The sequence below is a fragment of the Parasteatoda tepidariorum genome, chromosome 7 (genome assembly GCF_982258835.1).
Source record: "Parasteatoda tepidariorum strain Cologne lab strain chromosome 7, Ptep-v5.0, whole genome shotgun sequence".
Taxonomy (NCBI): Eukaryota; Metazoa; Arthropoda; class Arachnida; order Araneae; family Theridiidae; genus Parasteatoda; species Parasteatoda tepidariorum.
Genome location: NC_141761.1, coordinates 80050986 through 80117938, shown reverse-complemented (window position 1 = coordinate 80117938; position 66953 = coordinate 80050986). Strand labels below are relative to the sequence as shown.

Below are 66953 nucleotides of genomic sequence, written 5' to 3'. Positions count from 1 at the left end.
AGCAGATACTCCGGTCGGGTGGTCAGCCGAAAGTTTAACCCCCAGTGTTTAATTCCCTAGCTTTTTTGGTACTCATTAATCGCCCCATTGAAGGAATGAAAGGCTGAGTCAACCTTGCCCGGCCCGAGGATCGAACCCAGGACCTGTGGCACGGTAGCGCGATGATAGGGCGAGTAAGCTTTGTCTTGTAAAATGTTGTGTTCATATTTTCCCCCGAAATTGAGACACTTGACGATTAGCTCAGTCTCTATAAATATATCCTCCCCATAATCTTGGCCCTAGGGCTATATTTGACAAATAGTATTTAGTGCTGAAGAGCAGCAGTTTATAAACAAAATGTGTTACATGTATGGGAACACTTCAGATTTTATAAATTTCTGATGTGCTTCTTTTTTTAATATGTCAATTGGACCATTCAAATTTTATGGCAACTTAATTTTAAGTAAATATTATTATTATTATTTTGTCTACATTCTTTTTTGGTGGCTTTGGTATTCAAAAAGTTATTCATATACTACATCGGTTAATAATATTAAAATTGTTTACATTTTTCATGAAAATAGAGGAAAGTGAAAGTCTTAGTCCGATCTGTCCGGTACATACGTGGTCTACGTCACCAAATTACTGTTTCTAAAGATATTTGATTCCATGTATATTTTCTTTTTGTTATAAAACGTGTTTCAATGAAAGTAAATCATATTAAACGGTAATCGAAATTAAAAAAAGACATAGTTATGTTGAAAAACTTTTATATTATATTAATGGAAAGTGGCACTAACTGATTTTGGAGAAACGTAAAAAAGGCATAAGGAAATAAACGAAATAAGCTATGCATTAAAAAGCAAAATTTATGAAGTAAAGGCACGTCTAGATTCTAAAGGAAGTGTAAAAAATTGCCTTGCTACAATAGACGACAATGATGTTTAATTAATGATGATAATCTATATTATATAAAACGCTAATACGTACGTATGTATGTATGTATGTATCAATAAAACCGATGATATTTCTTTTCTCGCGCTGGCAACAGTTTTCACTTTTAATTGATTGGATTCGGCGCGCAAGAGCACGTAGTGAGCAACCAGATAACAATAACCAGAGTGAGCATTATCAGGTTGTTCAATTCAGATTCATGCACTAAAAACATGACAATATTTAATTTAAACTCAATTAGGAATTAATTAATTAATTGAAGTGAGAATGCTTTAAAAGGCCGCTGATAAATTGATATTTTTCTACTGGGAGCTACCTAAACGTCTAAAAAACGTTTAAGTGTTTGTATTGAATGCATTGATTTTTTTTTTTATATTTCGCGTTTATTTATGCATTGAATTTTCACGCTTTAAAATGCAGAATATCAGTGAAGCAATATTTGATAATTTATTTTGCTAATATGTTTCTTATTTAGCAAATGTTTTGAGTTTTTCACCATGTACAATCTAAATAGCTAATATACTTTTTTAAAAGCCAATAAGAACATTGGTAGAATTCTTCTACATAAGTACAATACTGTGTCTTTGATGATAAAATACTATGTCTTTCATGATAATATATTATGTGTTTGTGCTAGAACATTGTGTTCATTGGCGAGCGAGCGCAGCGAGCCATGGTTCACGGAGTGAACCACATAGGATTGCGTAGCAATTCTCGGGGGTTGACGAGCGTTAGCGAGCAGGGGGCGGAGCCTCCTAGCATGTATTAATTGAGATAAAGAATCAAGCTATGTACTTAAATAAAGCAAAGTTATGGTTAAAAGCTACTTATTCGTTTTAGGGAACAATAGAAATTCGCTTTCTTATAATTGACATCAATACTTAATTGATATTGTTTATATTTATTAATTGAAAAAAGAAAAATTAACCTCATACTAAAAAGCAAGAGAAAAGGTTAATTAATATTAAATATAGTATTTAAATTTTAAAAAATTTACAAACCTGATCTGATTCTAAGTTCACATTATGTATTTTTTTTTTTTTTTTTACAATATATTTTATATCACCTCTGCTTTGACATAGGAGATAAAATGGGTTATTTCCTTTAAACTCCCATTACCTCTTTGAAAAAAAAAATAGTGCGTGGAGTCCCACCGCGCGGAAGAAGTTAAACTTCGCAACCTGCGACGTTAATTGTAGAAGAATCAGCAGTCGTAGAAGGATCACTAGTTCTATTCAACGACTCTTTTTCCTGCTCCGCTCGCTTCCGTGCTCAGTAATCACGGTAATATTGTGCATTTTTCACTCGTGGACTTCTTGAACCAGTGGAAGTGCTTGTGGTTGCCTCATCGTCTCGCCCTCGAAAATATATTTGTATTAATAATGAATGTGAATGCGTCATAATGTAATTTCAGCAGAGAAAACCTAACAATCAATTGATATTCGCAAGAGACGTACCTTGACATAACCTTAAATCCGACGCATTGTCCGTGGGATTGTTTTCACTCATCTTTTACAATTGTTATCCACTAAATTTGAAAATAAAAAAATACTACCCTATTAAATTATATGTGCATCAAATCAAACTAAAAAAATATTTATAGAAAAACTTTTATGACTTTTAATATTTTTATGCTAGTGAGAACCAAAACAATATGGAAATGAATGAGGGAAAACTGGATCCTACCACGTGATTTCCCGGCAAATAAAAATGTAGCGTTAATAAAAATGTATCGTCTCTCTCTTTCCAAAACGTTTGACCACCATCTCTGATTTTAGATATTATTGCAGTCATTTTCTTTTAATTCTTGTGTAATAATTTCTTTTCATACCGATTTACAAAATGTATATAATAATTTAATGTTGTATGTGTTTTAAATGTTATTTAGATTTCCTTTACTGCACTTTCTGTTATCCTGTTCTAAGAATTGCTGTTTTATATGGAGCAATTTTCTTTATCTTTTTTCCTAATCCCGTTTCTCGGTATTTTTTTCTTTCTCTTTTCCCTTCCAGCAGATATTAGATTTATCAAGCAATTTCTTGTCGGAAAGCAATTGAATTGTGTCATTTCTTTCAAGAAAAAGTAGTTGTGATTGATCATGAAGGAGATCAAAGATTGAATCCCGTTATTATTAAATTGAGTTTCCTTTTGATGGTAAAGAAATATTTAATAAAATTTCCTTTTCTAGAGGTCATCTATTTATTATTGCTTTTTTGAATGATTAATAAGATAAATATTTTGTGATTCATAATATGTGATTTAAATAACAACGCTAATTTTTTTTATTTCAATGTATGTTTGAAATAAAAAAATTGAAAAAAAAATGGAATCTTGTGTTGTTAAATATATTAGAATATTTTAAAATTTTAATGACTAAAAATTGAATAGAATAATGTTGATTAAAACTTTTTTATTATTACAAGCAGTATGAGTACATTTCAAAATAAGCATATCTGTTCTGGTACCCTTTTTTATGTTTTTAAGTGGTGTACAATTTCAATTGGCGTAGTATGCCCCATAAATTTACACGAACGAATTTGATTTGACAATATTAAATTTTTTTTAACCAAAGATATTCGATCGTAATCTGTTACACGATACTTGCTTAGCTCTTTTTTGGTCATTTACAAGTAAGTAAATCAAAAACCTAATAATATTAATTAGTAAATTAATACCATAATAACAAACTTAATTGATTCAGTGATATTCAATTGAAAATCTGTTATTTGATATTTAATTGGTATTTTTTCGGTCATGTACAATTTAGTAAATTGAGAACCAAATAATATTAATTAGTAAATTAATACCATAATAATTAACGAAAACGATTCAGTGATATTTGATTGTAGTATGTTGTTTGATATTTTATTAATGCTTTTTCTGTTATCTACAATTTAATAAATCAGAAACCTAATAATATTAATCAATAAAACAATACCATATTAACGAACGAAATAGATTCAGCGATTATAATCTGTTATATGATATTCGATTAGTACTTTTTCGGTCATCTACAACTTTGCAAAGTACAAACCTAATATTACCTAATAGTAAATTTACCTAAAAGTATATATAATACCCTAATATTATATAGTAGTTATATTACCTAATCATTAAGTAATACCATAATAATAATAAACGAAATCAATTCAGCAATATTCGTTTGTAATCTCTTATACAGGGTGATTCTAAAAAGATGGGCAAAATTTTAGAAAGTAATAGTACACACCCAAGCCAACAATTTTTATCAAAGAATGCAGGGTCGAAAACAAAACGCAAAACCGCTAGAGGGTGTCAAAGTATATGTTCTTATATGAGGCAAAAACACACAATGAACGATGAAGTTAAGTTATAAAAGCAAATTTAATGTCATGTGATTACAATAAGTGTTCAAACAGTGGCTGGCAGCGGCTATGCTCGCAGTAGAACGGCGAAGAAAAGATAGGCGAACATTCTGAAGCACACCAAGCATATCACGAACTTTCCCTGCAGCGGCCGAAAGCTTGGCGACAAGAAACTCAGAGCAGTAAATCGCAACAGGAATGGAGAATGGAGCTTTCACGTTTGCATCTAACATCTTTCCAAATACGCCAACACCTTTGCGTTTTGTGTTCGACCATGCATTCTTTGATAAAAATTGTTTGCTTGGGTGTGTACTATCACTTCCTAAAATTTTGCCCATCTTTTTAGAATCAACCTGCATATTATATTTGATTTGCATATTGTCGGTCATTTACAATTTAGTAAATAAAAAACTTAATAATATTAATTATTAAAATTAATATCGTACTAATAAACGAAATCGATTAGATGATATACGATTGTTATTTTTTCTATGATGTTTTTTCTGTGCTTTTTCGGTCATCTACAATTTAGTTAATCAAAAACCTAATAATGTGAATTAGTAAATGCAATATCATAATAAACGAAATAGATTCGTTGATATTCGATTGTAACCTGTATATTTGATTAATTCCTTACAGATCATTAACAATCTAATAATATTCAATACTTTCAGTTTGATTGTATTCAAGTCTAATTATCACAAATGAGATTTGAACTTGGGTTCGTCTGTCTGAGAGCTTAGAATTGGCACAAATTATTAGCGATAATGCAAACACTTATCATTGCAGTGGAGAAAACTAATAAACAAGTGAAAAAGTTTCTGAAAGGATTATAATCACTTTATGTTTATGATTAAAACATAAATAAAAATTGGGAGTGGGGGAATAATTTTAATTGTCAAAAAAATTTTTTCTGTATATATATATATATTTTTTTTTTACCTTTCTTAGAAAATTGCAATTTCTATTCTTAACCATTAAAGCTTTTATAACTATCTGTATTGCGTGCTTATTTTAAACCACCAAAACCAAGAACGAATTGATGTTACATAAAAAATTATGTTTAAATGAAACAGCATTTTTCAATCTTTAAAAGAAAGTTTTTTTTCTTTATTATCTTTCCTATTTTAATCCTCTAACAACAGTGAGCTTCAACCAACATGCCGACTACTATTAATACGACCACAAACGGAAATGTTAAGCAACGATTTTCGAACATTCTTTTAGATATTTTACAAAAGTATTTTCAGTTTTCTCAGTACGCTTATAAGCGCACCCACAAAGTACTATCACGATTTAATTCCTTTTTTTTATATAAAAACAACCAAAAGGTATTTTAAAAAAGTTAAAGACTACATGAACTGAAAAAAAAATGTAGTAAAAGCTCATTATAATGACAAATCACAATTAAAGCTGCAATTGTCATAATAATGGCGACGTGACATAACGGCAAGTGTGAAAAAAGATAACAGAGGGAAAAAATTACAGTTAAGCTAAATGTTCCTGCATTGCAAATCGCTGAATTTTAGTCATACAAATATTGATACCTATCGATATTTCTTTTAGTAAACTTCATATGTTATAAAATACTACCTTAAAAGTCAATAAATAAAGTTGTCATGGTAACAGAGTTAAAAAATAAGAGAAAGGAAAAAAGAAATAGCAAATCAATTTATTTGAACAGGTTCAATTAAAAAGAAGAAATGCTTACATGAAACTGAAAAACTTAATTTGATCTCACCATAAAAAAAAAATCAAATAAACATTAAACATAAAACAATTGTGCTAGTAACGGAGGAAAAAGGGAATAAAACATCCATACCTTGCCAAAGCTTTATTTTTTTAAAATGCAGCAATTATAATAAAAAAAACTTTCAAAATGGCTGCCTTATTTAAAAAAAATCATCCAGCAGGATGCATTTTTTCTAACTCAACAGAAAGAGATTAATATAATTTAATACAGTAATTATGGTTACAGAGTGGAAAAATTCCTGGGATGACATAAAAATGTTCGATTTTTATTCAATCGTAATTTTAAAATTGTACATTAGATAAGCTTGATAAATTCAATAAAAAGTTCGCTTTATTGAAATAAAATAAGAGGTAAAGAAGGCCGGGACATAGCAGCTTAGTTGTATCTGACGTATTTAAAAGGTATTAGGTAGGCTTTGTTTTAAAGTTACTAATTTCTATATATTTACAAGAAGATACAAAAAAATTAGTATTTGCATTTACTAAAAATGTAAAGTAAATAAATTTGAATGCTTAAAAATGTTATTTGGAATTTTATTTCAGTAATTGAAATTACTTAAAAATCAGGCGACTTCAAAAGTTCAAGTTTTTTTTTTCTCGTCAGTCACTGTTTTAAATTTTTTCTCTTTAAAATTAAGCCAGTATTACAGATGAGATATTAAATATTTAATACCAATGATATAAAGTATCTAAAGAGAATTGGACGTTCGTTCGCGAAAATAAATCGAATGAAAAGAAGAAGAAGGAATTCGATAGAATTACTACTAATGCGAAGTAAATATATAACTAATATTAAGTAAAGTGAGTTTGCTAAAAATATAAAGTAAATAAATTTGAATGCATAAAAATGCTATTTGGAATTTTATTTCAGTAATTAAAATGACTTAAAGTCATGCGACATCAAAAGTGTCGTCAAAAGTGTTTTTTTTTCTCGTCAGTCACTTTTTAAAAAGAGAACTATTTTTAAACTAAGTCAGTATTACAGATGAGATATTAAATATTTAATACCAATGATATAAAGTAAAAGAGAATTGGGCTTTCGTACGTGAAAATAAATCGAATGAAAAAAAGAAGAAGAATAAATTCGATAGAACACAATGTAGTTACCGAAGCGAAGATTCCAAAATCGAACAGTGGTTGGTAAAGCGCCGTTGTAGGCAGCCACGATGCACTTTAGGTGGCGTTTCTAAAAATTTCCAATAGCTTCTCCACAAAGCACTCACTTTAAAACACAAAAAGAAGAAGAAAACCTCTGAAAGGAAATTTGAAGGAATGCAAGCGAATCAAACAATCATATCGAGTCATCGAGTGGTGTTCCGTTTCGATCTGAGAGGAGTATATTTTATTGGCCATGGCCCTATACTTAGTTTCCGTTTCGAATTTTCAACCGATTTTATAAATTCCGCTTCGGCAACACTGACTTGAGGTTACCGTTGCGGAATGAAGGTTACTTCAAAGTGAACGGTAAAGGAATAGAGACCGATGGTAGAAATCTATTTTATGGCGAAATAGTGTTTCCTTTAGGAAATTTCGTATCCCCGGAACAACACATTCAAAGATTTGGAAGTTACATTTTTTTTCTTCTTTCCTCTTTTAAATTTTATTTTTAAAGTAATGTTGTATTTCGAGTTATTATTTTTTTTCCATTTTTGAATTTAGGAATGATTTATATTTAGAGATTGGGTTATTTTTCTAGGAAATGAAATTGAGGCTATGATTTTGCCTGACCTTTGATCAGCAGGCTTGTCTTACAAGGAACACGAATGCAAGGTGTTCTATACTCGTTTCATTTCATATACAATGTTTTCTGTTATGATCACTTTAATGATCTCCTCTTTTCAATTTTAAATTAAATTTAAATAATTAATGATCTCCTTTTTTTCAAAAATGAAATAAAAGTGTATTTAGAGAAAATTTATAATGAGCCATACTTTTATATTTTTCAAAGGGGCTTTTAATAAGAGCAATTTTGATACAAATAACAAAAAAAAAACCTCCAAGATTTTTACTATATTGAAGTAATTTTGAAAAATTTTGAATAATCCTGAAGATGATGATTAGCACTTGTTGAAAAAGGATCCGCTGGTGGTCGGAAATAGTGCTTAAAGAAATATGCTGGTCATCAATCATTGTAAGAAATTATTTTTATCCATTTGTCCAATTATTCCATATTCTATTGGAGAATCAAACATGATAAACAGTAATAATTCTTAATATTTGAAAATATGGAGCTCCATCAAAATAAAAAGAATTCTTTATTTTTTAAATGTGCAGTGAAAAAATGGAGCACCCAAAATAACTTTTCTTCACGTTCTCACGTTCTTCACGTTCTAGGACTCAATCATCGAGAAACTGCCCTCGAATATGCCAATTAATTAGTGCAGAAGATATTTTAAGTTACGAAATGAGACACAAAAACGCACTTTCTCTAAAGAAACATAAACCTTTTTTTTTAAAGGATTCGGATTTCTGAGTCCAAAAATATAGGGAGTTGTCGCAATCTGGGAAATATGGTTCCCATAGTTTGATCAGGAGAACGGTTCAAGCTAATTTTACTTTTTGCGTATTTCACCATATCTCGCGAGAACTTTTTTAAGTAAAAGGAAAAATCTTTGAGCACAATTATAAAGTTTTTTTATCCAAAGATATTTCTATGAAAAAATTAAATTTCAGTAAATATTTATAAATTTTTATTATTTTATTTAATAATAGCCAAAAATTTATGAACAGTGAGGCATACAATTTTTTATCATTTTAAAGTATTTAATTTTGCATGGCGAAAACAAAATTTGATCGAAATTGATTAAATAGTTCCTGAGAAATCGAATTTTAAAAAAACTGTATATTTGAATTTCGATACATAAATATATAGTAAAAAGTTACCTTTAGGGTACTTTTACTATACATTGTACTACATTGTACCCTGTACATTTTACAGTGTTTGAAAAAAATTTATGTATTAATTTATATATTAATGAAAATTCCCCTTTTTCAATAATATTTCAAATCACTGCTTCACTAACAAGTATTCACTCGATCACTTATAAACTTGGATACCATAATCTGGCGCTGTACTCAAAACAATTATAATAAATTAAAATTCCAACAAAATTCCAAGATCAACATTTCCACGGATTGCGTCCTATGAGCAAGCATTCTCAGCTTTAGCTTTGCAATTCGTACTAGAAAAATAAAAATGAATGAAAATACTATTATCTGATATATGACGAAATAATGCTACATTAATTTTTTATTTCATTTGTTTAGTTTGAAAATTTAATAATTTATTTTTTACAAATTATTGCGTGAAACGTAGTTTCCGAGACTTTTTAACCCATTTTGACAATGAAATTTACCAGATCTAAATTTAACTTTATCAGTTGTAAAAAAAATAGTAATTTACCAAATTTTGGTTAGGCTCATTCTTTCAAGATTTTCAAATAACAACACCATTTTTTTTTCTAAGAGTAATTCTTACAGCAAGAATTTAAATAGAGTTGGCACGATATTTTTACCCGAAGAAATTGCGACGCTAAGCCTTTGTCAGAGTTCTCGCTACCAAACAAACCAGTAAAGTGTGTGATAAAAACCGTTAAAAAACAGAGAAAAAAAATGCAATGAACGAATTTCGTGTTTTTCAAAATTTTTAATCGTCCGTCCTCACGTATCCGACACGTCCGTAATTTCTTTCCAACACATTTTATCACATTCACTTCTCGTTAGTCGCGACGTTTGACAAAGGACTTTGCTAGGTCACCTAGCCTCCCAATTTTCATCCCTTAATAATATCTTTACAAATCTATTTACTTTTTACTATAAGGATTAGGCTTCAATAGAAAAAAGGGCATTGACAGTTGAAACTTTAGAAATTTTGTCTCTGGAACTGTAACCGCTAAAGCTGCGTAATCGATTATAAAAACATTCTTGATCACATAGATCATAATATCGTTGCACAAAATTTTATTACGTTCACTCAAAAGGTATGCTCTCCACGGGGTCATATATTGGCTAAGTTTACAGGTTATTTTACAATTAACCTGTAAGTAAACCTGTAACCTAAGTACAGGTTATTTTACAATTAACCTGTAAGAATTTAAAAATATATATTTTGAGGGATAAAATATAATAATTATTAGAGAAAAAGAATCATCCTGAAAATTTATAAATGATTTAAAGATATCATTAAATTTATAACAGTACAGATGATGAAATGAGAGAGCTAATCTTAATAAAACGGATTGATAATTAAGCCCTTTAAAAACAATTTTTTGACTTAATCATTTGACGATCAGAAAAACTTCCCAGATAGCCATAAACTAAGACTCTTTGATAAAGAAATGTAGCCAAAGTAACTCCTGCGTAGGGCTACTTTGATCCAATAATTTAAAATGCTCTCTTTCTTTTAATAGTCATTTAAATTAAAAAAATGCAATAACATTTACTGAAAATAAACTTGTGCGATAAGTAATAATCTAAAAAATCCCTCGCTAATATTTCCTTTTTGCATTGGCATAAAAATAGCGAAAAAAATGGGCCAAATACAGAACTTCGAAGAAATTTCACAAATAATTTAAGCACTACAACCTATATACAGAATGGTTGCATTTTTTTTAATCTTTCTAAATTTTTTATCTGGACGTTTTCGGCGTCGTGTTTTGAAGTATTTTCTATTAAATATAATCAACATAATAAAGGTGTAAATTAATGTCCACTTTTTGTGAAAGTTTAAATTACGATTTCTAAAAATCCCGGCCCTCCTCAATACCTTAATAGACTTTGAATGCTTTCTATTATAGTTGATGGTCCTCGCCTTGCATCAAATGGGTTGCGACAGACGGCATAGGCTCACCGCGTACTGAAATCACGAATTCAATTTCCGAACGAAATTGTTCTCTCAAATTGACGAAATGGAGGGAAAGTTCGGCAGCAGCAGGTCTTTGCGTGTGTTTATACGTACGGATCGACAGAATTTTTTATTCAGTTATTTAAGAGTAAAGTTTTTGGCCTCTTCTGAAAAATAAAAAACGTCACGCGCAAAACAAACAATTTGAAAAACCAACATCAATTGTTTTTGTGTTGTCTTTTCTGTTTTATAGGGCAAAACTAAAGAAAATGATTTGTTTGGAAATAAATAAATTTGGGTGACAAACTGACTGTGACATTAGGTCACAGCCTAATTTTCTAATTATCCTGTTTTTTTAATCAAAATACTAATTCTTTCGACTTAATTTATAATTTTGTAATACATTTTTTATTTCATCATCTTTCTTTAGCCCCTTAAGCGGTAGCGCAATTTGGACAGTCTCCCCCTAAAATTCCCCACCAGCTCCTTGCAGAACCCCTTTTTTTCTAGAACATTCCACCCTTTTTCGTTTCTGAGAATTCGCACTGGTTGTCGGCATCTTTCATCTCCGCGTGTATGTTGTGTTTCTCAACCGTAACTGTTAACGTATAATCAATTTTTCGTCTCAACTCGTAATTTTTAGATAATTTAACTTTAACTTGCACAACATGTACTACAACTTCAACCATTAAGTTTTTGTCTCTTATAAAAAGAGCGCGCGAAAGATGACGATTGCATTCGAAATTCGAGAGTATCATACTCCACGTCGCGCTGTTGCGTGTTTTATTTTTTTGATATCCGGTCCTCGTTAGGAGGTGAGGATGGCGTCTCCTTCGCCATTTTTTTTGTGTAGTTTCTCATTTATGAGATGAACCTTTTCTTCGGCCATATAAAAATTCCACTGACTGCCTTTTTGCTAATATAGTAGCTTCAATATGCCTTCCAATAAAATTTCCGAATTTTTGATAGCAGATCATAAAAATCTTATTCATAAAAACATAAACGTTATCTTCAATTTTGAGAAAACTGTTTGCGATGGATGCTTTCTTATCAAGAATCCCAAATCCGGGAGTGTGTTTCAACTGTCGGTATTGCTGCTAACACCTTGGCTTCCGGTTCTCACTTCTTGATGAATGGATAAAATTGATCTCTAAGATGGAGGAGAATGATCGTCAACATGCAATCTGAATTTGATCTCGTCTAAGTCAGTTTCATCCAAAATTTCCGTGTTCCTGAATTTATTACCCTTCACCCACTTCTCCACCAGAGACTGTGTGTTGGACACTATTTTTGCCGTTAAATATGGATCCTCAAAATAAAGAGTTTTTAGTTTGAAGTAACTGTTTTATTAGTGACTTATTCATCTGGATTTCCTAGAAGGTAACCACAGATTGTTGGAGATTTTCTTTGTAAACTCACCTCCTAACGAGGACCGGATATCAAAAAAATAAAACACGCAACAGCGCGACGTGGAGTATGATACTCTCGAATTTCGAATGCAATCGTCATCTTTCGCGCGCTCTTTTTATAAGAGACAAAAACTTAATGGTTGAAGTTGTAGTACATGTTGTGCAAGTTAAAGTTAAATTATCTAAAAATTACGAGTTGAGACGAAAAATTGATTATACGTTAACAGTTACGGTTGAGAAACACAACATACACGCGGAGATGAAAGATGCCGACAACCAGTGCGAATTCTCAGAAACGAAAAAGGGTGGAATGTTCTAGAAAAAAAGGGGTTCTGCAAGGAGCTGGTGGGGAATTTTAGGGGGAGACTGTCCAAATTGCGCTACCGCTTAAGGGGCTAAAGAAAGATGATGAAATAAAAAATGTATTACAAAATTATAAATTAAGTCGAAAGAATTAGTATTTTGATTAAAAAAACAGGATAATTAGAAAATTAGGCTGTGACCTAATGTCACACTGACAAAATTTTTTTAACTTGATTTGTTGAGTTAGAGAAATGATTTAATGCGTATTACGATACCGAAAAAAGAGTAACTTAATCGAAAACGAGTAACTTAAGCGAAAAAGAATAATTTAAGCGTAAAAGAGTAACGTAACCAAAAAAGGGTAATTTAATAAAAAAAAATGTTTTTTTTTTTAAATAAGGGTAATTGAATTGAAAACGTGTTACTTAACCGAGAAAAAGGTAATTTAATCAAAAAAGAGAAACTTAATCGAAAAAGAATAACCCAAAACGGGTAATTTAACTGAAAAAGGGCAACTTATTTCAAGCTACACTGATAGAATATTTTTAATGTGATAAACCCTAATATCGTTAAAGTTGGCCATAACCTTGATATGAGGCTTATTAGAACCACTAGTACACACAGTATAATTAATGCAGTAACGTTACTAGAAACGTTTATGGAATCTCAGTGTTCTAGAGATTTTCTAATAATACTTATTTTTATATATATATATATATATATATATATATATATATATATATATATATATATATATATATATATATATATATATATATATATATATATATATATATATATATATATATATATATATATATATATATATATATATATATATATATATATATATATATATATATATTTTTCGCTTTTTGCTGCATTAGATATTACTTGCCTTCTGAAAAGTAAATATTTAATTAATAGTTATATACTGCAAAAGTTAACATTATGATTGTCAAATATAATTTAATTAAATTAAGCTCATTTTATTTGTACTAAAATTTAAAAGTGAATTATAATGCCCAAATTGTGTATATTAATATTTAATCAAGTATTTGCCTTTGAAATATTTACGAACGAAACGTCAAAAGAAATTCATCATTTTCTTTGTGTAAAATTTTGCAAAAAAGATTTGTATTAACTTGATGTATACTTTCAAAATATTTTTTTCTTTTATTTTACTTTTAAAGAAAATAAAAAATCTTTATTTTCTTACTATAATCTTTATTTACGAAGTATTTCTTGATGTACAAACTTATTTATTACTATACATAATTTTTATTTTCCTTGAATATTCTTTTAATCAGTATATTCAATTGGGTACAGGAAAAGTATTTTGGATACCTGCAAGTGACATCTTCGTTTTTAAATCGTGGTATTTACCGATTCAAAAGCCAATCCAGTTCGACACACACACGTGGCGTTGCTTACGGGCATCCAATTAAATCAGATTTAAATCACATGATTAGACATAATTCCTTAACTTCTTTTCGAGTTGAAAGTACCTAATTTCTGTGCATTCGCGTCATTAAAAAGAGAAATATGAACTAGTCTTAACAGTAGAAAATTATCTACCGCGTGAATCGAATTTTAAACAAGAATACAGTACACAAAAATTATTTATTTAAAGTATCTGGATATTTGATATTTTATTTGCGCTATTGCAGTTTTCAAAAATATCCTTAACTCAGTAAAAACATGAAATTTCTCAATGAAAATCTGTGACATTTAAGCCATTCATTTGGTAATTTTTCCATTCGTATGGTAATAATTAATCGGAAATTCTAGTTTTCAGAATTATAGTTCTTATTACCCCACATTTGGTAAAATAAAAAAAACAACAACAGCAACTGAAAAGTAAATTATACCATGCTGTATGGTATCATGAGAAAATTACCACATTCACTACTAATCAGGATGGTAACAAAACCATATTTTATTGTTAGTTTTGCCAAAAATCGCTGCCTAAATGCAAAAGCTTTTTGGTGTTCCCATAGAGCTACAAATACAGTAAATGTTAACATATTCTGGTAGTTTTGAGCATACTTTTCTCTCAGTATCGGTATGTAAAACTTTTAGTTTTTGGCACTAACAGTATTCAGTTACACATTTATCTCGATGTTTTCATTTCAAAAACTGAAATTCTATTGTACACGTAAGGTTTTTAATCCTAACATGATTTAATAACATATATATATACAGATTTTCATCAAAATCGTAAACAGAAGTGTTTATTAAAACTTGTATTGAAAAATATAAACCTACATTTTCTTGACGCATTAAGTTATTTTTGAGTTATCCCAAAAGTAATGACTGTATGTGTCTGAACAAACATAACGAACGAAGGCGAAATATTATTACATGTGAATTGAAACAATTTTCGGTGGCTTATTACGTGATCTATCCATTTTATAGTTTCTGATCATCTAAATCGGAGTTTTATATTTCCTGAAATATGTGCGTGTATTCTCATCAAAATGTGTACTCTATATAACACGTGTAATCGTCGAATTGATGATGAGACGGATAAAGAGAAAATTGTTCTTCCTTTTTATGCTTTTAATTTTTCTTATTAGTATAAGAAATGTCCTCGATAGTATCTTTGCAGATACGCCATATTTATTTAAGCCATTTAATTTGGAGCCATTCATGTTGTTTACGAACGAGAAAAAAAGAGAGCTCGTTCTTTTACAGATGGTAAGTTCTGATCTTCAGTTCCAATTCATGCAATAATTAATTTAATAAGTTTGTAAAATGTTTATTCCAATCTTTCTGTTACCAAGTATTTGAATTCAAAAAATTCCATGATATTTTCCCCATGATATTCAAAGAGATACATTACCATGATGCATCCCATGATATTCAAAAACATTCCATGATATAATTCATATTCAATTCAACGACTTTTGTGAATTTTTCTTGTTGAAAATTTATTTATTGAAATTAACAAAGGATTAATAATTTGCTAATAATTACTTATAACTAATGAATGATTTAATAATAATTGGTTTAATGATTCAATCGATCAAAAAAAAACTAATAACTTATCGACTAAATGGATAACATAATTCCAAATTAACCTGTACCTTTTATAAAATGATCCTCTCTCTGTTAAACTAACCCTTTTCAACACCTTCGTGGAACATTAAAGACAAATATCAGATAATTATTATGAGATAATAAAGTATATTGAAAAATTATTATGGGCCAAGTATGTTGAATTGTTTTGCCGGAATAATAAAAATAAGAATGTTATACAAATATCATGGAACAATAGAGATATAAAGTAATAATAAAAAAAGAATGTCACACAAACACCATGGAAAGATAGAGGTTCAAGATAATAATGAAAATAAGAATGTCATAAATATATCATAGAACGATAGAGGTAATAGGTAATAATAAAAACGAGAATGTTATAGAAATACCATGGAACGATAGAGGTACAAGGTATTATTGAAAATAAGAATGCCATGAAAATATCATGGGATGATAGAGATACTAGGTGATAATAAAAACGAGAACCAAATATCGTGGGAGAATAGAGTTACAAGGTAGTAATGAAAACAAGAATGTCACAGAATTATTGAGGTTTAAGGGAATAATAAAAACAAGTATATTATACAATTACTAGGAGGCTCCGCCCCCTGCTAGCTAACGCTCGCCAACCCCCGAGAATTGCTACGCAATCCTATGTGGTTCACGCCGTGAACCATGGCTCGCTGCGCTCGCTCGCCAACGAACACAATGTTCTAGCACAAAGACATAGTATATTATCATCAAAGACATAGTATTTTATCATCAAAGACATAGCATTGTACTTATGTAGAAGAATTCTATCAATGTTCTTATTGGCTTTTAAAAGAGTAGATTAGCTATTTAGATTGTACATGGTGAAAAAATCAAAACGTTAGCTAAATGAGAAACATATTAGCGAAATAAATTATCAAATATTGCAGTTACTCACCTAAATTCAACTAAATGTATATAATAAATTAGTTAATGCTAGAAATTCTGCAAGTTTTAAAAAAAAAAATTATTATTTAAAAATATAAACTTTAAACCATAACTTTTCCTTGTGAGATAATAACCCTCAAAAAGTCTTTCATTTTCAAGAACACAAAAATTTGTTTTATCACCAAATGAAATATTTTTTGGTGATCAGCATTATTGAAATCAATTTCTATATTAATTAACATTTGTGATAAAGTACTTAACATTTTAGAACAAAATAAGGATGTCTTACATACAATAAATTAAAATGCATGGCTGCTAGCATTACCCGAGAAATACCATGTGGAGGTCGCCATGCTGCATTCCTAATCGGGGAGTTTTGATTTTGGCACTTCCCCTTGACTACTGCCAATACTTAATATTGCACTTGATCTCTGCAATCTATGTCTTCCATAACATTCCTCAACACTTTCTTGGGCTCTTCGAACACGTTTCATTACGTTTAAAAGCCCTAGCAGCTTCACTAATATTCTGCATTTTAAAGCGTGAAAATTCAATGCATAAATAAACGCGAAATATAAAAAAATTCAATGCATTCAATACAAACACTTAGACGTTTTTTAGACTTTCAGGTAGCTCCCAGTAGAAAAATATCAATTCAACAGCGGCCTTTTAAAACATTCTCACTTCAATTAATTAATTAATTTCTAATTGAGTTTAAATTAAATATTATCATGTTTTTAGGGCATGAATCTGAATTGAACAACCTGATAATGCTCACTCTGGTTATTTTTTCCGTTTTTAAAAGCGCTATATGTTGAGCCACCTCATGTGACATTTGCCATGTGACATTTTTAGCAGCAATCATTGGTCAATTTTCTAACGTTGCCATTCGGGAAGTTGTAATGAGGCTTTTTTTTGGTGCCGTGTAAGAGAAATATATATATAGATTACTGTATAATAAAGACATCTGAGACAAATTAGAAAGTTTAGACAGTTATATTGGGAAAATAAAAATAATTATATCTTAAAATTTTTAAGGAGCAGAAAAAAAAACAAGTATATACGTCGCATAATTCGAGAACAACAATGACATAGTTTAAGGACATTTATTATGGATCAACAAAGATAAATATTTATTAATTATAATTACTATATTAATATTATTACTATGTTATTATTATTATTACTATATTATAGTTATAAAATAAATATTTATTATTACTATATTATTATCATTATTAATATTTATTATTATAAATATTTATTATAATTACAATATTTATTACTTGTTATCGTAATAAAATTATAGTTTTAAGACTAACATAAATACATAATTTTAAATGATTTTAGTATCAAAACAGCGAATCTAAATCTATCACATTATATAAAGAGAAAAAAATACCGGGAAAATTACCGTACTGTATTATGGTATGGATATTTTTAGTGAGAAAGAGCCACAATTCTGGTTAATAAAACTAAAATATACGATATTTAAACCATTCATTTGGTGATTTTTCATTTCATATGGTAATGGCTTACCAGATACTCAGATATTCATAATTATAGTTCTTTTCATCATTTACAAAAAAATATAAAACCGATAAGTAAATTTAATCGAATAAATGGCTTCTACGTCATGCTCAATCATGATAAAACTACCAAATTTAGTTATATTTACCAAATTTCATCACGTATTATAAAATCATATTTTACCAAAATCATTACCAAAGTACTATGGGAAAAATTACCGAGTTTTCTGGTGTTCCCATAGAGCCAGAAGCACGGTAAATTTTACCATATTTTGATAGTTTTGACCTTACTTTTTTTCTCAGAGTAATTTTAATTTTGTATACAATCTTAATTGCCAATAATTTGCTATAGTGTAGGCAAAACAGTAAATCGTAAAAGATTCAACTCTTAAGTAGATTTAACAGCCCATTAAATTTAATTGTTAATCATATGTGTTCATTGCAGATTGTTAGGCATGGTCATCGAGCACCTTATGTTTCATGGCCTACAAATATTTATAACGCCCAGGGTTTTTGGAAAGAAGGATATCAAAGTTTAACCCAGGTAAGATTTGTAGCATTGCATGGTAAGTTTTACTCAATTTAAAATATGGTGTACACAATATGGTATATAAATAATATCATTTCTCTGCTTCGTATGATTGATATGAACGTCAATATGAAAGCCATCTTGAACCATTTTACTCTAATAATTTAAATTATCTTTTGAAATCGTAATCAACGTTTTGCTTAAGAACCACTAATGAAATTTAAAACAGTATTTGACAGTGTGACAGTGTTAGTTTGTTCTTTCTGTTCAAATAATTTTAAAAAACTAACATAAAAAAATTATGTAGGAATGTATTGAAATGATTTCTTAAATGAATGTTATTAGTAAAAGCAATTTTTTTCTTTATAATTTTAGTCCAAAACCGTTAAACAATATATTTACTAACCAAAATTGATGATTTGTTTGAAGAGTACTAATACAATTTTAAATGAAAAAGACTTTAAATGAAAATGAAAAGACTTTAAAACAAAGGAAAATTATAGACATATGAAGAAAAAAAAAGGGGGGGGGAAATAATATTAAAAATAACTAACTAACAACTGGTTTTTTAAAAAAAAATAAAAAATAAATAAAAAGGATCAAATTTTTTTAAAAAAACCGGAAAATAAAAGATATAATCTTTTCATCAGCCCACACGACTATATCCGCAAAAAAGAGTGCGCTTTCTGATATTGTATCAATATAGCCAAAGCAAAATATATTAATACAATAGTGTGAGGAGCATTCAAAAAAAATTTCTACAAAAATTACAACAAATAAAATAGAACACAATAAGTAAAAATAACACGTAAAAACAGAAAATAAAATAAAATACAAAAAAAACAAAAAAATTAAAAAAAAAACTTAAAAAAAGATGAAACTTATTGTTTTTCTTAACTTTCCCCGTGTTTTCTTATATATATATATATATATATATATATATATATATATATATATATATATATATATATATATATATATATATATATATATATATATATATATATATATATATATATATATATATATATATATATATATATATATATATATATATATATATATATATATATATATATATATATATATATATATATATTGTATGCATTCAGGATGTTTCTTAGTGATGTATGCCCTTAATATATATTAACACACTTTAGTACAACACACTCTTATTTTTTGTACTATATTCCAATATTTAGTTCCCTAATGAATGGCAACAAAATTTTTGTTAAGTAGCTAAATATAAAACAAGGTTTTTATATTGGAGAAAAAAATTAATAATTTGACTTTTAATAGCTACTCGGGATTATTTTTATTACTTATTTATTTTAATTAATGAAGGATATTATGTTATTCATAAATATTCTTACTACATATTTTAATAGATATTTTAAAATATCGAAAACGGACTTAGATTAACAAAGACTTCATGGAGTTGGTTAGTTGAGTCTTCTTTGATAATGGAGCTGGATTACTAACACATACATTAGGGTATTTATGAACTATAAATTCTGCCTTCTGCTATCATCTCTCACTATCTCCCATGTTTGTTTTTTATTCATCTTTATTTCTTGACGAGCAACAGAAAATAACATCAACATTTCATAATATTTAAATGAGAGATTCCATCTTTTTTATTGTATTAAAACAGATCTGATTTCACAGATTCCAGTTATAATCAAGTATAGTTATTTCCACGGATATCGTTTCAAGTTCATCCATACACTGAATTTTAAATTCATATTTAAATTTTGTTTACCATAAAAATGTTTTCTATCTGTTAAGGATATTACTTATAAACCAAATACCTTACTTTTACACCAAATATATCGGGTGAAAATTACCGCATTGCATAGCAATGACATTTCTGATATAAAAAATCAAAATTCTGGTCAATGAAACCGAAGTATACGATATTCTAGTCATTCTGTTGGCAATTTTTCCGTTTATATGGTATCCGTTTACCGGAAATTCTGGTTTTCAAAAATATAAATGTTATCCCTACACATTTAGCAAAAAAATACGAAGTTGAAAAGTAAATTGAACCGAATAAATGATTCTTATGCCATACTCTAAGGTATCTCATACCTTAGAGTTTACTCGTAATAAGAATATCTCATTTTACACCAATTGCCAAATTTAAACACACATAATAAAGCCATATTTTAGAGTTAATTTTATTAAATCCATTACCAAAGCGTTTCGTTAAAAAAACTGAGCTTTTGGTGTTGATTGTCCATTACCAGTTGAGCCAAAAAACCATTACCAATTGAGCCAAAAAACACGGTAAAATTTACCGCAATCTGGTAGTTTTGACCATACTTTTTTTCTCAGTGCAATAGTGCAAAACGTTAATTGCCAGAATTTCCATGTAATTTTGAATATTTATATTTTTATTCAGCCATGCTTTCATTTTTGTAGTTTCAGTTTTATTTTCAGTTAGGAAGGCTTCAAAACTATGTAATGGGAAAACACTTGCAAAATTTTTATAAGAATTTTATAACGACCAATCCAAAGGAAGTAAGTAGAATTTCCTTTTCGTTATGTGTACAGATTTTATCATATGTTCGAAAATAATAATAACTACATTTAAGTTTTGTTGACATATAAATGAATGTATTTCCTTGAGTTCATAAAGTATGCTGAAAAAAAATAATAATAAGTTAAAATAGCAACGCTATAAACTTGCAACCAATTAATTTAAGTACGAATTATAACGAATAATTATTATAATAATAATACAGAGTGGCCACACAATACAGTGAATACCTGGAATTCTCAGGGAAATAGACTTTCAACTTTAGATATATTTCTGGAATATCAGCAATTAACATTACTGTTGGTCAGATTAATTTCACAGAGTATTATATTATTACAAAGCAGAATGTTTCAGTCTATTATTGGTCACATTTATGTTACCAATTTTATCTTCTAAAACTTATCCAAACGTGCTCTTATTTATTTTTCTTGTGATCATGTGATCATCAAAATGCGGTTCCCAGTTGATCACCGATGTCAAGTACTACTGGTAGTCGTCAGTGAGTGGGTGGGTGATCACTTTGATCAGTCTGCGAAGGGACCAAGGGAGTGCGGTATTGGTCTTCGTTAAACTGTTTTATCACAAAGACATCAACTAACATCAACGACATCAACATAACAAACATAACAAAGACATCAACGAAAGCAGAAGGCCATCCTCTCATTAAAGGATCCAAATTATGATGGCATGTTTTCAGATCATCTTTAGGAATGTTTCCCAAACCATCTTTAACAGCCCATTGTGCAGCTCTAGTGCGACATAAATAAAGTACTACTACAATTTTTTTTTTTTGTCACCAGTACTATTTGAATAAATAATCCATCATTAAAAAGTGGTAGCGAATAATTTCAGTTTGCTTAACATCCCAAATTGCTAGGACTGTAATCATTATTGAAGATTCCGATCTGCCTAAAGCCTGTTATAAAACTATGAAAGACTCGAATTGAAATCGCAAGATATTTTGTTAAATTTTATGAAAATTTTATGTAGTAGCATTAGTTCCCTAGCAGCAATTTTGCCTTGGTCCCAGTTTAGCTCGAAATTGGCTCTGGGTCCTTAATAAACATGCACCGAGGGACCAATATTGGGATGTCTAGATTTTATAACATGGGTCCTATATAGGGCCAATACCGGCCTATATACAGCCAATATAGAGTCTATATTGAATTTAAAGTATTGGGTGAATCTGAGAACTCTATATAAGGCCAATATTGGTTGAAAAGTTTATGTAAAATATCGGGTAAATCGGACAATTCCATATAGGGCCTATATCGGAAAATGACGAACCCTTTGAACCCTTATTGAGCCAAGATTCGAGAACAGTGGACCATTGAGGTCCCAGGTTACTTCACTTCTAAGGTTTGAAAAATTGACAATGTAGGTATAATTTTTTCCTACAGTATTCTGATGTAAATTTTTAACACATATTTATGTTTCCAATTATCAAAATTGCATGAAAATTTATGTTAATCTAAATCAGAACAATTCACAAAAATTAAATTTCACACAATTAAATTTAATCTGAAAATCTCAGATAATTTGATTTTGTTTTGTGAGTGGCCACTAGTCACCAACATATTGACAGGTCACGTCAAAAGTACAATGTTATTATTATATAAAATGTTGATAGGAATTTTAAAAGTTATGCATACACTAGAAAGCAGATTGTAAAGATGTTACTTGCAGCTACGAAGTTAAATATGATGCGTATGGACCTGAATTTATGCACTTTAAATTTTCGATTAGAATGATTCTTATAAAGTGTTTTAATGCTGGCGTCTTTTTTAATTGTTTAGAAATGGAATTATCAACATTGGTGATATTTTTGATGAAAGTAAAAGATTTAGATTTTAGCTAAACAATATAAGTTTAGAAAGAGGAAAAACAAGAACTAAATATATTGAATGTTTGTTACTCAGTCTTTGTTTTAAACATTAAGTATTTAAATTATTTTTTAAACTCATCATTCACATAGTGAATTCTAAAAGTAAGTTTAATGCTAAGTTTAATGCAAAGTTATAATACAAAATACTTATTTGGAAGTCTTATGAAAATAGCTAAAAAAATTAGCCGCATGTCTCATTCAGGCGCAAATTTAAAATCTCCTTTTTTCGAAAGGTTAATGTGCTAGCTACGGAAGCTGCAAGAGCTTTGTATGGAGCGTATGCATTCATGGCAGGTTTGTATGCACCGAAAAAAGAGAATCAATTCTCTGATGAGATTCAATGGCAACCTATCATCCCATATACTGCAGGCTATAAGGTAAGTTTTCATTAAATTATAATTTTCAAAATTTGCACTGAATAAGATAGGATATATAATTGGCGTGAAATTTCCAAAAACCTTTCACAGTGGTGCTTTCCACCAGTAGAAACTTGATATGATCTAATAAAGTATAAGTGCTGCCAAAATGAAAGTGAGCAAGTGTGATAGCGTTAGATATAAACTAACGATAGCAGCGCTATCATTTCAGGTTATAAATGAATGAAAGAGAAGTACTGTGTGTTACTGATTATCACGATCATAAGAGAGCATTTAAAGTGAAAGTAAGTTTGTTTTAAAAAGAATGCATCCAAAAAAGTGTAAAGTGATACGATTGTTAGTGGCTGAAGTTGATTGCCCCTTTTTTATTTTACTTAGACAAACTTACACGGAATATCTGTGTCACAGAATACGTTATTGATGTACTCTGTTCATGTTGGAAATGGTTACTAATGGCATTGATTCATGTTTGTTCATGATGGAAATATTTGTTTATAGTTTATGTCATATGCAACATTCGGCGCATAGAGCGTCGAATGATGTCTTCATTCTGGTAAAATAACCGTTCTGTTTGGTAATGACATTTCTAGTAAAAAAAAAATATATATAATTCTGGTTAATAAAACGAAAATGTACGGTATTTAAACCATTCATTTGGTATTTTTTTCGTTTGTATGGCAACAGTTAGCTGAAAATTCGGGATTTCAGTATTATAGTTCTGGATCTTTATCAGGCTCAACAATTTTCAGTCAAAATAGATTGAACCGGAATAGTAATAACTTGCATATTTCAATTTATTTGTTTCCAATCCTGTGTTTTCGTTTAATTTCTTGAAAAAAAAAGAAAAAAAGAAATTAGCAACATTCAACGTAATTTGAATTCTGTTCATTTTGTTACTCGCCCAACAGGTGACATCACCACGATATATTACCCCACATTAGTAATAATTAAAAACTGAAAAGTAAATTTAACCGAATGCTCAAAGGTATCATGACAGAATTACCAAATTTTATTTTATTTACTATCAAACATATGATAAAAAAAACATTTATATGATTACAGAAAAACATATTTTATTGTTAATTTTACCAAAATCAGTACTCTTCAGTAAAATTTACTGAGATTTTAGTGTTTCTTTAGAGCTAAAAATAAGGTATTTTTTGCATAAGGCATATTTTGATAGATTTAAACATACTTATTTTCTCGGTGTGTGGTGACAACCATTAAAAGATACACAAGTATCTTACGTTAAACTTCTGTCACGAAAAATCGCGCTACTGAGCGCTGATTTGTTCTTTGTTGATTTGTTCATCCCTCTATCTGGACAAATTTTCTTATACGAAGTAGCTAATTAAATCTACGCAATATGCATTGCATGCTTTTAACCTTGCACGTCGTTTTTTTTCAATCGCATCAACATTAAAACAAATTCTTTTTAAATTGTCTTATATGAACTGGCTAAGCAAACATGTGCATTCTGTGGCAAACCCATTTTACCATAATTTATCAACTTGAATTGTGGAGCTGTCATCGTCGCTGTACTACTACTTAGAAAAAAAAAGTGTTCTCAACAGAGCAATGAAGAGCTTGATTATCTCTGACAGTTCCTAAATCGAACAGTTTAAACTGCCTTTCGAATCTCAGCTACCCGATCTTACCCCACCTTCCCCTACCAAAATATTTCGCAGTTCTGCAAAGTAAACCGGTAATTTATTTAAAAAATCTGGATTTTCAAATCAGCCTTCGACTAGAGTGATTGAATCATGTTTTTTTTTATTTTTAGGACATCTTTGGAAGAAATAGTAAATGCAAAAGAGCAAACGATGAGCTTGATGCTTTCCACAATTCGAAACTTTACAACGAGACTTTGGAAAGGCATAAAGTTAATATTTCATTATTTTCTCCGAACATTTTCTATCTTCATTTTTTAACTGAAAATTGAAAATTTCGTTTCCTAGTTTCTTTACAGGTTTTTAACTTTTCATACACGAGTAGTAGTTGAAGGCCCTTTCGAAGCTTCTGATATTGCAAGAACATTGAATACTCAGGTAAAATGGTATATATATATATATATATACATTAATTTGCAATTTTGTATTATAAATGCTTTACTGACCCCGTTTACTCACGGATATTTTTATATAAAAGACAAAAAAGAAGAAAAAAAACGCCGTTTATTATAACGCCGATACATAAAAACCACTTCTATTTCATAAACGCAATGTTATTTCAGCATCCGTTAGAACGTCCACACTGAAAAATAAATTCCAAATTTGCAATTGAAATTCAATTTTTTTTGATTTTTTTTTCTCCGATAAAATAAGTATCAGCATACTTTTCGCTATCAAAACAAAAGACCCACATTGAGCAAATAAGTCATTAAATTTAGCTAAAGTTTTCAAAAAAGTTATTTTTACCAATAGTTTATACTATTTTTGGGCATGGGTATCAAGATATAATGTCTTCGCATTATGACGTCCATTCTCGTTTAAGTTAATTGGATCATTATATCATATGTCGATTGTTAAAAACTCTATATTTATCACGTTTTAAATATACATATTGCCCAAACGGCAAGGCAAAACTTTAAGAGGGTATACGGAGGGGAAAAAAGCTGTATAGCTATGTTATACTATTGTTTGGAATAATTTTCATCATCATCATTGGACCGACAGCGCGGTATGGGTCTTGGCTTTCTCTAGAACATTTTTCCGAGTTGTTTTCTTTGCTGCCAGGTATTGCCAGTTCGATATCCTACTTGTTTTAAAATCTGCATTAATGAAGTCCAGCTACGAAGGTTTGGATAACCTCTAACTCTACTACCAACTGATGGGAGTTTGAATATTTTATGTGTTGGGCTCATGGTATTTAAACGGAAAATATTTCTTTTAAATCTCATGCTGTTTTTCTTTATAAATTTTATTGCATCACTGTCCTTGACATATTCAATCATTTTACTGGGGAAAAAACAGCTTATTTTCCTCATTTTTCAAATTAATTTTTTTTAATATTTATTTTTGCGAAATTCAATTTTAGGTACTTAAAGGATTTTCATTATCATTTTTTTTATCTCTTTATTAGAAATGTTAAAATTTCAGTCTCAGTCAACTTAATGTCCTGTCTGATTTGTGTCTTCAACCACTTGATGTCCACTTGGTTATAAATAAAGAATTTTTTTCAGGAATATTTCAATTTATCATCGCCTAAGTGGTCAGAGCCATGTCGAGATGAGTTAGAATATCAAATTCTTCTCAACTACTACTTCCTATATTCAACAAAAATTCTGCTTAGATATCGAGTAGGTAATGCAATATCTTTGTTTAAAAAATTTAATTTTTAAAAATATCCGCCATCTTGAACACCTACACTTCTTTATTACTCATTTTTAAAAAAATAAGTGTGAAACATCATTTTAATACGATGTAAAGTAAAATACTCATAAAAATGTGCTATCTAAAATAATTAAAAGTTTCTAATAAGAACTAGCAATAGTTTTAAGATTTAACTATTTATATTTCATTTGCATTAAAGATGACTTTGCATCCTCATTTATATTGAAAACTTTTCCAATTAATAAAAGTGTATATACAAAGTGTTGCAAGTGAAATACATTAAATAACCACCTTTTTTCTTTCGAACTACAGCAGCTATAGTTATAAAAGTAGTATCTAGGTATTATAAAGTGACTATGAGTTACTAGATAAAAAAGTCAACTGAAGGAAGGCTGCATAGTTACGGTTCTATTTAAGAAACGGTACAAGATATGGGTAAAAGGTAAATGAACAATTGGGTAAAGTAGTACATTTCTTAATATTGATGTTTGTAGGGGGAAAATGAGCGTTACACTCCACTTTTAGGGTTGATTACCTCATTTACTATAGTGCTATGGGATGTGCGATTCACCCTACTTCTTCAGTATGGATGAGAATTCAACCCCAATGATAAACTCTTAGTAAGGATAACATATGATTCTTTACGTAGCATGGTTAGCAAATACTTCTTAAAACTTTTCGGTATTTATTTCTTAACAAATATGGGTATATTTGTAAAGTTTGGAGCTAACTTTTTTAATCTGAAACAAATTTCAAATGAATTCCTCATCGCTAATAATTATAAAAAATTCCCAAAATGTTCTCCATTAATTTATCCATATATATGCTCTTAACGTCACATGGTTTAGAACAAATGCTTCTAAAAATTTTTTAGTATTTATTTCTTCACATCTACGGGTATTTTCGAAAATTTGACTCTTGCTTTGTAATCTAAAGCAAGTTTCAAATAAATTTCTCGTAGGAGAAAGATACAAAAAATTAAAAAAAAAATATTAAAAAATTTTCGAAGTGTTCTTTGTTATTTTTATATCTATGCTCTTAATGTAGCATTGCTAAGACTAAAAATTGCTTTCTAAAATTGTGAGTTCATATTTTTTGACATATACGGGTATCTTTGAAAGAATTGACGCTCATCTTTTAATCTTAATCAAGTTTCAAAAGAGTTCTCCATTGCAAAAAATTATGAAAGATTCGCAAATTGTCCTCTTTTTCGTCAATTATACATATGCTCTTAACACGTCATTGGTTGGGGTAAAAAAAACCTTCTTAAAACTTCTGATTACTTATTTCTTAACATATATGGATATTTTTGGAAAAATTGAAGCTCACTTTGCAAGCTAGAAAAATTTTCAAATGATTTTCTCATTGCAATTAATTATTAAAAAAAATTGCACTATATCCTTCACTATGTTACTATACTCTATTAATGCACGATATTACTGCTCGCACTATATTAATGCTCTTAACGTAACATTGTTTGGACTAAACATATGCTTCTTAAAAGTTTTGGGTAATTATTTTTTTCGTATCTTTGAAAATTTTGACTCTTCTTTTGTAATCGAAAACAAATTTCAAATGAAATCTTTATTGCGAATTTCTTACAATTTTTGGCAATAAGGAATTAATTTGAAACTTGTTTCAGATAGCAATGCTAGCGTCAAATTTTTCAAAAATACCTATAGATGTCTTCACATCTATGGGTATTTTTGTAAAATTTGACGAAATTGAAAAATAAATAAAATTGAAAAATAAATGCTAAAATTTTTTTAAGAAGCATTTTTTAATCTAAACCATGCAATTAAGAGCATATATATGATTAACATACAGGAGGACATTTTGCGATTTTTTAAAAATTATTTGCAATGAGGAATTCATTTGAAACTTCTTTCAGATTGAAAAGTTAACGTCTTTTTTTCAAATACACCCATAGTAAGAAAAAAAAACCCGAAAAATTTTAAGAATCAATTTTTAGTCTAAACTATGCTATGTTGTCCCTACTAAGAGCTTGTCAGTGGGATTGAACTGTCATACTAATCTACAACTTTCATACTAAAGAAGTGGGGTGCAGCTTTCATTTTACAGACGAGAGGTTGTCGATTTGAAATGTTATTAAATGTTATGAAATGTAATTATACTAAATTGTTCTAAGACTTTGTAGTTCACATTTTTCCAATATTTGTGGATCATTTCTTTAGTAAAAACGTTATCATTGTCGTTTTCCATCAGTTGGCAGTATTAATATGATCAATTTACAATATCTAGACTACACTTTTATATCTATATCAATTGAAATGGTAAACTTGTATGTGACTGCTATACAAGTCAATCTATTTATTATTAATAAATATTATTAATTATAAATATTATAACTACTACTGTGCCAAGTAATTACTAATAATGAGGAGATAAGTAATAATAATGAAATCGCTTGATAAATGTAATTTGCATATTATTCTACCACGACAAGTAGTCGGAAGGCACGAAAGTTTAGCGGAAGAGTTCACTTTTTCATTGGTGGGCAATGTTAAACTTCTCGGATTAGGAGGGCATTTCTTTTGGAGATTGAATGGGTGATCCAGGTAACTTGTAAAAGAAGCCTTAGCAAAAATCGTTAGAAAATGTTCATTTGGGAGAAAATATGTCAGTTGAAAAGTAAAAAGACGGCGATAAGACGTCAAATAAGTTTCTATATTTACTTTCCCTTCGCTCTCTGTCGCTTCAACTTTCTTTGCCATCTTTCCCTGAATTGCTAGAATAAACTTTGCCGGTGAGCTTGATTCTCACTTTGTTCTTTTCAACTCATGATTGGTAACTTATAGTGACATTAACCGGTTATTTATAATAAGCGAATATCATATTAAATGAACTTTATCTGCAAAACTAGACAGCTGCACTCTCGTTTTCTTTTGCTCGCCACCTTTCATAAAGAGAGGCAATCCTTAAAATACTTAAATGCAATCCTAAATTTCATACTTAAATGCAATCCTTAAAATTAGCTGCATATTAAGAAAACACTGTTTTTTTTAAAAATATAATTGTGATTAAATTAGTTAACACAGAATTATTTGTCCTCAAAATAGTTTGTATTCTAGCTCACCATAAAAACGAAACGAAGAATAAATGGGAGGTGTAAAAGAAGTTTGAGACAAATAAATAGTTCAAGAATTATAAACAAACTTTGCAAATAAAATAAATAAAATATAAAGTAAATTTAATTTTTATTCATTACTTTCTTAATTCTTGACATTCATATTTTATTTACATTCTAGTTACTCAAGGCATCAAATATTTCACCTAGCTGGATCACATGCTTGAAAATTTAAATTTAAAAAGAATGTGTAAATAATGCAAATTCTGTTACCAGATTAGGTAACGGATATGACATTTTAAAGAACAATAATCCAATTGCGGAGCAAAAATAAATATTGAAATCCAATATAGTTTAAGCTAATAAATTAAATAGCTATCTTATCCAGATGAATAAAAAATATATAAAATTTTTTTGTACAACTAATTATGGTTAACAGACATATAACAAAGAGTGAAAACACTTATCACTAAAAAAAACTTCTGATTCCTCTGCCGAGCATAGAGGAGTCGAAATAGCTGCTTACTTTTATATTCTAAACAGTTTTCAATGATAAACAAGCATTGCCATACATAAAATCCCATTGTGTAGCTCAAAAAATGTTAATTTGAGCATCTTAAAAGACATGAAATAAATTTGCAGACATCGGTATGTATTAATACAAAAAGATATATTTTATTAAAAATCTAACTCAGAGTATTTATTACAATTATAAAATATGACAAAGTAGAAATTTTCTTCTCTGGTTAAGTCCTTTCTGGTTGGTTGAAGCTTTATGTTTTTTTACATTAAGGATAGCATTTTTAGTTCTTTTTCAACTAATATCTTTAAAAAAAATTTCCTTTTTAAAAATGTGCTATAATTTTGTATTTTTTCAACTTAAAACTATCCACTATCATTTTATTAAAAAAAATTTATCGTAAGATTTTCATATCTTCAAGAGAAAATATATTTTAAGATATCAAATTGCATGTAATTATGAAAATAATCGTTGCATATTAAGACTAAGCTACAAACGCTGTTTCAGTTTCCATCGACTTTTTTTCTCAGAAATTTTTATTTTTAAAATTTTAAAAAAAGAAGAAAAAAGCATGTTATAACTTTGGTGCACATAGTTGTCAGTTAGCCACGTAGTTGTTTTATAATCACACAGCATTATTATTTCATATTTCATTTTTGCACACATACGAAGTGAGAAATCCTATTGTCTCATTTCTGCTATATCGTTCTTCTTTTTATTTATATTTTATCATGATGTTAGATACTGAATTTATTTATTGGACTGTATGATTATCCATTGAGCTTTGTTTTTTTCATAGGTAATTTGCTAAATCACATGGTTAACAACATGATATTAAAAATGAATGACGATATGGAAAACAAACGTGTAATTGTCTATGCTGGAGTAAGAACTAGATTTTAATTTGAATAAGTATATATTTTAAAGTTTTTTTTTTAAAAAAAACTATTATATATTTAAAACAGTTAAAAATAAAAAAAAGATTGTACCTTGCATAATATAAGGTTAATCATGGTTAACATGCGTATCGTAAAAAATCGGTATCATGGAAGATTTTGATAGATTGTCGTTCTGTTGACAGATGGATACTGCAGAGATATATCAAACAAAAACTTTCTGAGGATTACTAGGCAGCATTTTGTAAAATTAACAAACAAATATAGCTATTCTTAAAAATTCTAAAACATATTAAATCAGAAAAAAAATATGAAGTCATCTCTTTACCAAAATGAACACAGATCCATTTTTATATAACTATTTTGTATGACTTTCATCGGTCGCACTAAGGGGACATCGGGCATCAAAAACACTCCAGTCCTAACGCCAAAAGTTCAAATTTTCAGTAAAGGAATAGTTACAAACGGACACTTAGAAGCATGAAAAGAGATTCAAAATATGGCATGTTGTAGATTTATAAATTTTAAGTTTTGAATAATCAATCTCCAAAAATATTATTAGAATTTAACGAAACCCTGTAATCGAACCATTCTTGTGGTTAGAGAAATAAAGTAGCTTAAAGGAAAATGAAGTTTAAAATAGATTTGGATGTCTGATTTAGTGAATTAATAAGTTGTACTGAATTTATCGTCGAATATCGTCGAGCATTTAATTAAAAACTTATCCGTTAAATTTACTGTTAATAAAAGAATAAGAGTATTTATATTTGTTTTTTCATATAAAGTGTGATAAAAAATTAGTTACTAGTTTAATTTAATTATAAAAGGATTGATTAATGAAATATTAAATGTATGAAAGTAACGAAATTTTAAAAGCTAGGATATATGTAATACCAAATATGACATCTTAATGTTAGACTCTCAAAATGATGAAACTAATGTGAAATCATTGGAAAAAAAACTTCCAAAATGTAAGTAATGTGCAGTTCTGCTCTGTAAGATATTTTTCAGAATCTATGAATAACTTAAGAAAACAAAATTAAAAATATTAAAAGTCTTTCTCATTTTGAGCTAAAGTAATGAACTTTGCATTAATTATTGATAATAATGACATGATAGAGTTTTATGCCATATTACCCCTGATTGACATTATATTCATAAAAAAGTGTGTTTTAATAAAGGTAAATTTAAATTAGCTTTTTAAAGAGAAGGGTTGTGTTTTTTGATTTCAAAAATAATTTGAATACTCTTGACTTTTTAATAGATGTTTTTCAGCAGCAAACTTTATATAGTATCAAGAATACTTTATAAACTTTTTAAAAAATAATTCAAGTGTTGTAAATAAATCCTTTCTTATTTTCAATCTTAAACTACCATTTAATAAATTAGAAAATGGGATTATCTCTAATGAGTATTTTGGTAAACTAAATAAATGTTATCTTCATATAAGTGAACGAAAACTTGATGATCTCTAATGAGTATTCTGGTAAACTAAATAAATGTTATCTTCACAAAAGTGAACGAAAACTTGATGATCTCTAATAGTATCCTTAATGAGTATTTTAGTACACACATTAAACATTTTCATTAAACTGGTTAAAAAGAAAGATAAGACAATAATTCTGCAACTGAAAAAACTTAGAGCTTATTAGAGACATGCATCTCAACTTTTAGTGCTTGAAATAGTTTAAAAATTCTGGTATCTTATTTTAGCATCTTAGAATTTCATCTTAGCACCATTCGTATTGACTAATAAAAGATATGATGTAAAATCCTTCTGTTTCTGACATCCATTATTCAATAACATTCAGTATTTCAAGAACATTCAATATTTTTTATTCAGAAATACACGGACAAAGTAAAATTACAGATCGCAGTATTCTTTTTTTTAAAATTTAATTTGATCCAGATTCAACATTTATAAAATTAAATCTATGTTTCACATTATTCTTAAGTAACAGTATAGATGCTTGGGAAAAATCTTCTAAAAATATCAGACCACAACTTAGTTAATAAAAAAAAATGATACCATTTTGAAAAAAAATTTCTAAAATTTTGCTTTGTAATGCATATTGAAACATATTTGTTTCAAATTAAAAAAAAAACTTCTTTGTCGCACTTTTGACTCCTTTAATTTCGTCATTAAAACTAAAGTTCATCTGGTCAAAATAATCAACAATTATAGAATTGTAATCCACGCATTACTACAATACTATGCGCAATTGAGCCAATGTGGGACTGAATTTAAAAACGGCACGTGACAAGACACATTGTTTCGTAAATGTGGCGACAAACGTTTAGAGAAGGCACATCATAAGGTTTATAAATTATGAAGTAACCTATGGCCGGAAAACTTGTCAAATTAGTCGCCAAATCATTAAAATATGATAAAACAGCTATTTCTGAGCCTATCTGAATACAATTTTCGACAGTAATTATTATAAATCACAAAATTAAGGTTATTTCAGATCAATAAAGGTACCTGTTCAAAGGCAAACAAACAATACATTCATAACAGGAAAGTGCCCCTAGCGGTGTGCGATGCCACTTCCAGTCATGAGGCAGCTAAGCATTTCTTTATCCTTATGGTGTGCCCTACCTCCTTTAGAAGCAAGACACAACATTTTTGGGACACCCTGTATTTTGGACCTACGGGCAACAAAAAGGGCTCAATTTAATATACAATATTAAGTTTACAGACCCTTATAAAAAAAGTCTCGATTTTAGATAGACCATTTATCATCAGATAAGCTGGAAACTTAAACAACTGAATTAATAGAAACGACCAAATTATAAAATTTATGAATTTCACCGTGAACCACAAAATGCTGCATAAAATACAATGCCATCGATTTTATCTCTCATTTCTGTTCTACAGTACAGTTGAGATAGAATACTGATATGTGTAGTATCATAGTAACGTTATGTAGCTCATATCTTTTTTTACCTCAAAAATAATATGAGCTATATAACATATTTTTAAGATACCTGTTGTATCAAGAATGGCCGGCGGTTTGAAAAATCGATGGAAGAAAAGAGGCAGTAGATGGAAAGGAAATCAAGATATTTTTCTCACCAAGTCTCAAAATTAGTTTTTAAAAAAAATATTTTTCTGGCAACTTCTATCTAGAAAAAATATGAAGCCATTCGAACTGAAATATTTTCATATGTGACTGCCAATTTTTTTCTATGGCTGGATCACACTCTTTCTGCAAATAGTAGATATTTTTAAAATAGCAGCGCCATCTATTGACATATTTTTAAATAATTTTAAAATTTGATGAGAAAATTTTCGTTTTCTAAGCAGAACTTTACAAACTGTACATTTCTATCTCTTTCCCTTTTTCAATTGATTTTTCAAATTATCGGGTTTCCTTATAAACTCTGATGCAAGTATACAAAACTTTGATCTTTATGTTAACTGTTCTCCTTAACATACCTCTCCTTATTTACAGCATGGGAGCACAATAACCCAGGTGTTACTCACCTTGAATAAATTTAGTTTCGTTGAAACACCTATGGGGTCAGTTCTAGTTCTCGAATTGTGGAAAGAAGATGATGCATATTCACTGCGATTTCTTCACTTCAATTCTTCAAGCCCAGAAATTCGAATCGATCCACCAGTATTATTGCATTTTGAAGAATGTGGAGGAAGCTTCTGTTCTGTTGAAAGCTTTTTGAACAAAACAGCACAGTTTAGGCCTGATGATTTTAAGGCGGAATGTGATTACAAAATGAACATATCTTTACGTTCACTTGATACTGTTTGCGATTTACCCCTAGTACGTATAAGTGACAGAATAATTATAGTTTCTTTGTCACTAATTCAAATTTTTTATATAATACCATAATTACCATTACAGCCAAACCCTGATTTAATGAACTCGTATATAACTTTCGTAATATCGAAAATTCGAGAAGCCTATAATAAAATAGTTTTAATCAATTTTATTTTTTGTTTACCCAATAGTTTTGTCTGCCCTTACCCCTACATGCTATGCAAATCTCTTATAACCATCTATACTAAGGTACTGTAATTTGGACCAGCATCAATTAAATACAAGGAAAAATTTTAGTCCCCGATTCACAAAATCGCTTAAAAATTTCAATTAATCCATTCAAGAGAGATAATTGAAAAATGATATTTCGCTTTATCCATTGTTATAAGTTGAACTTTAGACGATTCTGAGTAAAGGAATTTATAGCATGTTTTTTTAATTTTAATTAATTTTTTACCAGCTCAGTTATCAACGTGAAAAGCATCATATCTTTACCGAATTAGTAGATGAATTAGTAGATAAATTCCGAGAAAAAAAGAAAGAAAGAACGAGAGAGAAACAAATCCATAATTTAACGATTTGAATTATATGAAAATCTTATTTCACCCAGAGAAAAAAAAATATCAAAATTATCAGAATATGGTAAAAATTTACCGTATTTCTGGCTCTATGAGAACACCAAAATATGCAGCAGTATTTAATAGAATCACTTTGCTAATGATCTTGATAAAATTAACTATAAAACATGGTTTTATAATACATGATAAAATTTGGTTTATGTGTTAAAATTTGCTAATTTTATCAAGATACCTTAGAGCGTGGCATAAAAATAATTTATTCGATAAAATTTAATTTTGAATTTTGTAATTTTTACTAAACGTGAGGTAATAAGAACTATAATTTTAAGAACCTGAATTTCGGGTAAACTTTCACCACATGAACGAAAAAATTACGAAATAGAATAGAAATGGTTAAAATATTGTATATATTTTATCTTTTAATACCATAAATATGATTTTTTTTTACCTGAAATTTCATTGCCACACAGTATGATAATTATACCAGAATTTTTTTTCACCATGTAAAGTTATCTGAAACCACGTTTTATTTTTGTTTATAGTTGTGCTTTTTTTAACGAATTTATAGAGAATAAAATAATTTCAAGTCAACGGTAATTGAAATAAGAAAAATAGTTGGGTACTAAAAAGCAAAGTTAATGTGGAAAAGATACCGAATAATTAACGTAGTAAAGGCACTGATTGAATTGTTTTGTAACTTTTAATCATCTTTTGCATGTCGTAACTTAATAGGTTAAAATAGAAGCAACTGAAAAAGTAGGTTGATTTTTAAAAGCAATAATAACATTGAGGAAACCACCGACTTTTCATCTGCATCTTTAAGAAATGTTATAAACAATTCTTGGACACATTTTAAGATAAACTTATATTAAATGAACACAATATCTGAAAAATTAACTTAGAATGTATCAACTCGATTTTTTAACATATTATTCCTTAATTTTTCATGCAAAACTTTAGATAAGTTTTATTTTTTAAGATTTTTAAAATTATTTTATTCATACTGTGAACTGTTTATTTAATTATATGTACAAATATTTTATTTTATTTATTGCAGTTTGTCTCTTCATCAGAAATGCTAAAAACCTCTCATCTGCTGCTGGAAATCATAAATTTATTTATAGTCATCAGTTATATTCATCCAATAATAAAATTGTAAAATTGTTTTGCATTGACTGTTAAAAAAGAATTGTGCTCTTGTTTATTAATGTGTTATTTTCTTAATTCTCAATTCTGCATTTTAAAAACATTTAATTCGTTGTAAAATGTTTTGCTCTTCAAGAACTACAAATTGAAAAAAAAAAATGGAAAAACGTTTGCTTGATACAAACTTTTAGGGACTCTTGAGAAGAAAAAAAAATCTTTGCATTTCACATTAGTACTTGAAGATTGAAAAATATACATTCTTTAATAACATTGAAAGGTTCAGACTCATAGGGCAAAGTTTAACAAAATCGGGTCCTTAAGCTTTTCATTTTTTTTTCTTCTTAATCAGCTACTCGAATAAAATCACTTAAATTTTTATTTGAAAGATAAATGAGCCTTTTGGCCGCAAAAATAAATTTGAAAAAACTATGATTTAGAGGCTGCTTAATTTCTTTGGAAAATCGCTAGCTATACCTTATTTTATCTAACATGAATAATAAAACATTAAGAAATTCAAAACTACAGACTAAAAAAATTGCTTGGTTAAAAATTTAAAACTTTTTCTTAATTTGGAAACACCAATAACTGCCACGTTTATTGCTGAACTATGGAAAGAAAGGAAAAACAAATATTCTGTTTGGTGGCTATTGTTTAATTCCTCCAATCCAGAGAAGCACGTCAATCCACCCGTTGCTCTGTATTTTGAAGATTGCGGAGGAGAATTCAGTCCTTTAGAAAACTTAATCAATAGAACAAAATAATTTGTACCAACTAACTGGGAAGACGAATGTGATTATAAAGTGCATATACCCTTGGGAAATCTAGACCCTATTGCTGATTTACCCCCAGTAAGTATTAGTGAAATTAATAATTTTTTTAATGTTACATTTATTTTTTCATTTCAAACAGAGACTAAAATGTGCATTTTAGAAAATAGATATTATACGTAATGCTTCGTGTTATAAAAATACCTTAAAACGGAAATGGTTAGGTTAATTTCTTAGAAGTTGTGGTTCAGACCAAATATGGAATTCAATAGCTTACCCCATATCCCTTCAGGTGAACTTTGAAATTGCTGAGAGGAGCAGTGTTTCCTATATATTTCTTTGCTCTTCCTCGAATGAAATAAAAGCCAATTCACTAGAAAAAGTAGCTCATAAGTTATAAAATACTTTAATGAATAAAAAGTACAAAATTTTATATTCATTGTTATTTACGCGTTTGATATCCCTCCCTACCTGGCAACTAATATATATATATATATATATATATATATATATATATATATATATATATATATATATATATATATATATATATATATATATATATATATATATATATATATATATATATATATATATATATATATATATATATATATATATATATATATATATATATATATATATATATATATATATATATATATATATATATATATTGATTCTGAAGATTTCTTGAAATTTTAAAGACTCTAAATATTATATATACAGAATTATTATTCATACATTATATATATATACAGATTTTCATCGAAACCGTATACAGAAGTGTTTATCAAAACTTGTATTAAAGAATATAAACCTATTTATTCCTGACGCATTAAGTTTTTTTTTTGAGTTGTCCCAAAAGTAATGACTGCATGCGTCTGAACAAACATAACGAACTAAGGCGAAATATATAACGTGTGTAATCTTCGAATTGATGATGAGACGGATAAAGAGAAAATTGTTCTTCCTTTTTATGCTTTTAATTTTTCTTATTAGTATAAGAAATGTCCTGGATAGTATCTTTGCAGATGCGCCATATTTATTTAAGCCATTTAATTTGGAGCCATTCATGTTGTTTACGAACGAGAAAAAAAGAGAGCTCGTTCTTTTACAGATGGTAAGTTCTGATCTTCAGTTCCAATTTATGCTATAATTAATTTAATAAGTTTGTAAAACGTTTATTCCAATCTTTCTGTTACCAAGTACTTGAATTCAAAAACATTCCACGATATTTTTTCCATGATATTCAAAAGGATACATTCCCATGATACATCCTATGATATTCAAAAACATTCCATGATATAATTCGTAATACAACGACTTTTGTGAATTTTTCTTGTTGGAAATTTATTTATTGCGATTAGGAAAGGATTAATATTATACCAATAATCACCTATAATTAATTAATGATTTGTTAATATATAGTTTAATGATTCAATCCAGCAAAAAACCAAAAAAACCAATCGACGCGAAAAGGATAACATAATTCTAAATTAACCTTTCCCTTCAATAAAATGATCTTTTTTCGGTTAAATTAACTTTTTTCGACACCCTCCTGGAACATGAAAGACAAGAATATCAGAAAATTATTATGAGATAAATGAAGCATATCGAAAAATTATTATGGGCCAAGTATGCTGAATTGTTTTTCCGGAATAATAAAAATAAGAATGTCATACAAATATCATGGGAAGATAGAGGTTCAAGATAATAAGGAAAATAAGGATGACATAGAAATACCGTGGAACGATAGAGGTACTAGGTAATATCGAAAATAAGAATGTCATAGAATGATTGAGGCTCAAGAGAATAATAAAAACAAGTATACTATACAATTATTACTGTATAATGAAGACATTTGAGACAAATTAGAAATTATAGATAGTTATACTGGAAAAATAAAAACAATTATATCTTACAATTTTTAAGGAGCAGAAAAAAAGACAAGTATATACATACTTCAAGAATAGCAATGGCAAAGTTTATGGAAATTTATTATGGATCAACAAAGATAATTAAATTCATCACTTGTTATCTAAATTAGATTATTGCTTTAAGACTAACATAAATACACTATTTTAAACGATTTTAGTATCAAAAAAGCGAATCTGAATATATCGCATTATATACGGAGAAAAAATTACCGGGAAAATTACAGTACTGTATTATGGTATGAACATTTTTAGTAAAAAAGAACTACAATTCAGGTTAATAAAACTAAAATATACTGTATTCAAACCATTCATTTTGTGATTTTTCCCTTCATATGGTTATGGTTTACCAGAAACTCAGATTTTCAAAATTATAGTTCTTATGATCACATATTTACTAAAAAATATAAAACTGATAAGTAAATATAACCGAATAAATGGTTTTTACATCGTACTCTATCATGATAAAACTGGCAAATTTTGTTATATTTACCAAATTTCATCATGTATTATAAAATCATATTTTATTAAAATCATTACAGTATGGGAAAAATTACCGAGCATTCTGGTGTATCCATGGAGAGAGAAGCACGATAAATTTGACCATATTTTGATAGTTTTGACCTTACTTTTTTTCTCAGAGTAATTTTAACTTTGTATACAATCTTAATTGCCAATAGTTTGCTATGTGTAAGCATAAGAATAAATCGTAAAAGATTCTACTCTTAAGTAGAATTAACAACCCATTAAATTTAATCGGTAATCATATGTGTTCATTGCAGATTGTTAGGCATGGTCATCGAGCACCTTATACTTCATGGCCTACAAATATTTATAACGCCCATGGTTTTTGGAAAGAAGGATATCAAAGTTTAACCCAGGTAAGATTTGTAGCATTGGCATGGTAAGTTCAACTCCACAAAACTTATTTTACTTTATTTTTAAAAAAAAAATGGTACATTTCTCCGCTTCATATGGTATGGACGTCAATATGAAAGCCATCTTAAGCCATTTTACTTTAATAATTTAAATTATCTTTTGAAACCGTAATCAACGTTTTGCTTAAGAACCACTAATGAAATTTAAAACGGTATTTGATCTCTTGTGACAGTATTAGTTTGCACTTTCTGTTTGAATAATTATTAAAAAAAATAACATAAAAATATTATGTAAGAATGTTATTAAAATGAATCCTTAAATGAATGTTATCAGCAAAAAAAATGTTTTTCTTCATAATTTTAGTCTAAAACTGCGAAACATGAAATTATCTAACCAAAATTGATGATTTGTTTGAAGAGTAGGGGAGAGTGGGGTCAATTGTAACATTTTTTACTTAACTATTTTTAACTAACAAAAAATCCAATATATTATTAGTATTAATTGACAGACGAGTAAAGTGGACTATCCTCTACTAGAAAAAAAAATAAATACCTGATTTTAAATATTATTATATTAGTTATTAAAAATATTTGACAGTCGTGCAGTTGTTACAATTGTCCCCACTTACGGGGTCAATTGTAACAGTTCATAAATTCAACTAAAACATAGTTAATTATACATATTATCATAGTTGTGATATATTTTTTTATTGATCAAAATAGTAGTGATATTTTAGGAGTAAAAATAATAATGAGCAGAGACCTAAAGGGTTAAACTTCTAACTTTAAGGGGTTAAAAATTTTAATTTATGCTGTGAAAGGTGACAAATAAAATAATGCACATACAACATAATATAAATGATATAGGAAACTATTGGTGGTTCTTAAAGAGTTAAGTAATGGCTTGTAAACATAAGATTATTTATTTTCAGCTGTTACAATCGTCCCTTTACTTATTGTTACAATTGTCCCCAAGACGCCATTTCAGCTTCATTTGTTAAAAACAATGCTAGTTAATTAGCAAAACTAATCTTTTTTTTATTTAAATGTTAATTAAAGTGTCCACTTACATATTCGGTTACTAATTTTTATTTGTTTAAACAAAATTACTTTGTTACAATATAATATTCTAATACCAAAAAAAGTACTTGCGTGGCGTGAAAATATCTTTTGTGATGTAACTCTTTCAAAAGTACATAAAAATGGTTGCCATCAGGGGTGTACATGTAGATTTATTAAATACACCTTGTGTGCCACCTAGGAACCAAATCTAGAACCCGACACTCGAAATTTTTGCTCTGTTACAATCGTACCCTGTTACAATTGACCCCACTCTTGCTCGTATCAGTCTTGCATTTTTTTTAACCGAAAGAGGCTAGGTATACCTTGTGCTACGTAACAGTTCAGCAAAGGACAAGAACAAAACAGTTTTCTGTTTTATCTAGATTAATAAATAAAGGAAAACTGTCATAAAAAATAATAAAGTGATCCTAAAAGATTAAGAGATACCTTTAGAGATTTTTTCAAATCATTTTAAGTTCTTACCTTAAAACTATCCTTTTAAAAAGGAAATTCTAAAGTGAAAGGTATACCAGTCCAATTTTAAGTAGAAAGTTTGGTTCTTAAGCATATTCATCTAAAATTGTATTGATACTCCTCAATACCCTAATATATATATATATATATATATATATATATATATATATATGTAATAACCGATAATTTATATACTATATATGTATATATATAGTATATAAATTATGTAAGGGTGTATGAATGAAGAATAAAACCTATAAACGGCTTTCTATCCTGACAGACTGACTTTTAAATTAATTTCCCTATAAAAGATTTTTTTTTTTTTTTTTTTTTTTTTTAAGACTGCTAATTTATTTAATCCGTTAAACATTTTTACTATTATTTCAATTTTATTACCTTTTTACTAATTGTTTCTCATAGATGGCAGCACTAATATTTTACCTAAACATTTTTTTTTCTTCTTCTTCGATCAAATGTTTTTTTAATTTTATTATATTCGATTCAAGCTATAAGCAATATTTTACATCTTCGCGATTTTTGTTAACTGTTTTATTATTGTACTTTTAAACCTAAACCGCGTTTTAATTCACGCCGGTAAGTTTGATTTCCTTTTACATTTTTCTTTTATTTCATGATTTTTTACAACACAAGGTTTTTTGCGATATCGACACATATAAAGAATAATTTTTATCTTAGGATAATTATTCTTTATTCAGAAATATCGCATTTATAGCAATAGATGTGTCTTGACAACGACTATTTGCTTTTACCATTCTTGTTTCTCTACCATTTAGTTTTTTATTTTATTCATGTTTTTCATGTTAATTTGTGTGTATATATATATATAATGGTCCCGCAGTGGACTGATCGTTAAGACACGGTTCCCAGCAGGTCACCGAAGTCAAGCATCACTGGCTGCGGTCAGTGTGAGGGTGGGGGACCACTTAGATCAGTCTGCGAAGGGACCGAGGGTGTGAGGTATTGGTCCTCGTTAAACTGTGCTACCGTAAAGTGCTCGACTTCGCGTGCAGGTCGTCGGGCTACCGAAGCGGGGGTGCCATCCCCTCCGCAGAGGATCAAAATTGTGATGGCACGTATTCGGATCATCCTCCGGGATGTTTCCCAGACCGTCGCCAATAGCCCATTGTGCAGCTATAGTGCGACGTAAATTAACAACAACAATAACAACAACAATATATATATAATGAATATAAGTGAGGAAAAAGAGCTGAAAATGAAAATAAAATTTATTTTGTCTGCATGCAGGGTGTTTTTTCGTGATGTATGCCCTTAATATATATTAATTAACACACTTTAGTACAACACATTCTTATTTTTATGTACTCTATTACAATAATTAGTTCCCTAATGAATGGCAACAAAAATTTTGTCAAGTGGCTAAATGTAAAACAAGGTTTTTATATTGGAGAAATAAATTAATAATTTGATTTTTAATCGCTACTTGGAACAATTTTTATTAATTATTTTAATCAATGAAGGAATAAATATTCTTACTACATATTTTAACAGATATATATTTTTAAATATCAAAAACAGACTTAGATTAACAAAGACTCCATGGAGTTGGTTAGTTGAGTTTTCTTTGATAATGGAGCTAGATTACTAGCACATACGTTAGGGTATTTATAAACTATGCTATATATAACTTATGTATATATAACTTATGTATATACATATAACTATGTATTTATAACTTATAGCTATCATCGCTCACCATCTCCCATGTTTGCTTTTTATTCTTCATCTTTGTTTCTTAACGAGTAACAGAAAATAACATTAACATTTCATAACATTTAAATAAAAGATTCCTACTTTTTTATTGTATTAAAACAGATCTGATTTCACAGATTCCAGTTATAATCAAATGTAGTCATTTTTCACGAATACCGTTTCAAGTTCATCCATACACTGAATTTTAAATTGATGTTTAAATTTTGTTTACTATAAGATTGTTTTTAATCTGTCAAATATATTACTTATAGTCCAAATATCTTACTTCACACCAAATATATCGGGAAAAAAATCATATCTGATAATAAAAATTATAATTCTGATTAATAAAACTGAAATATTCGGTATTTAAGATATTCAGTTGGCAATTTTTCCGTTCTTATGGTAAAGGTTTACCGGAAATTCTGGTTTTCAAAAAAAAAAATCTTACTACTACACATTAAGCAAAAATTACAAGGCTGTAAATTTAACCGAATAGATGATTTTTATGCCATACTCTAACGTATCATAATAAGAATATCTTATTTTACCACAATTGCCAAATTTAAACACACATAATAAAACCATATTTTAGAGTTACTATTATAATTAAAATCATTACCAAAGTGTTTCGTAAAAAAAATTGAGCTTTTGGTGTTCCAATTGAGCCATAAACATGGTAAAATTTACCACAGTCTGGTAGTTTCGACCATACCTTTTTCTTAGTGCAATAGTGCAAAACGTTACTTGCTAGAATTTCCTAGTAATTTTGAATATTTATATTTTAATTTCATTTCTGTTTTCATTTTTGAAATTTCAGTTTTATTTTCAGTTAGGAAGGCTTCAAAACTATGTAATGGGAAAACACTTGCAAAATTTTTATAAGAATTTCATAACGACCAATCCGAAGGAAGTAAGTTTAATTTCCTTTTTCGTTATGTAAACAATTTTTATCATATGTCCGAAAATAATAATAACTACATTCAGTTTTTGTTGACAAATAAATGAACGAATTTCACTGAGATCATAAAGTATTCTGAAAAAAATAATAATAAGTAGGAATAGCAACGCTATAAGCTTGCAAGCAATTAATTAAAGTACGAATCTTAACGAATAATTATTATTATTATAATACAGGGTGGCCACTCAATATAGAGAAAACCTGGAATTTTCAGGGAAACAGACTTTCAACTTTAGATATATTTCGAGAATGTCAGCAACTAACAGTATTGTTGGTCAGATTAATTTCAATGAGTATTATATTATTTCAAAACAGAATGTTTCAGTCAATTATTGGGCACATGTTACCAATTTTATCTTTTAAAATTTATCCAGATGTGCATTTGTTTATTTTTCTTGTGATCATCAAAATGCGGTTCCCAGTTGATCACAGAAGTCAAGCACAACTGGTCGTCAGTGAGCGGGTGGGAGATCACTTTGACCAGTCTGCGAAGGGACCAAGGGAGTGTGGTACTGGTCTTCGTTGAACTGTTCTACAACAAAGACATCAACTTCGAACGCAGAAAGTCATCCTCTCAACAGAGGATCAAAATTATGATGGCATGTTTTCAGATTATCTTTAGGAATGTTTCCCAGACAGTCACCAACAGCCCATTGTGCAGCTCTAGTGCGACATGAATAAAGTACTACTACAATTTATTTTTCTTGTCAACAGTGCTATTTAAATAAATACTTCATTTTTAAAAAGTTCTAGAAAACAATTTCAGCTCGCTTAAGATCTTAAAATATTAGGACAGTAATCATTATTGAAAACAGATTCCAATCTATCTAAAGCCTGTTATAAAACTATGAAAGACTCAAATTGAAATCGTGAGATATTTTGCTGAATTTTATGAAACTTTTATGCTTGGAACAATAAATAACATTAGTTCCCTCTCAACAGTTTTGCCTTGGTCCCAATTTGGCTCAAAATTGACTCAATATGGGTCCTTACTGAATATGCACCGAGGGATCAATATTGGGATGTCTAGATTTTATAACATGGGTCTTATATAGGGCCAATACCGATCTATATACAGCTAATATAGGGTATATATTGGCTGAATAATGAATATAAAATTTTGGGTTAATCTGAGAACTCTATATAGGACCAATATTGGTTAAAAAGTTGCTGTAAAATATCGGATGAATCGGACAATTCCATACAGGACCCATATCGGAAAATAACGGCCCTTTGAGCCCTTTTTGGAGCCAAGATTAGTGAATATTGGTCCAATGAGAGCCCAGGTTATTTTACGTCTAAGGTTTGAAAAAGTGGCAATGTCGGTATAATTTTTTCCTACGGTATTCAGATATAAATTTTTAACACATATTTACGTTTCCAATTTTTAAAATTGCAGGAAAATTTATGTTAATCTAAATGGGAACAATTCACAAAAATCTGTTAAGTTAACTCTGAAAATCTCAGATAATTTGATTTTGTTTTGTGAGTGGCCACTGGTTACCATTATATTGACTGGTCACGTCAATAGTACAATGTTATTATAATGCAAAATGTTATGCATACGCTAGAAAACTGATTGTAAGGATGTTACTTGCAGCTTACAAAGTTAAATATGATTTGTATGGACCTCAATTTATGCACTTTAAATTTTCGATTATAATGAATTTTATAAAACGTTTTAATGCTGATGTCTTTTTTAATTGTTTAAAAATGGTATTATTAGCATTGGTGATATTTTGGAAGAAAGTAAAATATTTAGATACTTAATCCTCTTTCTAAGCAATATAAGTTAAGAAAGAGGAATAAAAAGAACTAAATAATATGTTGAAAGTTTGTTCCTCTGTCTTTGATTTAAAGATTAAATATTTGAGTTATTTTTTAAACTTAACTCATCCTTCACATAGTAAATTAGCAAATTCTAAACTAACTTTAGCGCTAAAGTAAGTTATAATTGGTAAGTTATAATTCAAAATACTTATTCGGAAGTTTTATAAAAATGGTCAACAAAATTAGCAACCTGTCTCATTTAGGCTCAAATTTCAAATTTTGTTTTTTCGAAAGGTTAATGTGCTAGCTACGGAAGCTGCAAGAGCTTTGTATGGAGCGTATGCATTCATGGCAGGTTTGTATACCCCGAAAAAAGAGTATCAATTCTCTGATGGGATTCAATGGCAGCCTATCATCCCAAATACTGCAGGCTATAAGGTAAGTTTTCATTAAATTATAATTTTCAAAATTTGCCCTGAATTAGATAGGATAGGTAATTGGCGTGAAATTTCCAAAAACCATTCGCAGTGGTACTTTCCACCAGTAGAAAACTTGATTTTATCTAATAAAGTATTGCCAAAATGAAAGTGAGCAAATTTGATAGCGTTACATATACACTAACGATAGAAGCGCTATCATTCCAGGTTATAAATGAATGTAAGAAAAGTACGAGGCATACTATGTGTTACTGATTATCATGATCATAAGAGAGCATTTAAAGTGAAAGTAAGGTTGTTTTCAAAAGAATGCATCCAAAAAAAGTTTGAAGTGATACGATTTAGTGGCTGAAGGTGATTGCACCGTTTTTCATTTACAACTTACACGTAATATCTGTGGCATCTAAAGTTTCGAGTTGTAATTCCTTGTTCATCCCTTAATAATTTCATCAAAAGCATCTATGGGCATCGTTGTATTTACTTGTCCTGAGTGTTGACAGAGGCAGGCCCGCTATTGATGTACTCTGTTCATGTTGGAAATGGTTCATGATGAAATTGATTCATGCCGGTTCACGATGGAAATATTTGTTTATAGTTTATGCCATATGCAACATTAGACGTATAGGGCGTCGAATGATGCCTTTATAAAGAAAACAATTTTGGTAAAATAACCGTACTGTTTGGTAATTACAATTCTAGTAAAAAAAAAAGAAGAAGAAGAAAAGAAATCGGCATCATTCAACGTAATTCGAATTCAGTGAATTTCGTAACCTGTCCAACAGGTGGCACCACCACGACATATTACTATACATTAGTAATAATTAGATAACTAAAAAGTAAATTTAACCGAGTAATTGGTTTTTATACCATGCTCTAAGGTATAAGGACAAAATTACCAAGTTTTATTTTCATTACTATCAAAAATATGATAAAATGACATTTATATGATTAAAGAAAAAAATATTTTGTCGTTAACTTTACCAAAATTAGTATTAAAGCTCTTCAGTAAAATTACTGAAATTTTAATTTTTCCTTCAGTGCCAGAAATAAAGTAATTTTTACTATATTTTGATAGTTTTAAACATACTTTTTTTTCTCAGTATATCGTAACAACCAATCAACGATACATAACCGTGTTACGTTATGTATCGTTGTTACCTTCTGTTACTAAAAATCGCACTACTGAGCGTTGTTTTACTCTTTACACATCCCTTTATCTGGACAAATTTCCTTTAAATTCTCTCATACGAGCTAGCTGACTAAATCTACGGAATATGTGCCGCATTCTTTCGACCTTGCAAGTTGTTTTTTTTTTCTTCTATTGCATCGGTATTAAGCAATTGCAAGCAAACATGTGTATTTTGTGGCAAACTCATTTTAACATAATTTATCAGCTTGAATAGTGGTGCTGCTATCGCTGCTGTATTACTATTCAGGAAAGAAAAAAAAGTATGGTCAAAATTTACCGTGTTTCTGGCTCTATGGGAACACTAATAATTTCATATAGAATATACTATCATTTCGTCATAACCCTTTTTTTTTCTGAAAAATTTGCACTTGTGCAATTTGATTCTATTTACAACTTTAATCTATTTACAACTTTTGAAAATTGCATGGAAGAAAAGAGGAAAATATTCATGTTTCGGTAGCTTGCTCTGAAGAAAAATCTCTGGGAGAGTTTTGTGGTGGTTCATTCAGAAACCTGTTTAATAAAATATATTTTTATTTTTTATTCAGCTGGCAAGAAAAACTTGCAAGAATTATGACATTTGAAACTAGTTCAAATGGCAAAAACTGAAAGAAAACGTCGGGTTGATTCATGGTTTTTAAACATATTGTGAATTGAAATAATAACGATATTATTATTTTATTTTGTATTGTTATTTCAATCTTTTCAATCCTTAAATTAAGCATAGGAAAGCATATGCAATACCGGGCAATACCATGCCGACCATACAACTTTAAGAAGTAGAAAAAAAATTATTAAAAAAAGTACAATTTTATCAGTTTTTATAAATTTTGAGTGCTATGCACAGCTGGAAGATATCATTCACTTTCAAAAAATTTTCCATCAATTTTCTTCTTTTTACATAAGGTAGCTTTTCGCCTTTTTTGAAATTAAATGATTTGATTTTTTTTGGCCTTCACTTTACTAAGCATAGTTAGAATTCATCGTAATATTTTTTCTGTGCTCTGTGTATGTTTGATAAACAAACTTGTTTCATTTTAAGATTTAATGTATGCATGCATCCTAAATTAATAATTTTTACTTTGTGTTGCATCTAAATATAACTTTGTGACTCTCATGTGCATTACATCTCATTCTAATTATAAATTTTAGTGTTATTCGATTATTACGAAATATGGAGGCAGCTCCTTTAAACTAAGTAGCGTTAAGGAACATCCATCCCTTCAGGAAATACCACTTTAGTGAAAAGTGGTTGCCACTATTTTTGGTGATGTTACCGTGTAGTGGATGTGAAATTGGGAACCTCGATTGCGGTGAAATTAATTCTGTTTCGTAGGGAGCAAACACTGAACTACACTTTACACTTTACTGAAGGCACTCTACACTTTACTAGTCAAGAAGATAAGGACCTATCACATTGATGTGTAGTGGTTGATTCATTGACGGCGTCTGTGTAGATACGCTCGTTTTACTCTGTCAACTCTCTAATGTTCTTTTGTTTTTAAACTAACCTAATTTACTAATCATTCCAGTAACAAAAACTGTTTTTTGTCCAGCTTATTAGACGTTTACTAAAGATTCATACCTTGTCAGACAATAGTGATTTAGTCCAATAACATCACTGTTCTGTTATATTTCGATAACTTCTATTGTTGAGGTAAAACCAGGTATTCAAACCGGTTTCGCTCCCATGCTCTTGATGTTGAGTACATAAAACTTGCAGTGTACTAGGCAAAGAAAATAACTACATCCAAGGCTGAACAATTGTTTTACGGGCTCAAGGACAAATTTTTGCTGGCCCTTTTTCAAAGCACAAAAAACGTTATTTCCACATTTCGTTAAATTTTCAAAGTTCCTAGATTCAAAATTTTAGTTTTTATATTAATAGAAATTTTCTGCAATTTTCTTTTTTTTTATATTAAAGAAACTAATGAATGAATAAAAAAAATTTGTGAGAAATTTTGATGTGGCTCTCAACAGGCCCGAGGGGACAAATCTCCCTTCTTCCCTCGACTATATAACATGTAAATTATTACATGGATAATTTTCTTAAATTGAGATGTAAAACAGAATTGTCGTCTACTTTTTCACTGAAATAGAACATCTATGACATTTCCGAAGTTATATGTTGTTCTGAACTGAGCAATGAACAGCTTGATTAAATCTGACAGCTTCTAAATCGAGCAGTTCAAGCAGGCATTCGAATCTTAGCTACCTGATCTTACCTCACCTTCCCCTACTAAAATATTTTTTTCAGTTTAGCAAACTAAACCGGCAGTTTATAAAATATCTGGATATTCCAATTAGCCTTCGAATAGAGTGATTAAATTATGTTTTTTTATTTTCAGAATATCTTTGGAAGAAATAGTAAATGCAAAAGAGCAAACGATGAGCTTGATGTATTCCACAATTCAAAACTGTACAACGAGACTTTGCAGAGGCATAAAGTTAATATTTCATTATTTTGTCTGAACATTTTCTTTCCACATTTTTTAACTGAAAATTGAAAATTTCGTTTCTTAGTTTCTTTACAGGTTTTTAGCTTTTCATACACGAGTAGTAGTTCAAGACCCTTTTCATGCATCTGAAATTGCAAGGACATTGAATACACAGGTAAGGTGGTTATTCAAACAAATTTATTATTCTGAAGTCTTGAAATGTTTGGTCACAATGAAAAATCCAAATCCTTACTGTAAGCTGGTAAAGTTCGACAGTTCGCAATGTTTGTTCGAGCTCTTATACTCAAGGCAAATCCAACCTTTAACCACTGTTTATGCTGCGACATGTATTAATATTGTTAATAATCTTGTAAAAGAAATGGCAACAAGCTAATGCAAATTTAGACAACGAAACAACATAAAAAGATTTGTTAATGTTTTATACAGGGTGTCTCAGTTAAAAGTTTCAGAACTCCTATGAGGGGTAGGGTGCATCTTGACGACTCGAAATCATATAGCAATGCGGGGTCGGAAATGCTTTCCTGAAGCGGTGATGTACACAGAAGCACCTTAAAGAAAAGAGACCGTAAGTGAAAAATCGTTTTAATAATACATTGAAAAAATTATATGGCCTCCTTGGTCACCCGACCTATCATGTCTTGATTTCTGGGGTCATACGAAAACACTGGTTTATGACACCCCTGTTGACAATGCTGAGGAGCTGGTTGCTAGAATCTCAGTAGCTGCCGAAGAAATTCGAGATATGCCTGGAGTATTGCAGAATGTTCGAATGTCCATGCGCCGGAGATGTGAGGTGTACATTGTAGACAGTCGCAGAAACTTCGAACACTTACTTTGACCCATGTACCATATAATTTTTTCAATGTGTTATTAAAACGATTTTTCACTTACGGTCTCTTTTCTTTATGGTGCTTCTGTGTACATCACCGCTTCAGGAAAGCATTTCCGACCCCGCATTGCTATACGATTTCGAGTCGTCAGGATGCACCGTACCCCTCTTACGAGTTTTGAAACGTTTAACTGAGACATCCTGCATATAATTTATTAGTTATTATTTTTAATGCTGTGTACATAATATATATAGTTTGTGAGAGAAGCTTTGTGAAACATGGTTCATTAATTTGTAATTTTTATAGCATTATTTTGAAACAGTAGTTACAGTTAAATATGAGTTATCATTGGTATTGTAAATGCCTTATTGACTTATTTTACTCACGGATATTTTTATATGAATAGCAAGAAAGCAAAAAAAAACACAGATCATTATAACGCCGATACATAATTACTGTTTCTATTTCATAATGTCCACACTGAATAAATTTAGAACGTCCACACTGAATAATAAATTTCAAATTTCAAGAACATCATCACTGAATAATGATTTAACTCATTAAATGAAATTCAATTTGTTTTTCTCCGAGAAAATTAGTATCTGCATACTTTTCGCTTTCAAAACAAAAGACTCACATTGAACATATTAGTCATTAAATTTAGGTAAAGGTTTCAAAAAAGTTATTTTTACCAATAGTTTAATAGTATTTTGGGGCATGCGCATTCGAGATATAATGACTTCGCGTTATGACGTCAATTTTCGTTTAAGTTAATTGGGTCATTATATCGCATGCCGATTGTCATAAACTGCATATTTATCAGGTTTTAAATATAAATATTGCTCAAACGGCGTTGGAAAACTTTCAAAACTTTAAGAGGGTATACGGAGGGGAAAAAAGCTGTATAGCTATGTTATACTACTGTTTAAGGTAATTTTCATCATCATCATTGACCCGATAGTCCGGTATGGGCCTTGATTTTCTTTAGAACATTTATCCGAGTTGTTTTAAAATCTGCATTAATGGAGTCCAGCTATCGTTAAGATAACCTCTAACTCTACTACCAATTGACGGGAGTTTGAATATTTTATGTGTTAGGCTCATGGTATTTAAACGGAAAATATGTCTTGTAAATCTCATGCTGCTTTATAAATTTTATTTCATCACTGTCCTCGTCATATTCAATAATTTTACTGAAAAAAAACAGTTTATTTTCCAAATTTATTCATTTATTCTTGCGAAATTCAACACACTAGGTACGTAAAGGATTTGAATTATCCTTTTTTTATCTCTTTATTAAAAATTTCAGTCCTTGTCAACTTAATGTCCTATCTGATTTTTGTCTTCAACTTGATGTCTACTTAGTGATAAAAAAAAAGTTTTTCAGGAATATTTCAATTTATCATCGCCTAAATGGTCAGAGCCATGTCGAGATGAGTTAAAATATCAAATTCTTCTCAACTACTACTTCCTGTATTCAACAAAAATTCTGCTTAGATATCGAGTAGGTAATGCAATATCTTTATTTAAAAAATTTAATTTTCAAAAATATCCGTCGTCTTGAACGCCTACACTTTTTTACTATTACTTTTAAAAAAAATAAGTGTGAAATATCATTTTAATACGATGCAACGTAAAATACTCATAAAAATATGCTATCTTTAATAATTAAAAGCTCCTAATAAGAGCTAGTATTATGATTTAACTATTTATATTTCATTCGCATTAAGGATGACTTTGCATCCTCATTTATATTGAAATCTTTACCAATTAATAAAAATTTATATACGAAGTGTTCCAAGTGAAATACATTAAATAACCACCTTTTTTCTTTCGAACTACTTTAGCTATAGCTATAAAAGTAGTATCTAAGTATTATAAAGTGACTATGCTGTATATACGTTTCTAATAATAGAAAGCTGTATAGTTACGTTTCTATTTAAGAAACAGTGAAAGATATAGGTAAAAGGTAAATGAACAATTGGGTAAAGTAGAACATTTCTTAATATCAATGTTTGTAGGGGGAAAATGAGCGTTACACCCCACTTTTAGGGTTGATTACCTTACTTACTATAGTGCTATGGGATGAGGACTTCATCCCACTTCCTCAGTATGGAGAGTTCAACCCCAATGATAAACTCTTAGTAAGGACAACAATGAACAAATTTAAAGTTACTTCCTCATAGCAAAAGATTTTTTTAAAAAAAAAAATCGAAAATTTTCCTACATTACGTTAACTATACATATATGCTCTTATATTGGCATTTTTGAAAGAAAAAAAAATGACGCTTACTTCGTAATTTTAAATAACTTTCAGATGAATTGTTTATTTCAAAACTCTCATTCATTGAGGAAGTGGGGCGTAGCGCTCATCCTATAGACGAGAGGTCATCGACTCGAAGTAGTGTTAAGCTCTCTTCCCATAGCAAGAGAGAGGTCATCAATCCGAAAAGTGGGGTCAAGTGCTCATTTTTCCCCTACTAATGTTTACAAGGCGTCTATTTGTACTAAATAGGTGTTGTTCTGAGACGCAGTTCACCTTTTCCCTATATCCATGGATCATTTCTTAGTAAAAACGTCATCATTGCCATTTTCTATATGGTGACGGTCTTAACATGATCAATTTGCTATATCTAGAATTCCCATTAGTTAGAAGAAATAAATACTAAAATATGCATTTGGTTAGTCCAAGTCATGTTACGTTAACAGCATGTATACTGTTAACATAACGTAGGTCACTTAGTAAATTTTTTATAATTTTTTGCAATGAGAAATTTGTTTGAAACTTATTTCAAATTACAAAGTTAGCGTTTTTTTCTTCAAAAATACCAATATCTTTCAAGAAATAAGTACTAAAAATTTTTAAGAGGGATTTGTTTAGTAATGTTAAGAGCATATGTATATAATTAACGTAAAGAATGAAATCTAAAAAAAAGTAGAAACTTTTTATTTAATTTTTTGCAATGAGGAAATAATTTTAAACTAGTGTTAGATTGTAAAGTGAGAGTCATTTTTCTTTTCAAAAATACCCATATGTGTCAAGAAATAAGTACTTAAATTATTAAGAGGCAATTTGTATTTCAAACTAGGCTATGTTATGAGTATATATATATATATATATATATATATATATATATATATATATATATATATATATATATATATATATATATATATATATATATATATATATATATATATATATATATATATATATATATATATATATACTCATATTATTTATATATATATATATATATATATATATATATATATATATATATATAAATAAATGAGCTCATTTTGCGCGAATTTTTTATAATAGTTCATAATGAGGAATTCATTTGAAGCATGTTTCAGATTGACAAGTTAACGTTAATTTTTTCAAATATTCCTATAGTTGTAAAAAAAATAAATACAGAACATTTTTAAGAAGCATTTGCTTATTCCAAACTATGCTATGTCATTTCCACTAAGAGCTTATCAGTGAGGTTGAACTCTTATTCAAATCGAGGAAGTGGGGTGTAGCGCTCATCCTATAGACGAGAGGTCATCGATTCGAAGTGGGGTGAAGCACTCCTTCCATAACACTATAGTAAGAGAGAGAGGCTAATGAGTGAGCTCCTATGAGTGAGGCTAAGCGCTCATTTTTCCCTCACTAATGTTTACAAGACGAATTTTTATACTAAATTGGTGTTGTTCTAAAACTTTGTAGTTCAGCATTTCCCTATATACGTGGATCATTTCCTTAGTTAAAACATTATCACTGTCGTTTTCCATCAGATGTTGGTATTAACATGACCAATTTACTACATCCAGGCAATAATTTTTTATCTATAGATACAGCTAATTAAAAGTTATGGGGATGGTTATGGACTTTGATGGTCAACTTGCATGTTACTGTTAAACAAGTCAATCGATTTATTATTGATAAATATTATTAATTATAAATATTATTACTAATTACTATTATACCTGATAATTATTAATAAAGAGGAGTTAAGTAATAATAATGAAATCGTTTGAGAAATGTAATTTGCGTATTATTCTACCACGCCAAGTTGGCGAGAGGTCAGAAAGTTTAGTGGAGGAGTTTACTTTTTCATGGGTGGGGAATGTTAAACTTCTCGGAATAGGAGAGCATTTCTTTTGAAGATTGAATGGGTGATCCAATTAACTTGTAAAAGAAGATGTAGCAAGAACCGTTAGAAAATGCTCATTTGGGAGAAAATATGTCAGTTGAAAAGTAAAAAGACGGTGATAAAACGTCAAATAAGTTTCTATTTTGACTTTTCCTTTGCTCTCTTTCGATTCGACATTCTTTGCCTTCTTTCCCTGAATTGCTAGAATGAACTTTGCCGGTGAGCTTGATTCTCACTTTGTTTTCTCCAACTCATGATAGGAAACTTTTAGTGACATTAACCGGTTTTTAATAATAAGCGAATTACACATTGAATGAACTTCATCTGCAAAACTAGAGGGCTGCAATATCGCTTGCTTTTCTTTACCACTTTTCATAACGAATGGCAATCCTTAAAATTTATTCTTAAATGCAATCCTTTTAAATTGGCAACATAATATGAAAACACTTTTTTTTAAACATAATTGTGGTTAAATTAGTTAACACAGAATTAATAGTCCTCAAAATAGTTTGTTTTCTAGCTTACCATACAAACGAAACAAAGAATAAATGAAATGTGAAAGCAGTTTAAGACAAATAAATAGTTCAAGAATTATAAACAAATTTTACATATTATAATAAAATACATAAAACTAGGAGGCTCCGCCCCCTGCTCGCTATCGCTCGCCAACCCCCGAGAATTGCTACGCAATCCTATGTGGTTCACGCCGTGAACCATGGCTTGCTGCGCTCGCTCGCCAATGAACACAATGTTCTAGCACAAAGACATAATATATTATCATCAAAGACATAGTATTTTATCATCAAAGACATAGATTGTACTTATGTAGAAGAATTCTACCAATGTTCTTATTGGCTTTTAAAAAAGTATATTAGCTATTTAGATTGTACATGGTGAAAAAATCAAAACATTAGCTAAATAAGAAACGTATTAGCATAATAAATTATCAAATATTGCTTCACTAATATTCTGCATTTTAAAGCGTGAAAATTCAATGCATAAATAAACGCGAAATATAAAAAAATTCAATGCATTCAATACAAACACTTAAACGTTTTTTAGACGTTTAGGTAGCTCCCAGTAGAAAAATATCAATTCAACAGCGGCCTTTTAAAGCATTCTCACTTCAATTAATTAATTAATTCCTAATTGAGTTTAAATTATATATTGTCATGTTTTTAGTGCATGAATCTGAATTGAACAACCTGATAATGCTCACTCTGGTTATTGTTATCTGGTTGCTCACTACGTGCTCTTGCGCGCCAAATCCAATCAATTAAAAATGAAAACTGTTGCCAGCGCGAGAAAAGAAATATCATCGGTTTTATTGATACATACATACATACGTACGTATTAGCGTTTTATATAATATAGATAGATAGATATTAAGTAAATTTTTAACTTTTATTCATTTCTTTCCTTATTCTTGACATTCATATTTTATTAACATTCTAGCTACTCAGGGCATCAAATATTTCACCTAGCTAGATCACATGTTTGAAAATTTAAATTAAAACAAAATGTGTAAATAATGTAAATTCTGTTACCAGATTAGGTAACGGATATGGCATTTTAAAGAACAAAAATCCAATTCCAAAACAAAAATAAATATTGAAATCCAATATAATTAAGCTGGAGTATGTAATAAACTAAATAGCTATCTTATCTAGATAAATAAAAAATATCTAAACATTCTTTATACAACTAATGTGGTTGACAGATGTAACAAAGAGTGAAAACACTTATCACTAAAAAAATTCCTCTACTGAGCATAGATCAGATAAAAAAGCCGCTTACTTTTCTATTCTAAACAGTTTTCAATGATAAACAAGCATTGCCATACATAAAATCCCATTGTGTAGTTGAAAAAATGTTAGTTTGACCATCTTAAAAGACATGAACTAAATTTGCAGACATCGATATGTATTGATACAAAAACATATATTTTATTAAAAATCTAACTCAGAGTATTTATTACAATTATAAAATATGACAGAGTAGAATTTTTCTTTTCTGGTAAGTCTCTTTTCTGGTTGGTTGAAGTTTTATTGGCTTTATATTAAGGATAGCTATATTTTCAGTTATTTTTCAACTAATATCTTTAAAAAAAATCTTTTCCTTTTTAAGAATATGTTATAATTTTGTATTTTTTGGTCTTAAAATTAGCTACTATCATTTTATTCAACAAAATTATCGAAAGAATTTTACATCTTCAAGAAAAATATATTTCAAAACATCGAATTGCGTGCAATTATAAAAATAATACTTGCGTATCAAGACAGAGCTACCCCAGGTTTACGTTGTTTCAGTTTCTAAAAAAAAACATTTCCTCAGAAATTTTTATTTTTAATATTTTAAAAAAATGAAGGAAAAAGTGGGTTATAACTTTGGTGCACATAGTTATTTTACAATCACACTTCATTATTATTATTTCATTTTTCATTTTTTACATATATTCAAAGACGTGAATCCTATTGACTCGGTTCAGCTGTAACGTTCTTCTTTTCATTTATATTTTATCAGGATGTTAGATATTGTGTCTATTTATTTGACTGTATGATTATCCATTTAAATCTATTTTTTATAGGTAATTTGCTAAATCACATGATTAGCAACATGATATTAAAAATGAAAGACGATATGGAGGACAAACGTGTTATTGTCTATGCTGGAGTAAGAAATAGATTTTAATTTGAATAAGTATTTAAGTTTTCTTTAAATTATTATATATTTTAAACATCAATTAAAAATGTACCTTGCCTAAAGCCTAATATAGGGCTAATCAAAGCTAATACGTGTATCGTAAAAGAATTGGTATCGTGGAAGGTTTTGATAGATGGTCGTTCTGTTGAAGGAGGGTAAGTACTTTATTTACATCGCACTAGAGATGCACAATGGGCTATTGGCGACGGTCTGGGAAACATCCCTGAGGATGATCCGTAGACATGCCATCGCAATTTCGATCCTCTGCAGAGGGAATGGCTTCCCTGCTTAATTAGCTCGACGACCTTTGCAGTAGAACAGTTTAACCGGGACCGATACCGCGCACCCTCGGTCCTAATGCAGGCTGATCGAAGTGGACACCCACCCGCTTACTGACCGTAGCCAGTGTTACTCGACTTCAGTACTCTACAGGGAACCGCGTCTTTACGATCCGATCAGTCTACTGCGGGACCTGTTGAAGGAAGATATATCAGAGATATATCAGACAAAACGTGTGATTTTATTAGGCAGCATTTTTTAAAGTTAACAAGCAAATATGGTCACACTAAAAAAAATTTAAAGCATATTAAATCCAAAAAAAAGAAAGAAAAAATTAAATCATCTATTTACCGAGACAAACACAGATCCATTTTATATAACATTTTTGCATTACTTTCAATGGTCGGACTAAGGGGACATAGGGCATCCATAAACCCCCTTAGTCCTGGGGTCGGTAAATTGTGGCTCGGGAGCCGCATGTGGCTCTTTTAATGTAAAGTTGCGACTCTCCAGTTCCATACGAAAAAATTAGAAATTTATTATCAAAACTCAGAAAGAAAGTCAGAAGTTGGCATATGGAATGCTGACGATCTTCGGGTCAACATAATATAATAAAAAGTAAAATTAGAAGTCAACATAGAAGTAAGAATCCAGAGTCGGGCTTGAAACAGCAAGTTATTAACCAGTTTTGATTAAACTTTCAAAAGGCATGCAAAGTCAATGCTCCTATTAATGTAACTATCTATATTTGTGTTTTTATATGAATAAATACTATTCCGTATTTAAAGCCATTAATTTTAAATCAAAAATCAAATATATATAAGCAAATACTAAAATATTAAATCGAAAATTCTTAGTGGCTCTTTAAAAGCTGGAAAATTTTGTAAATTGCAACTTTTGGCTCTTCTGTCTCATTAGGTTGCCGACCCCTGCGCTCGTCCAACTCCAAAATGTTAAAATTTCCAGTTGATAAATAGTTACTAACGGACGCTTAGGAGCACGGGAAGAGATCCAAAATATGGCAAGTTATCGATAGATAAAGTAGCCAAAACTAAATCCAACCCCACATAATAAATTTTAAGTTTTGAATAATCTGGCTGTAGCTCAATCACCAAAAATGTCGTTCGAATTTAAGAAAACCCTGCAACCGAAACATTTTTGCGGTTAGTGAAAAAAAGTAGCTTAAAGGAAAATGAAGTTTAAAATAGGTTTGGATATCGGATTTAGGGAATTAATAGGTTGTACTGAATTTATCGTCGAAGATCGTTGAGCATCTAATTAAAAACTTAGCAATTAAATTTGTTAAGAAAGGAATAAGATTTATATTTGTTTTTTTAATATAAAATGAGGTAAAAAAATTAGTTATTAGTTCAATTTAATTATAAAAGGATTAAGAATGAATAAAAAATTAAATGTATGGAATTAACGAAATTTTAAAAGCTAGAAAATATATAATACCTAATATGGCATCATAATGTGAGATGCTTGAAAAAAAACTTCCAAAATGTATAGTAATGTGTAGTTCTGCTTTTTAAGGTATGTTTCCGAATCTATGACTAAATTGAGAATATAAAATTAAAAATATTATATTTAAAATATTAAAAATACTTTTTATTTTGATTTATTATTATTTATGAAGTATTTAAATCATTGATAATAATGACATGATATACTTTTATTCCATATTAGCCCTGATTGACATTATATTCATTAAAAAAGCAATAAAAAAGGTGCGCCTTAAAAGAAAAGTTAATTTAAATTAGCTATTATATTTAAAGTATTATTTAAAGAGAAGGATTGTGTTTTTCGATTTCAAAAATAATTAGAATATTCCTGACTTTTCATTAGTTGTTTTTCAGCAACAAATTTTACATAGTATCAAGAATACTTTACAAACTTTTTAAAAAAAAAAATTCAAGTGTTGCAAAAAATCTTTTCTAATTTTCAAATTTAAACTACCATTTAATAAATTAGAAAGCGAGATTATATCTATTGAGTATTTTAGTAGACAAAATAAACATTTTCTTTAAACTGGTTAAAAACAAAGAGGAGACAAATGTAACATTTTGCAACTGAAAAAATAAACTTATGTGAGACATGCTCCTCAAATTTTAGTGCATAAGCATCTTAGAATTTCATCTTAGCTCCATCCATGTTGACTAATAAAAGATATGATAAAAATCCTTCTGTGTCTAACATCCAATATTCAATAACATTCAGTATTTCAAGAACATTTAATATTCAAGAACATTCAATATTTTTTTATTCATAAATACACTGACAAAGTAAAATTACAGATCACAGAATTCTTTTTTTTAATTTAATTTGATCTAGATCAAGCATTTTTAAAAGAAAATTCGTATTTCACATTATCCTTAAGTAACAGTACAGATGCATGGGAAATATCAGACCACAACTTAGTTAATAGAAAAAAATGATACCATTTTAAAAAAATTTCTAAAATTTTGCTTTGTAATACATATTGAAACACAACTGAAATATTTTTATAAGTGATTGCTTATTTCTTTCTATGGCTGGATCACACTTTTTCTGCAAATAGCAGCTATTTTTAAAATAGCAGCGCCATCTATTGGCATATTTTTAACTAATTTTAAAATTTTATGAGAAAAGGCCTGTTTGTTTCCTAAGCAGAACTTAACGAAGCGTACACCTCTATCTCCTTCCGTTTTTTCAATTGATTTTTCGAATGAGGGTTTCTTTATAAACTCTGATGCATGTATGCAAAGCTTTGATCTTTATGTTTACTGTCCTCCTTAACAAAACCTCTCCTTATTTACAGCATGGGAGCACAATAACCCAGGTGTTATTCACCTTGAATAAATTTAGTTTCGTTGAAACACCAATGGGGTCTGTTCTAGTTCTCGAATTGTGGAAAGAAGATGATTCATATTCACTGCGATTTCTTCACTTCAATTCTTCAAGCCCAGAAATTCGAATCGATCCACCAGTATCATTGTATTTTGAAGAATGCGGAGGAAGCTTCTGTTCTGTTGAAAGCTTTTTGAACAGAACAGCAGAGTTTAGGCCTGTTGATTTCTTGGCGGAATGTGATTACAAAATGAACATATCTTTACGTCCACTTGAGACTGTTTGTGATTTACCCCCCGTACGTATAAATGACAGAATAATTATAGTTTCCTAGTGTGTTTTGTGTCACTAACACAAAATTTTTATAGAACATAATAATTACCATTTCATCCAAACCCTGATTTAATGAACTCGTTTAATAATGAAATATATTTCATACTATTGAAAATTCGAGAAGCTTATAGTAAAATATTTTTAATCATTTTTTATTTGGTGTTTACTCAATAGTTTCATTTGCCCTTACCGCAACATGCTATGTCAAATCTCTTATAACCATTTGCACAAAGCTACTGAAATTTGGATAAGCAACAATTAAATACGAGGAACAATTTTAGTCCCCGATTCTCAAAATCGCTTAAAAATTTCAATTAGTTCATTCAAGAGAGATATTTGAAAAATGATATTTAGCATTAGCCATTGTTATAAGTTAAACTTTAGAAGATTCTGTGCAAGAATTTATTGCGTGTTTTTTAATTTTAAATTATTTTTTGCAATTTCAGTTATCAACGTGAAGCGGATTATATCGCTACCGAATTTGTATTTAAATACAGAGAAAAACGAAAGAGAGAAAAACAAATCCGTAATTTTACGATTTGAATTATGCAAAAATCTTATTTCACCCGGAGAAAAAAAATAGTCAAGATTATTAGAATATGGTAAAACTTACCGTATTTCTGGCTCTATGAAAACGCCAAAATGCGCCGCAGTATTTTGTAAAAGCGCTTTGCTAATTATTTCGATAAAATTAGCAATAAAACATGGTTCTATAATGCAGGATAAAATTTGGTTTATGGGTTAAAATTTGCTAATTTTATTAAGGTACCTTAGGGCGTGGCATAAAAATCTTTATTCGGTTAAATTTAATTTTGAATTTTGCATATTTACTAAACGTGAGGTGATAAGAACTTTAATTTTAAGAACCTGAATTTCCGGTAAACTTTTACTATATGAACGAAACAATTATGAAATATAATAGAAAGGGTTTAAATACTGTATATATTTTAGTTTTAAATGCGCTAAATATGATTTTTTTAACCAGAAATTTCATTACCACACAGTATGGTAATTATTCCAAAATTTTTTTTCACCTTGTAAAGTTGTCTGAAACCACGTTTTATTTTTATTTATAGTTGTGCTTTTCTATCGAATTTCTAGAAAATTAAATAATATTAAATCAACGGTAATTGAAATAAAAGAAAAGTTGGGTACTAAAAAGCAAAGTTAATGTAGAAAAGATTCCGAATACTTAACGTAGTAAAGGAACCGATTACATTCAATATAACTTTCAATTATGTTTTGCATATCGTAACTTTATAGGTAAAAATAGAAGCAACTGAAAAAGTAGGCTGATTTTTAAAAACAATAATAACATTAAGCAAACCACCGACTTTTCATCTGCATCCTTTGGAAATTTTATAAGCAATTCTTGGACACATTTTAAGATAAACTTTATATAAAATGAACATAATATCTAAAAAACTAACTTAGGCTATATCAACTCGATTTTTTAAGTTTCGCGAAATATTTTATTCCTTACTTTTTTAGAAAAGTTTTATTTTTTAAAAAATTTCTAACATTATTTTATTTATTCTGTGAACTGTTTTTCTAATTATATGTACAAATATTTTATTTTATTTATTGCAGTTTGTCTCTTCATCAGAAATGTTAAAAACCTCTCATCTGCTGCTGGAAATCATGAATTTATTTATAGTCATTAGCTATATTCATTCAATAATAAAATTGTAAAAAACATGTTGTTTTGCATTGACTGTTAAAAAAGAACTGTGCTCTTGGTTATTAATGTGGTATTTTTTTAATTCTTAATTTCGCATTTTTAAAATATTTAATTCGTAGTAAAGTGTTTTACTCCGGAAGAACTCTACAAATTGAAAAAAAAACTTTTACTTGATACAAACTTTTAGGGACTCTTGAGAAAGAAAAATTACGCATTTCCTGTTAGTATTTAAAGATTAAAAAGTATACATTCTTCAATAATATTGAAAGGTTCAGACACATAGGGAAAAGTTTGACAAAATCGGGTCCTTAAGCTTTTCATTTTTTTCTTAGTCAGCTACTTGAATAAAATTTCTTAAATTTTTATTTGAAAGATAAATAAGCCTTTCAGACACAAAAATAAATATGAAAAAACTAAGATTTAGTGGTTACATTATTTTTTGGAAAAAACGCTAGCTAGTATCTGATTTTATCTAACATGAATAATAAATCATTGAGAAATTCAAAACCACAGACTAAATAACCTAGAGACTGTCTGCAACTAGTTTCATGATTTTCTTTTTTTTTTTTTTTTTTTTTTGGTAAAAGCAAAATTTTTAGACTAAATTATATTTTAAAAGGGAAATTAATAAATTTGAGATGCAGAAAGTTTTATTAGGTAGCAAATTTCAAACATATTTAGTATGATTTGGAAGGCAATATTAGTTTTTTTTTAAAAAAATGCTTTTTTTTTACACTAACTAGTGAAAAATAAAATTTTTGGTGTTTGACTTCACCAAACCACCTATTTGACTACACCAAAGAACCAAGAGTAGTTCCTACTATTGGTTGCTTGTGTAGTGAGGAACCTAGAGAGTTATCTGGGATCCTAGAGAGTTATCTATTATTGTTTCACTATACCACTTTGCTGTAAAGTAGTTGCTACCAATTTTCGTTGCAACTACTTTACAGCAAGCAACAAAAATAATCTATCTCAAAAAAATCACAATGAAATATACTTTTATTATATATTATGTTGGATTTATTACTTCTCCCAATTATTGGGTTGGAAGGGAACTTTAAACGAGACGTACTTAAATTCTATAGCCTAAGTAAGCATTAAGCTTATTTTAATTTATCAAACAAAAACAAAAAAAGAAACAGCTAAACGTTTAAATAAATCAAAATAAATTTTTTATTTGATCGACTAAATTGAGTCATGAATAACTTCTTTTTTCTTCTCGTGACAATTTAATTGGAATAACTTCCTAAATAGTCAGATTGTAACTTTTTCACCTATGGTATAAATAAGCTTAAAGCAGATTTTATATAATAAATGTAAAAGAAACAATAAAAACAATTTCCACATTAAAAGTTTTTACACTGTACTATGTACAGTGTGTATGAAACAATAAAAAAAAATTCCACATTGAAAGTTTTTACAGTGTACTAAATTGAGTCATACATAACTTTCTTTTCTTTTGGGACTATTATTGATAGAAACATAATAAATAATCAGACTACAACTGTGTTTCTATCTAAATAAGCTCATAACTTATTTTATTTTATCAAACAAACATTTTAAAAACAATTTATCTCAAAAAATCACAATGAAATATACTTCCAAAACAGTCAAACTATAAATTTTTTTACCTATGGTTTATATAAGAGTAAAGAAGATTTCGTACAATAAATGTTAATGAAACAATAAATGAAAAAATAATTAAACTTAAAAAAAACCCGATGAAATGCACTTTTTTTATCTATGCGATTGAGTTCATTAATTTTTGCAATTTTACGCTGAAAGAAACTTTTCAAGCAAGACAGACCTAGAATCTATAGCCTAAATAAATTCGCACCTTATTTTATTTTATGAATTATTATTTTTCTAAAAAAAGTTTTATGCTTTTAAAAAAATTCTATAAAAGGTAAATTTTTTAAAATTAATTACTTCTTGGGAGATACTCTTTTTAAATAGCTCGACTAAAACTATTTTTTAATTCACTGCCCCAAAATAACTTGGAAACTTATTTTATTTTAGCAAAGTAATTATAAACGATAAAAACTTTGAAAAATTAACAATATCAAGGATAATTTTAGGTCCATTGTGTTATTCATAAATAATTTATATTACATTTTGTAGCTTAACACTGAATTGATAAAAAAAATTCTGCTAAAACTAAAAAGACTTAAAAGCTACAGCTTTAAAAAGCTCATAAATCTAATCTTATTATCATAAAAAAAGTAAATATATATAATTGAAATTTTTAAAAAATCTTTAAAGATGATTTTTTCTTAAGAGATTATTTGATAACTTTTTTGTTTAAAATGTAAGTGAAATAAAATAATTTAAAAATAAATACTTCAATAAATCATTAATTTAGTTTATTTATTTAAGAGAGATATCATTATATTATTTTTGGCGTTGAGCTTCTTTGTAAATGAAACTTGTCTTTAGCGAACTGAATCTATTAAATATATTTTACTGAAAGTTTTTAATATTTCACGATATAAATTGAGGCCTCAGAATAAAAACCGATCTCAACTTCTAATTTTGTGATGTACGTCAGAAGACAAATTTCATTGAGGCAAATTTTAAAGGTAGAATAAGGAAATTATGGCATATCCCAATACATTCGCTTATGTTATAAAGATGGGAGAATTTCAATTATGACAAAATTCGAGTTGGGTTGAGATGTACCCTTTTTAATTCGAACGCCTTTGCAGTAAGAAAAAATTTGAGGTAAAATTACTGTTTTATGTGGTAAAGACATTTTTATTAAAAAAAGCATAATTTTTGTAATAAACCCCAAATATAAGGTATTTAAACCATTCATATGTTAACGGTTTAACGGAAATTCTGGTTTTCAAAATTATAATTCTTATTACAACGCATTTAGTAAAAATATGAAGCTCAAAATTATATTCAATTGTGCTCATTGTAAAACAATATTTTACTGCTAATTTTACCAAAATCATTACCAAAGTGATTTGATAAAAGTTACCGTGGTTTTTAGTGGTCTTATACAGTCGGAAACACGGTAAATGTTACCATATTCTAGTAGTTTGGACCATACTGTCTTCTCAGTGCATAATGCTATAAATTTTACTTAATTTAGTTGCTTTCACGCATTTCCTTTAACATACTGTCACATCACTTAAAATATGACCTCCCTTCATGCTGTATTTCAATTTTTTTTTTTTGGAAAAAGAATGTTGTGAACTGAGCTTAAGTGAAAAGAAATGGTCGAGAATCTAATGGAATATGTTGTTAACCGATTTTAATTTAAAACAAACCTTTCGAGCAATTTTTTTGTTACAATTCCAAAAAGTTTTTTTTTTTTTAAATGGCTTTTTTTAAGATTAGTTTATGTCTTTATTACATTAAAGAAAAAGCTTAAATTAAATCCACATCTTACTCAATTGAAATTTGAAAATTCTTTTAATATTTTTTTAATAAAATCATACAGTATAAATATAAAAAATTTCCGGCTTGTGTATGACTCAGGAAACTGGCCCTGCATCAGAAAGGTTCTTGGTTCGAATCCCTACAAGGCATTGATATTCTTTCCTTCCCTGTACTATCTGTCCTTATTGCGAAAGCAACGTTTCCCATCTAATATGGTGCCCCTGAAAGAGTGGTCAATAAATCTGCCCGAAAGGTCATATGGGCACTGGAAAAAATCTTGGCAGGCATTGGAAAAAAAATTGTGTTTGTTAGAATTATATTCTATAAAAACTAAAAATATATCTTTGTAGATTTCTACT

At 28.9% G+C, this 66953-nt stretch overlaps 1 protein-coding gene across 7 annotated transcripts; it reads left to right on the top strand.

Moving 5' to 3' along the window:
• Positions 1-14951: 14951 nt before the first annotated feature.
• LOC107457092 (prostatic acid phosphatase) lies at positions 14952-63266 on the top strand. 7 transcript variants are annotated; one of them, XM_016075153.4, is made up of 10 exons: positions 14952-15284; positions 18519-18617; positions 21045-21125; positions 23263-23406; positions 25190-25288; positions 25365-25454; positions 26588-26708; positions 31146-31231; positions 34698-35024; positions 36657-36801. In XM_016075153.4, the coding sequence occupies exons 1-10, from the start codon at positions 15102-15104 to the stop codon at positions 36756-36758; spliced, it is 1332 nt and encodes a 443-aa protein (XP_015930639.2). In that variant the 5' UTR covers positions 14952-15101; the 3' UTR covers positions 36759-36801. The 7 variants fall into 7 exon arrangements, with proteins under 7 accessions (XP_015930639.2, XP_071039345.2, XP_042899113.2 ...); XM_087168130.1 differs by lacking the exon at positions 36657-36801 and adding an exon at positions 63117-63233 and having other exon boundaries at positions 14970-15284; XM_087168129.1 differs by lacking the exons at positions 14952-15284; positions 18519-18617; positions 21045-21125; ... (5 more) ...; positions 34698-35024; positions 36657-36801 and adding exons at positions 38228-38635; positions 40232-40330; positions 44415-44507; ... (5 more) ...; positions 61165-61491; positions 63117-63266.
• The last annotated feature ends 3687 nt before the right edge of the window (positions 63267-66953 follow it).

Bases quoted from the DNA above. Each gene is read 5' to 3' on its own strand.
- LOC107457092 (XM_087168129.1), top strand. From the start codon at position 38,453: ATGATGAGACGGATAAAGAGAAAATTGTTCTTCCTTTTTATGCTTTTA. The intron at 40,331-44,414 runs GTAAGATTTGTA...TTGAAATTTCAG, and splicing joins GATATCAAAGTTTAACCCAG to TTTTATTTTCAGTTAGGAAG. The intron at 44,508-46,619 runs GTAAGTTTAATT...TTTTTTCGAAAG, and splicing joins TAACGACCAATCCGAAGGAA to GTTAATGTGCTAGCTACGGA.